The 53,401-nt window shown below is 42.0% G+C and overlaps 1 protein-coding gene across 3 annotated transcripts; it reads right to left on the bottom strand.

Moving 5' to 3' along the window:
- Positions 1–7,784: 7,784 nt before the first annotated feature.
- Positions 7,785–52,108, bottom strand: LOC111252391 (uncharacterized). 3 transcript variants are annotated; one of them, XM_022810218.2, is made up of 17 exons: positions 26,504–26,520; positions 25,775–25,874; positions 25,166–25,513; positions 18,490–18,600; positions 17,828–18,034; positions 17,485–17,620; positions 16,715–16,875; positions 16,428–16,559; positions 15,953–16,111; positions 14,592–14,747; positions 13,784–13,924; positions 12,779–12,964; positions 12,519–12,656; positions 11,820–11,990; positions 10,642–10,872; positions 9,385–9,539; positions 7,785–8,956 (listed from the first exon to the last, which is right to left on the bottom strand). In XM_022810218.2, the coding sequence occupies exons 2-17, from the start codon at positions 25,839–25,841 to the stop codon at positions 8,579–8,581; spliced, it is 2,877 nt and encodes a 958-aa protein (XP_022665953.1). In that variant the 5' UTR covers positions 25,842–25,874; positions 26,504–26,520; the 3' UTR covers positions 7,785–8,578. The 3 variants fall into 3 exon arrangements, with proteins under 3 accessions (XP_022665953.1, XP_022665934.1, XP_022665944.1); XM_022810199.2 differs by lacking the exons at positions 25,775–25,874; positions 26,504–26,520 and adding an exon at positions 50,694–52,108; XM_022810209.2 differs by lacking the exons at positions 25,775–25,874; positions 26,504–26,520 and adding an exon at positions 50,694–52,108 and having other exon boundaries at positions 10,654–10,872.
- Between the last annotated feature and the right edge of the window lie 1,293 nt (positions 52,109–53,401).

Genomic DNA, 53,401 nt, shown 5'->3' with positions numbered 1-53,401 from the left:
TGTGGAAATTAACTCGGGAAAAGATTATTCTGGTGAATCTCGAGAGCGAAATTAAACCGTGAAATGGGACAGAGTTCAGAAAGCGGGGGATCGGGGTGGGGGCTAACATGAAAGCGAAAAGCAATGCGTTTGGACGTCCCAAGTGAACTCATGACTTGGTCTGGAAGTATTTATCACGCTATTGCCAGCTCCAACGGCAGCACTGACAATGACACGAAGGAAATCGAGGACACAGCCGTGTGTATGGCTTACGAACAACGCGGGACGCTGATCCTCTCGATTCAGAACGAGATTTTCAACAATGAATTCCTAAACCGTATACAGTAGGACAGAGCTGATGCGCGAAGTATATATATATATACATCATTAGGCAATAGATTTTTAAATAAACTCTCATCTTCGAGCCAAAAGTATAAACTACGCGATTGCAAGACGAACATTAGAATAACTCGACATGATTGTGCAGCAGGGACATTCGAGACTTATGGATTTTTATATACTATAGCTAATACTAGCTTTAGTTTGTCCTGTAATACTTATATTGTCAACAGCAGACCCATATTCTCAACATGGAAAACTACTCATAAAGCCGTATAGATATAACGAAATACTCGAATGATATTTCTCCGTCACAGCGGACTCACCTTTGTTGAAGCGTTCTTGATATTGAAAAGGCTAGTGTCTAATGTCTGCTTCGACTTCGGCCGTGTGATACGTTCATAAGACCCATCGACGTCTTCCCGAAGACATTTTTTCGCAAGACGTCATATTACGATTGTGGCACAAGTAGTGGATTAGAAAGGCATCTCCTGAGATAACTTGAGGAAGCACTTTTTAAGATTAAATTCGAAAAATGCTTTGCAGCGCCACTTTATGTAAAGCTGGTATTTTCAGAATTTTTTTCGCGCAATAGGAAATAATGGTTTCCCACACCGAAGAGACCTTTATCATCGGTGCGCTACGGAAGAATACGATATCACACGTGAAGCATTGTGCCAGAGTATATAATCTTTTGCTTGATACGAAGGTGCGCAACGATCAGGTAATCTCACATTAAAAGTTGCTCGAATCCTGCTCATAAGTTCTTTTAAGTTTGAAAATGTTTAAATACATCGTCTGCTTTTATTCTGGTCGCGTGTTGTTATTTCACAACTGCTGGACGTGCAACTATTGTTAAAACTATATACGTAAACCTCGTCGACTAAATATTACTACTATTATTTTGTTAGGATCGCACGTTTTTTCTCAATGAGAAAATAATTTATATAATACCGCTACAGGCATGGTGTCGCTGGTTCACGATATAACAGCAGTTGTTGCTGTTGCTGGGATAGGGGATAGGAGGGCATCCATGCACACACACCGTAACCACCTTGCCCTCATGTTATCTTACCCGAATTTGCCTACCACAGAACATTTGAACGATTAATTATGACATCTATTTGCAGCTGTATTCAAGTTTATTTTGCGAATAAACGTTGATTTTGTTATTTGTTCGTGGATCGTGTTTGCTTTTAGGTAAGCTACCTGAAGTTGCCACCCGTGCAATTCTAGCTCTAACTACAGGCAAAAAGCGTATGATTCATGACTTCGATGATTACGACGCGTACTCTGTTATATCCTGTTTTGGGTCATCAATCATGGCGTCAGCCATTCTGTGCTTCTACCACTTCTGTGCTTATACCATGTGTCCATATGGGTACATCCATATCGGATATAATAAACCATATCGGTTGTTTCGAGGATCGGGCAGTCAAATGCCACTACCTCGTGTCCCTTGCTGTCGTCCATATGAAGCCCGGAAAAATCTAGGATATCGACTTAAATTCGAATTTATGCGCAATATGACGTAAACAATGCCGCTGACCAATTGAATAGCTTCCTTACCGGTCGTTGCTAAACACATAGATCATTAAAGACCTACCTACGTACCCATCTACTCGTGGGAAGAGCATCCTTTATTGATGCTTTTGACAGCAGCCTTGAATGCACACAAACCCAAAAAGCACCATTTATAACTCGACAGGAAATCGATTGCTGTGACATTTCGCGATGCAACTTCATTCCCGAAGCATTGAAGCTTCCCGATAAGTTCTCGCTCAACTAAGTTGAATTGGAAACGTGCATCGTTAATGAAAAATAAAATAGGTTCATGGCCATTTTTATCCGAATATTCTTCAATACGGTTGTCGCAAATATTGTGTCAAGTAAGACCGTTTTTTCTAATAGAAACCCTACACGAACCATGGCCTAATCCTTATTTGCATAGAAGTATGACATTTGCCCTCATCGGTTGCCCGAATAACCTGCATTTCGTAAAACGTTAGGGTACGGTCGGACTCGACAATCGAGACAGATAATTATAGACAATGTGATATATTCAATGATTAATGTACTAGCAACTCCTATAATACAATAGGAAAAAAGGCCAGGTCGATTCTCTGTGTGCCAGTGTTAATTATGTCCATTAATTGGTCAGGACATTGTGACAGTAGGCTTAGCCGCTCTAAATCTAGCTCGAGGAGTTATTCAAATTATCATATCAGTAAACGATAATTGTTCTGATAATGGAATACATTTCAACTTAAATCATTATATGATACGACGATCTCAAAAGCCACATCGGTTAGACGATGACGAATTTTCCTTATGCTTAACTAACACCTAATCCTTATTAGGTTAATGCATGCAACTCACGTCCTTACTTAAGACACGGCAATACTAATTGAGTAGAACCTACCACCCCCACCCCCAGATACCCCTCGTGGAGAAAACTGCCGTTAGATAGTATAGCAGTTCTCATAGTACATCCTAATAAGATCTGATAGGATATCTCATTTTTGTTTGCTCGTTGTGAGTTTGGAAGGTCGTCCATTTAAATTTATATCGCATATCGTGGCAGGCAACGAGACAAATGTAACATGTAGTAGACCTTCCGGTTTACTACTAGGCTACCGTATCCAGAATACACTATATCATTTATTCGTATAATACAACACCATATGCAACGCTTTACGATCGCAGCAATATCAGCCAACGTACTCAGCGGCGGCGTTCATGGGAAGGGAAATTCCTTTTTTATTTATTTTTATTGTCGCCATTCTCGCCGTCGTTGCACCCTTGAATACATTGGCTATTGCTGTGGTTGAAACCTTCATCCCGTTGCCAACGGGGTCAGGACCGCAGGAACCGCACATGAATGAACGAAGGCCTCACGCCTGGCCTGACGGCTTCCGCCGCTTGTGTCACCGAGCAGCCAAGTGGCAGCGCCTATGTAAAATGTGGTATGCGATGGTTCGCCTCACCTGACTCACCCTGACTGAAGCTCCCCCTGGGGAGCCATGGAGTCCTTGAAACTTCAGCCTTTCACCGTTGCGGGCCTACCGCTTCTGCTGCTACGGTATATACCGACCATGCGATTGCCGCATAACTAAACGACGTTAAGGCGGATGAATGGCAGCGATATTGCACTTCTTCACCATCATGGCTACCCTCTGCGACCGTTGTTCTGCTGTTGCCGGGACGGCAGAATGGAGCGTCTTCTATGATTTTGCGGGTTACACTGAATGAAGGGTTAAGAGATCGCTAACTGGGTTCGGCTAAACTAGCGAGCGATTAAGCTGCGTTGCGTCGAGCCGATTATACATTACACATTGTATGGTCGAATGGCTAAAGACGCACCTTTTTGCCGCCGCGTCACTCGTTGCCCCGTTACTCTCCTGGACCGCTCATAATGGTTATTGCCCTCAATCGCGAAGAACACGACATATCCGTGCGGTATATACAGCAGTTTATTTTTCGACGGCGGGTTGTAAAAACACGTGTTTCCCTTACATATGTAAGCCGAGTATTAGTTACTTGTTTTGGTAACACCTTAATACAGAAACGTAAATATTTTTCCTTTTGAAAACCGTTTATTGTATGCTCTTCAAAGCGTAATAAAGCGAGTGAACGCCACTTACAGTATCATTTTATAAAGTCGAGACCTGTAGGTTTCTGTGGGAAGCGTCCTTTTTTTTCTTGTAAATATCCCTACAGTTAACAGCTAATTATTTCCTCCAGTTATATGACTGATAAAAGTTAGATAGCCAATTGAGTAACGACTTTTAAAAAAAACTTCACCTGCTGAGCGTGTGCAGAAGAAACCGATGTCAACCTCATTGTTAAGTCTATGTATCCGGATAGCCATTACACGGCCCATTACAAAGTTGAATATCGTACGTGCGGATTCGCCTAGCAGGGCGCTAGTGTTTGGTTTCAACGATCTTGGAAAAAGCTTGCTTTTCAACGATCTAAAACTGTGACGAAGCTAAATGGACGTACGCATCATATTGGTAGCGAGCTTTAATGCATCTCGTCGCGAGATTATAATTTGGGTTCAGTCCCAGGAAGCTTTAGCGTGTCTTAGATAACGTACACTGCGGTCTTTCACCTATTTCAGTGATGAATAGAATCTTAAACCAATGCCAAAATAACATACTTGTATTGTGTGGCGTTCCTTTAAATAACCAGTAAGTTATGCGGTTCCGCGATAGTGCGTGGCGGTGAGCACGCTTGCTTACTAAGCGGAGAGGCACAGAGGCGCTCTAAATTGGAAATCGGGCGTGCATATATTTTGTTCCCTAATGGGAACTAGCCGTCTGTATCGGCGGCGGCACCGTAGACAAAGCTCGAAACGTTTAATGACGTTAGTGTCGCACCATCTTGTTCTATTCAATGAAGCTTCGAATCAACCATCAAGTTGCAAACGCGTTTCTCAATTAAGTGACGTAAATGGGAAACCGAAGTAACTTTTCGCAAAATACTAAACAGACAAAATTCAACGAATCTTCTTCGTCTCATATTTGGACCGAGCGGAAATTTACCATAAGTCTTGTTATTAAAAGCATTTTACTTTAAACCTCGCACGTATGGCTTATCTTATTATGGCGCAATTTGATAGTAATAGCCATTCAGAGTTTTTACAATACGTTAACGTAGATTGGACACTTATAAGTAGGTTCGGATTCCTTTTAATGTGTGTGCGTATCTATGAATTGGGGAAATTTTATTTTCTCTGCTGATTATAGAAACTTTCGTAACTGCATTTCTACTCATTGCAAGGTAACCCCTCGACCTCGAGTATCCGTAAGTTATTTAAGTTAATGCGTTAATAAACTACTCTCAAAACGCTATTAGCTCTTGGTCCATTTTGTCACACGCGTAAAGCATTTCACCCGGGCTTGACAGAAAGGAAATACATAAATCTTTATTGTTGTTGATTTCCATTTCCGACTGTTACTTCAATGAAGACTTCTGGTCCGCGCGAAGTTGACTCAATTGATCCTGCGATTAGTTTAGCTACGAATTATACTGGAACAGCTCTACTTATTATTAGTTATCATAACTTTAAGTACAGTCCATGAAAAATAACTACCGACAAATCAATCCTGCTTGGTCTGCACACCGACATAATTAAAGTAAAGTATTTCGACCTGCGGACAAGTTTCCAGGTTCGCTCTAGCGATTTTACTCATACGAGAACCGAACTAGAAATTTTCAATCGTTCAATCCAAGAGAACAATCAATGCGTTATTACTTCTTATTAGGATTACTTAGGCAACTGAAAAACTTGAATAACTCTTAAACTGTATAATAATATCTGTAGGTGTACTTCCACTTTCCGCCCTAGGAGCTCTTCAGGAACCAGATACCTGTAATTTGCATAACCTCACTATTAATAGCTCATTAAAGGGACTGATTGTAGTCTACGCCACGCCATCCATCATTCTTTTCAAAACACAGCAGCATTCGAAATCGCACGGACTTAAATATTAACAATGTCGAACTGAAGCCACCCCTCAGTTGTGGCTTCATTTCCCTCTATCTACTCCAAGCACTGCAACGAAGTTGCGCGTTGTTAGCATTAGAAATTGCCGTGCTTACACATTAACGAGACTTTTGAAAAGTTCGTTTCTTTATGCAGTATTAGTCAATATTTAGGATATCTAGTGATTTTTTTTAGGTGACACAAATAGACGACTTTGGAATATATGTTTGAGGGATGAGTTGGTCATCATCGACGCTTGTGTTCATGCTTTGTTTCGTTCGATAGCGATACGTTAATAGGCATTGCCTGCTGTCGTCAACCTTGCCGGGCCCGAAATTTTCGGGCCTGCTGTCAATATGTGAATTCATACTTAAATCAAAACCGTATGCTCACACGTTCGTATCAGATAAACTGGTTTACGTCGACACCGCGCAGTAGGGCTGAGTTAACAGCAGATCTGTTTGAGAGCCGGATAGTTTTACATGCTATCATAAGAACTACTAAAGCACACTCAGATTGTTCCCTGACGCCCTTATAGCTCAATTGAAAAGCCAAGTCTTCGTGAGCGATCTTATACGCAGCGAAATTTTCAGCGCTCCAATCATTTAAATGGTGAGAACAGATGTGCCAAGTAAATAACTTTTTCTCTATGATTCCCCCCAATCAATTTACGCTCTCAGTTACTTCAGTGTACAAGTGTATTTGTTAACTATTAATTTAAAATCTATGATTTAAAATGTAATCTAAATAATTTATGTATCGTACGCGTTTTCAATGTTTCTTTTTGTTCAGAACGTTAGAGACAATAAGGTTAGCGACCACTGTAATGTCAAAAAAAAAAAACACATTTCTTTCAATTATTCAGTTTTCCTACATTTAAAATGCTTACTTTTGCTATCAGCTGTAAAATCTTATCAGTCCCCAAGATGCTGACCTTGAGACTGAGACCTTCGCTATTCCGTCAACGTATCTGTCGGAAACGTATAGTTTGAAGCAAGCTGAATCGAGCCGTTAGTGCTGCAAACGGTCATCTGTCTTCATACTGGGGTCTGTCGTGTCTCTGATTGGCAGAATGTTTTCGCTTCAGCCTTGAACATGGCAGGAAGTTTGTATATCATGTAAATCTATGTAGTGTTGGATTAGGTAAAGCATTTTGCTTGAAATTATCTAGTGCTCATCTTTCGTCGGAGGGCGAAAATTGCATTTGGTTTTATAATGGAAACTATACCTAAGAAAGAGAACTCTCTATCAATTTACAAGCAATGTTTCGCATCTATGCTAGAAATATGCTATCGGCCATGCCCCAGTAGCCGAACTATCTAAACAAATATATTTATGCGTGTACTTTTCTCATGCCAAGTTATTTGAAAAGTGCTAAGTTAAATCTCTAACTAGTATGTATTCGGGTAACCTGAAGTAATTTTAATTTAGTGTTAGCTTATATAGAAGCGCAAAGTTAAGCTGCGAATCTAGTCCCCTGGTACGTTATATCTATTGATCTGACTGAGATAATGAAGAGAGTTGGCCAGCTCTGGGCTTTAAATTTCTCTAACAAACCTGGTTGTTTCAGCGTCGACTACATCATGCGTTTGGACCCCATAACAGGCAATCGTTGAAAACTTTAAAAATCTCACAATACTCGAAAAGGGTATTATCATTTACATAAAACAAAAAATGTCCTCGAAATAAACCTATTATTACAACACAATTATATATTTAATTGTAAAACGTTTAATTAACTGTTCATTCGATTCTTATTGCAGAAGGTTGTACTTAGTATGCATATGGCCTATTAAAGTTTTGGAATCTCTAAATCACGACACTTTCATCCATTGGGTTAAGATTCAACCCGAAGAAGGACCTATTAAGGCAAGGAATACCAGTTTAAGTTCATTAGAGTTAACCTAAGATATGTTACGTAAAGTTAGCATTTTGAGCCATCTACTTACTTGTATATATGTTAAGACACTCAATGTATTTTTATATTATATAAATGTTTTATTCATTCGATGAATGTCGCTTACCTTCCATTCACACATCATTCTTCTATCATGCCCAAAACCTTATTATCTTCCCTTGTTAAATTAGTTAATAAAGTGGTTTGCTCTACTATCCCATTTTTCCCCGGGCGTTTCTATATTTCCCGTCCGGCCGGCACAGCTTCCGGTTCCCCCATCAGAGGTTCAGACAGAAACTATGTTCTTATTTACAGATGATATCATACAGGGAGTGGAAAAAGTCGTTCGTCTCGACTTCAGAGATGTTTTAACGCTTTTAACAGACAATATTATTAAACATGTACACAATGAAATTGAAATATATACATTGCGTTCTGGGTTACCCGACGATTGCCAGTTCTAGATCTCATCCAACTCTCACTCGCGGTTTTTCCTGTATGCTGTGAGAACACCACTTTGTCCTGTTTCTATATCATGGCGACTAACGGGACTTTTATTTATTTATTACGACGATGGCTGCCGGCTTTCTTTCTCTAACACGAAAGAAGCTTTTCGTACCACGGGTGTCTCTGTAGCAAGCAAAGCTCCTGAGGAAATAGCTGGACTGACTGAAGTTCACGTTATGACCTAACCGGTCAATCAGTTGGTCGGTGTGGTTTCAGCGCAGTCGGTCGCTAGTCGTCGCACGGCGGCGTGCAGTAGCGATAAGAGGTCGTCCTAATCCTTTCGCTCCATACTCGCATAATGTAATTGGCAGGGAGTTGTTGTGATCGACGAAACGTGAAATCCTTTGCAGGTTGACTAGTTTTTATCACACCGTCGATTCTATACCCGAACTGGCTGTCGTTACAGCTGTTTCAAGCGCTAGACTAGGTTCGATGTCGCCAACAATCGGGTAGGCTGAATGATCTTCGGCAGCTAATAAGTGACCTCCTGGTGCAGGCCGCAGTGAGCGATGAAAGTCGATACGCGCGTATTCGGTCGGTACTCCCCCGATGCCGTTGTTGGCCCTTCGGAGTGTGCCACCGGACCCGGTGGCGCCCGGCCTTTGCCTTATTAACGTTGACATATCACCGCACGATGGTAACATCACATTCGTCGCAAGGACGAGCTCCGAAAAGCCAGGTTCACCGGCAGCGGCCAAAGCTAATGGCATTACCGACGCACCGCTCACTACTCTTTCTAACGACTAAAATTATAAAGTGAAAACGAAAAAATTAAAGGTTATGTATGATTAGCAGTAATACCGTCGTTATGCTTGATGCATAATTACGTTGTTGTCAAAGGGTAGCTTTCCTATTTTCATTTTTAGCACAATAAGAGGTGTACGACTTCAAAAAAGATATATAATATTATTATCCTACACTATTTCAGGTCTATTTTAAGGCATTATTTTAAAAATACATCAAAGTGGGCTGAGCCTGTTTCAATGTATCTAACATGAATCCGTTATAATAAATCTGCTGTTCCTTCTCTGAGTTATTTTCGAACTTTCAGGCCGTTCGCAGCAATGACATTCTTACATTTATTGTTTCCTTAAATCAGCAGGCACCTGTAAACCTCTGAAACTGACTGACACAGTTATGTTTCCTTCGTTAACGATTATATAGCTCTCACCTTGACGGAAGATGGCCTGGCTGGTCCAAGAGGCGGCGTGGACCGGCAGATGGGGTCAGGAACCTTAATTCCATCCGAAAGTCCCCCGATCACATTGAGATGCTGATATGGAGAATCAACGGGGACTGCTGAGCTGCTCTCCAGGTCTACAAAGTCTGAAATGACCAACGTCAACTGCTGCTGCGACCTTACTCGGATCCTAAAGGCGACGCTTACTGCTAGACTATTCACTTGCCTTCTAGAGCCGTCTTTAAAAACGGTTGCTGCCAAAAGGTAAACACATGGTACGCCTTAGCAGTGGCAGTAGCTGCATTATTAGTACATAGAAAAGATAAAGCTAGATAGCTTTTGTCTTCCCTAATATCTGTGCAGTTCAAGATAAAAAGTCTCCTTTTTCTCTTTTCTGCCTCTTCTTTATCGCCCTAAACTAATGTAAATACTCCAAAAGCAACCCACGTATACACTGCGCACTGCATTGCAATCTTTCACTTGCTCCTGCTTTTTCTCATCAAGTGACCTAGGGACGGTGCTTGACTTCCGTTCGATAATACTATCTGGTTTGGGATCGACGAGGGGGCTTACCAAGGCTACAGGTTACGGTCGAGTGCAGCGCAGAAACTAAACATGTACATGTATGGGGTGTGTCTTTACATTAGGAACATGAACGACATCATCATATTTTACGAAGCGGAACGAGAGCTGGAAGCAAGAGGCGAGCGAGCCGCCTCACCGCTCGTAGGTCCTGGAAGCCTTCCACATTCAACGGCCACTAACCTGGCTCCAGGGCATCAGCATTGACAGGAGAAAGCAGCTCTGACTAGTTGCTCGCCGCTTCCCTTGTAAATAATAGCAATGCGTGAAGAAGTTGCTCCAGCTTAAGTTGATGTTATTTCGAATCGTTCCAGCTATGTACAGCAAGAAGCCAAGCGGAGCGCAACAGCTCCGTCGCATCCGTGCGTGCTCACTAACAGCTAACGCTCTACGAGAATATGCTGTTTTCGCTACCGTATCCTACAACTACTACAGGAAGTATTTGTGCGCGCGGTGTTGCTTGAATGTCGCCGAGTGTTCAGGCGTTATGGAGGGCGTAGAAAGGAACAGACTAGACGTGCGTTCGCCAGTATGCAGGTAAGAAAAAGGGCCTCGACAGAAAGATGATGAGTGAACAAGATTAAGGGCCGGAGTGTCCGTTGCAGTATTGCTGCGAGTAGCGAATAGGCCTAAGTAAGCAGAAAGCATAAAGCGGCGTCTACGTACAGCAATTGTTACCTCCTTGGCGGGACTGGCTTTGGCTTGAACGTGCTGCCCCCAGGGTCACGGCCAGACTCGCTCCCGGCGCCAAAGGCCCGCTCATAGGAATGACATCTGGACTGGCTTTTTCAAGCTCGTCCTCCATTCTCGAACTCGCTGGCCCACCGTTGACTAGGGTCAACGGCTTTTCAGGGGACCCCAACGGGATATCTGTCTCACCGTACCCACCTGTAGAATCTAAAGAATGCAATACATTTACCTAGCGTCCATTAACATAAGACTTTGGCTACTTAGCTAACCTCTCACTATGACAACCTACTGTTGTATACTTAATTTACCGTTCCGTTACGATTCACTGTTAGCTTGTGTAGGTTCTCTTCGGTCGTTCGTAAGAGCTAAAGGCAAAATGTATATTATGTGACGAAATCATTAATTAATCTCTTACTATTTAAGTCTAAGCTGTTACATTAAACTTCCTGGCCTATTGGTCGAGAAGAGTGTGTGCTTGTTATGTTTGCTGGAACAATACAATTTAGGAGTGACGTTCCCATTTAGGCTTACCAGAAACAAAAGACGACCCCGGCACTACTGATTGTCTCGTAACGCGTACCCTAGGTCCGTAGTAAATTATGTACGGGTCAAGCAGCAAACGTATTTTGTAAAGTGCAACGACAAGTTAGGCTTTGTTTTGGAAGGTCGATGAATTTTAGTACAGACGAGCTTGATCGTATGGAATGTTTCTGAGAATTAGTCCCAAAATATGTCGAAACTCTCTTTTATTTAGCGTATAGCGTTTGGCTAGGTATAGCTAGCAGGACAATTTTTTTATAAATAGCTTGTTTGGTTTCTGTGGGTCGCGGTGCCTACCTAAAAAAGCTATTAATTTTAGTTAATCCGCCCACTATCAGGTTTACGAATTGCAGTGCTGAGCTAATCTATAAATAATAGTAAAGCACGCCATGATGTATTCTGCTCTCGATATTTTTCTGCTTAAGTGCTAGTCTATCATGCTGCGTTTTCTAATGATTGGCTTAGTTCTTCACGACAGACAATCTACTTTGGCGCAGTTGCATATAATCTTAATAAACCTTCACCGCTTCGCTTAGCTGCTAAGCAGTACACACGTATCTGTATATGGCTACAGGTCTCTTACGTGAAACGCTAATTATGTGAAAACTAAATACCTTTATCAGCTAACGAGCCGTGTGATAGGTTGTGTTTGTCGTTTCCGTGCTGCTGGGGTAGCCGACATCGATAAACGGTGACAAGTATGCCTGTGGCAATCAGCAGCGCCGCGGCGACCCCCAGGGCAATGCCCACCACTGGTCGGAACGCCATCAACGCAGAGACGTCCGCTGTGAATGACCAGTCACGCCAGGCCGTAGCAAGCGTTCAGCATAGCGTTAGTTACTATTAGAACTGTTAAAACAACCATAAACAAGCTAATCCATCCATTTTATCAAAAAAAACAATGTTCAAGTTGCTATTGGACGATTTTAGCTCACGGATTAAAAAAAGCCTGTTCCCACGGTATCGTTGAAGCCTGAAGGTTGAAGCGGATTTATTAAAGTGGCTCATCAAATTGGCCGTGGTCATACTAAAGACTAGGTACTCGGCCTGCATGACATGTCTATTGGAATGGTTGACGCGACCCTGCGACCACCATGAGTCTTCAAAAATAATTTACCTTATTGACCTCAGGTCAATTACGTATACTGCTTTGTGCACTTTCATAATAAATTTCAAGAATTTGCAATATTAAAGTAATATAATAAAAATATAATTATAGACAATCGTGATGCTAATAACTTTCGTACTATTAACCGAAAAGGTAGACTCGACTTCATTGGTTAATAAATCTAATACACTTTAAAGATACGTACCGGTATACCTCTCAGCCGGCCGTGGCGTCTGCGCCATTAGCACGAACGGTGGGCTGGAACCTTTGGCATTACTGGCGTAAATGACAACGCGAAAACTTTGGCCATTTGCAACGGAGCGAATCACAAATACTGGCACGCCTAAAAATCCATCGATGCGTTTATTAAGATAGTACACTCTATTTTTATTAGCTCAATAAATGTGACGAAAAGCGGGATGATGTACAGGCGATTTTGCAGCGCTTAACGGTTGTCGGATTTACCTAAAGTTGAGATGTTAACGACAGGAGGCAGTTTTGTACTACTGCTCCCCTCCACGGTCTCGTAGACTTCGGCTGTGAACAGCGGGTTGGAAAGTCCTCCATCCCAGGGACCCGGCGCGCACTCTATCGTCATGCCATCTTCTGTGGTATTTATCTGACTGCAATTGTGAACCGCATCCGGAGGACCTTGTACAGAAAAGCGGTATCAAGTTAGTGACGCAATGTTAGTAAAAGATATCTAGCTCAAGCATCATTGTCATAATAAATTGAGTGACCCAACGTTTTTAAACCATATCAATGCCTAAAATAAAGGAACACGAATTAAGTACAAATAGACAGACAGCTTCAAATAGCTGACCCGTAGTATTTAGAGAAGCTTTTAAAACCCGTGCATATCTCTTCATCAGTTTGGACAATGGACAACTAGCCTGTGAATACAATATGCCGCTCAATTAACACTTGTAGTGCATAGGGATTCTGAGAATACCGATATAGAGATTTGGACGTTTGTCCCACAGCCGTTCCCATATAGGGACCATAATGCAAGAAGGAAGAACAGCAAAGCAACGACAGATGTTGTACAAATTGTCGCAGTCAACAAAAAAATACAGACTCTCCTAGCGTAACTAGGTGTCAACGGCCTAAGGTAAGAACATCCGTAAAAGGTAAGTATAGCTCAGCATTATTGTCACTTCGACGCGCGCAAGTCACCTACAACAATGGCGAGCGCACCATGTTAAAGCAACATACAAGCGATGAACAGCGTTAACCGAAAGGCGTGCTATGATTCAGTGTGAAAGATATACTACAAAAAGATATACGTGATGTCTGCAGATGCACAAGGTCTACCTGAATGCCGCCACTGAAGACGCAACGCACATTTATACAGAATGGCAAGCATTTCAAAACAAAAAGAAAAGGCCAAGGCCGCAGATACACTGGATTACAATGAGGACAGAGTTGCTGGTTTAGTGGTTACCAGCCTCCCGAAGCGTATACACTTACCGGCAGTAATAAGCGAGAAGACACAGGGCTCACGTTGAGCTCCGACCGAATTCTGGGCCCAACAGAGTAACGAGCCAAAGTCGTCATCGAGAAGTGGTTTGTACAACAAGGTGCTCCGACCTCCGCTCGTATTGCTGAAGCCTGAAATTACGGAAGATGAAAATATGAAACACGCATAAACGAGAGCCAGTAGCGTTTATTCCGCTCGGCAACCAACCGATAGGCAGATAGACAAACGACCAACCTGCCCGCCAATGTAAGCGTCAACAACGTTGCTGTATAATGATTTCGTCGCCGCTGCTGATTACTAAGTGGGTAGGTAGCTGCAAGACGTGCCCAGCTTTAAACAGTTGGTTGCTAACGGTTATGTCACCAAGCAGTGATGACGTTGCGGAAAATAATTACTAGGTTCAAGGACGGTAGAAGGAGTTACAGAGAACAACCCCACCGCCACCTGCAACACTGGTCTTTCATCGAAACCTATTCTTAGAAAAAATGCGGCCTGGGTGCCTGCTCAAAGCGTGGTTGTCTTCAGATGTTTGGGGTGATTGTCGTTCCTGTAACATACGTCTGAAGGTATACTACGTGTAGATTTAGAGGATTTTATACCGCGCTCCGTTTGAGGATCGTAACTGAGGAAAAGGAACGAGTCAACAAGAGGTTCACGACTTGTATTACTACTCTTGCCACTACCACGGTTACCGTTTCCACGGACGAAATAATACTAAGTAATAAATAGAAATGGCTAGATCGAAGTGCTGCCTAGTTTTGTCGTTGTTGTCTAGTCTATTACACGTAGCTAGCTCACCTTCGGAGATGTCTTTTACGACGCCTTCGCTGCTATTGAACGCCCAACGAAAGGAGACCTCTGCAGGATCGGAGTCCACGAAGCAGTTGACGGCCACGGGCTCCTGTCTCGATATGCCGTACGTAAAACGCTGTGTAGCTGCACACATCGGCGCAACTACAGGCAGCGATAGTAGTAACAGCAACGAAGTAGAGAGAAAGGAGAAGGGGATACGAAGGCGGGAACGATGCAGCAAAGACGCACGGCAACAAAGCAGCAGTGCTCCCATGTTTTGCAGGAGAGAGAACGAAAGCGAAGCAGCGGGCGAAATACAAAGACAAATAACAAATCCGAATAAACAAGAGATGTGTTAGGGGCTTATAAACAGCAGTAAACTATACCACTACAGCGATGCTGCGTCACCGTTCGAGCACACTGTGCAGCTAATGTAATCTCAGCCAATGCTATTTTTTCGCAGGTCAATTCCAGCTTCCGATTCTTTTTTCCCATTTTTCGAAACTAAGTAGAGGCGTTTTTTCCTTTATATTAGAGGGGCTAATTCATGCCCTGTTGATAAAGGTAAACACACAGTGAGTGGCCGATTAGCTTTTCTAGCTCATATTTTGTCGAAGCCTTCTAGTCGAGTAGAAACCGCAGTCTGGAGCACTCCATTTGGCTAAGTCGTGCCTTTGTTGTCTGCCTTCACAATTCCCCCATTTACTTTCTTGCTTCTTATCCTTCTCTTTCGGTTATTATTCTCTTAGGCCGTCTACGCAGGGCCAATGAGCCCTGAGCCACTGGACGTACGTATTACAGCAACGTGATATATTATACTCATTAATCCTAGATATGCAACCAATTGCACGACCCTACCCACTCAGGCGCATTGTCGATATATAGGATACAAAACGCCTGGAGTCTCCATATGACACAATGGTAACCCACTAAGGGGGTGTATTCCATAAATAACTCCCCTTGATGTTCGAACGGGATCAGTTCTACTGATACATACACTGCTAGCTTGGAAGAGTCCCGGGAGAGGAGAAAACAGCCAGGTTGAAGGAAAAGTAGTCTAACGGACTGGAACAGGACAACCCGTTTCAGGAAGTAGGGGCAAAGAGAAATAAGAAGGATTCCGTGTCATGGTGCGGTTATGCTGATACGGTCGATTTTTTCTCCTCCGTCACTCGTCTTCTCTCGGGCCTTTTTTTCTGGAGTTGGAAATTTAAATGTACAGCTACTGGTAGTGTCGATACCTGGTAATCGTTTTTTTGCAACTGTTTAAGTGCCTACTATAGTAGTCCTACCTAAAACGATGATCAATTATCAAGGTAGATTGCGCCAATAGAGTAGGCCCTGGCTATTTTCACCAGGATACTCACATTTAATATTAAGCACATATTCATTGGAGACGCCCTTGCCTTCCTTGTTCTTTGCGTAGCAAGAGTATGTTCCTTGCTGGCGAACGCTGACTCTCTGCATGACTAGCGACTGGCTCGATATAACAATACCCGCTGATTGGTTGGCCAACAGCTCGCGACCTATAAGGTTGCAAGAAAGATGTTGCGTAAAGACATGCTATAATTGGTTTTTATTTTAGACTTATGCCTAATTCTGTTTGCCTTTTGCTCCCGAGTTCAAGTCTAGGCCACCATGCCGTTCATAAACAGTGCTGTAACGGACTCAAAACCTTGCCGCACATAATTTAAAAAATACCAAAACACAAGAACGTTTCACGTTGAAATATCCTAAAATCAGCTGACTTTTGCAACATTCTAACATGACATGAAGTTCACTTGCGTTCAGAGTATATAAGTACGCGCTGTTATATTAGTTCAATTAGTGCATATGTATTACCTTGAAATATCCAGCCTACTTGCGAGCTGTAGGGGTTCGCGATGACTTTACAGTCAAGGACGACATCTTTGCCTTCCTCGATTTCGTCCTCGACTATACTAGCCCCGAGAGATACGCTCACCCGAGGTGGATCTGGAAATATCACAATGAGCACAAGCTCTTGTGTCTGACCTTAATGTCGAAGACCCATTGCCCTAGCGTTGCAATAGACTATCGCACAATACGTACAGCTTTGTTTACCTAAGTTAGACTTGATAGCTAGGTAGTTCTATTTGATAATAACTTACGATGTATATCGAGTTTCCAGGCCTGCTCTAAGGCACTTCCAGGAATAACCTTGTTCTCGGCACGGCACGCAATTATCCGTCCGTGGTCGTCGATGGTCGGTGTGAATGTGAGTACACTCTGCGCATCTGCACTACCGCTGCTGCGTTCTACTACGCCGGCCCTGTCTCAGCCGGCGTCATGTGAAGGGCGGGGTGGATCCATGCGGGCAACGACGAGACAGAGGCGAGTTGCGTGCGTGAAAAATCAAAAAGCACAGACAGCACATGTGACATCAGCAACTACTTTTTCTCTATAACCATCACCTGCGCTATCGCCAGATTACTTTCAGAAGGTTGGCAGCTTACTCAGACAGGATCAGGTTCTCTTATTTTCATTCTTTGGGGCCAAACTAAGATCGAAATCGGCGGCATAAACGGAATGCGAGTTTAGTACCCTGTCTTGCTAGCACGTCAAAAACCGACGAGTACAGCGACAAGCTGGCACTCCACGTTTGATCGATGGCTTTCCGTTTCCCACCGTCTCCAAAACACTTTAACCTAAGCCTGCAATGGGACGACCAAGTAGCGACCGACCAAGCGTTTCCGCAGAAATTCATTGAATACTATCCATTTGAACTACCGGGGTGAGGGGGTTGGGGGGTAGGCTGGCGCCAAGGAAAAGAAGCTGGGATCCAACTCCGCAAGCGGCGCCAGCGCCGCTGGGCATTGATGCATTTCGTGCCCGGCGAAAGTCTGTGCTGGATATCGTCGCTTTATAGCGCCATCTTTACCTGACTTGCTGGTCGCCCCGCCACCAGGACAGCATGGCAGGAGGCCTGGATCCTGTTGAGGTGCAAGTTAGCTCGAAAGGCTTGTTGGCCGAAATAGGCCGCTCTGCTGGCTGAATAGTGACCTCCTGAGGTTTTACTGCAAGGTGATTGGAAAAAACACTATAATTGTGTTGTGGTTCCTCCTGACGTTTGATTTTGTCTGTATCAAACGAAGTCTATGTATGTGAAATTGTAGTAGATAATTAAGTCACCGCAGTACGAGTACACGTCAGCTATAATTTAATTCAAGGGATGCTCGTGATCAACATCAAGTGAAAAAACCAGAGATATATATAACACTAACGGTTTAGATCGATGATGACACTTGTTGAGACTGCTACCGTTACATTGTTATTTGCTGCTTTGCATGTGAAACCGGTGAGGGCGTCACTTCGGGTGAGCGCTTCGATTTCTAATACGTTCTTAACAACGTTCTCTGATTGGACGAACGTGTAGGAGTCGTCGATCATGCGGAAGTCCTTCCACCACGTCACGGCTGGACGCGGCTTGCCTAGGATAGACAGTGGCTGAGCACACGTTAGAATAGGTCCTTCAGTCACTGCTATCATTCACTAGTCAAAATGTATGCTCTACCTGGACGACCTTCTTTTCTTTATCCATGTAATCAAAAAGAGTGTGGAAGAATAAGACTTAGGTACGATTGAGATAACCTAAAAAGTAGTTTTGTCTAAAGTTAATGGTACGTTTATGATAAGTCTTGCTCCAATCTAGAATATTTTACATTTTTGAACAGCTAAACTAAAAACACTGAATAATTTAACCTAACGAAATTTGACAACTTAGAACAAAAAAGCTAATAGTTATTGACAACCTAATAGGAAACTTAACCTATTCAGCTACCTGTTTCAGCATTTAATAATTGACTAGTTTATCTAAGTGCAAACTTATAAGGAATAAGAATAAGCTATAATTTTACAATGTCATAGTACAATGAATAAAGCTTACCGTATTCAGCCTGGCAGGTGAGCTTTAGAGGATCCCCTTCGTTGAAGGGCCCAATTGGTCCCTGGAGCCGTTTCCCGGTCCCGTCCAGGATCACCGGTTCGCCAGGCGGAACTGCAATGTCGAGCCAATAAGGACTTCACACGTTTACCGCCTGCCTAAGGGACTTCGAAAGCATACGCTAGAGAACGATCCGGGACACCATCCTAATTCTGCCAGCTAATCTGCTTGGCATTCGTTTGTTGGTATAAGGAATGGGAAAGAATGGTAAGTGAAACGGTAATGCGAGCCAGTGGCCCAGTGCAATATCGATTGTCGTTATATTCCCAGACGCTTTGCCGTTGTTTACTTTAGCATTTCCTGGTGATGTCGAAGGAGAGAAAACGCTTCAGCTAGCTTCCCAAGTGCGCAGATGCGCAGTCTACGTTCTTTTGATGGGTGATGATACTAACAATTAACAAACTAGATAATTAAAGGAAAAGGACTAGAGCAAGGGCCAGCACCCGGATGTAAATGACGTAAAGGAACGGGGGCAAGTAAATGGACAAGCTACAATTTTAAGATCGAAACATACGGTCAGTCTCTACATAATAATCGACGATATTTGATTTCTTATGATGAGGTCGAAAGATGGCTACTAAAGCTCAAAGGCCACTTTCGTCCATTTGTCTGTTCCCTTGATAAACAATTTATCGACCATCAACGAATACTCAATACCGTGAATAGAAGTGGACGAAATAGAAAGCTTCTTTTTAAGCAGCAGAAGACATTACATTACAGCAACAACAATTTACGAAAACGACCCAATTACACTGAAGAGTTATACAATGATACATTTTTTCACCACTTTATTGACTTTCTCGCCAGGTTGTTACCCTATTAAGGTAGCGGAAGTAAGATCCTACCCATTTTCAAGTTTATTATTTATATTCGTTACATTGTAAAGTGCCGGCTTGTCGACCAGACGGTATCATGCAGATCATGCTACGCCTATCGGCCAGTAAGGCCATAGTTTGTAGACGTTCGTTTACGGTTGGCTGACACGGTCGCTAAATTCGCTATACCGTAAAAGTGTTCATAAAGTTTATCAGATCTAGTCTTATTCGAAATCCTCAAAGGACTCGTAAACCGCGCTACTGACGTTGACAAATGGTTGGCATGTTCCAAGTAAAAAAAAAATAAGGTGGGAGTATTTCTTATCCTTGAGGTACATAAAGAATAGTGCGCTTTCAATTTTAAACGAGAGCCGTCCATCTTTATTTCTAATAGCCGGTCTATGAAATTATTTTATTTTCAGTTTTTTGAAATGTACTTTTGTCAAAAAACACTGGTTTTCCAAAAAAGCAGAATGCTGATATGTGTCGAGTTTCATGGTAACAACTATCGAAGCGTATGCGACTATGGAAGTTAGAACCACTCAAGACAAGTATTTCCAGTCATGGTACGAACAGTGATGCTCGAGACAAGTTTCACAGAATGAAGTTGTTTACGCAACTGCGTCCTACTTTTTTTCGACGAAGCCAACTTCGAGTCGACGAAGAATTTATTCAGCGGCCATGAAAACAGCCTTGCGTAGAGTTTTCTACTCGATTGCAAATTATTGTTTTATCGCAAATATAACTCATTAAATCGTTTGGATATTAAAATGACTCCGGCTTAGTTCAAATCCCTACTCAGTTAATGTGTTTCATTTGATAATTGTTTTTGTTTAAACAAAGATGTCAATTATGCAATACGGGGTACATAACTAACCAAGTATTCAAGCTAACCCTTTCGGTGAGCTTCAAACTATTATAAGCACTGAAGTACTGTATTCTTTCGTAGAAGAAAAACGGAGAAGGGAAGCAGACTCTACAAACCCCCCACTCGTTCGCTTGGCTGGCGCCAAAATTCACGGCTGACACTGCTTTTTCTTTTTCTCTGACATAACGTATCGTCCCTATCCTTCCCCTCCCCCCCCAGCGGTCCGCGTCCCGTAAACGCCTTTCTACGCTTCCCTTAGTCATTGTTGTGCATGATTCAACAGGCCGACTGATTTGTGAAACGCACGCTGACTTTAACGTAATAGAACAAAGACAGAAAATGTTTTACCTTGCGAATGGACAGGGAATCAATAACATTCGATTGCGTACTTCGGTCGAATACAGTGGAAGATATCCTCTGTGTCACCTAGAGATATCCGTGACAGCTTGTGCTTCGATATATATGTACTCCGCCCTAAGCGTGCAGCGTTGTTCGCTTCCAAAATACGAATCCCCGCCAAAGTACAAAGTATCTGACAGATGATGGCAAACCCATATCGGTCTATGGCAATAGCATTAATGCGAATTTCTCCTATGTTTTATTTTTGCGGCTGTATTTGAGGCAAAAAAACAGATATTTGAGCGAGATTTTTTCTATACGCTAGAAGTACCCTGACTGTTACATTTATTGAGTACAGTTATTATTGACCACGATTACATGTTTCGTTCGAGACCTAAGTCAGTCGCTAGTTATTTTGAAAATATGCCTTTTTTTATTTATCCGCGAATAGCGCTTTGCTAGTAATCGTAGGTTAGGCGATATTGGCAGGCATGAACTTATTAAAGTGTTCATTAAATATGCGCATACAAAAAATTTTAGCCCGATCAAATCTTCAACTGATAGAAGGCCAAACTCCCAAAAATGCAAAAACTCAAAACGACCACAAAGTGCTAAAAGGCCCTAAAAAGTATAGAAAAAACTGACGGTCCGAGTTTATTACCGGACGATTCAATCGGCAGTTGATATTAAATGGATGTTCACTTCTGTCGAAGCTGTACAATGAAAACTGGTAGTAAATAACGATTTGGAGGCGAAAAAATAAGTCTCTAATCTTCAGCACAGAAAGATCATAGCTAATTTTCTTTTCAGCTAATCAATGAAAACGACGCGTTGCTTTGCTTTAGAAAGGAATGGCCTTCTGGTGTAGGAAATAGCCGGAACAACGCACGCCTGGTACAACAAACAGCCTTATATATATATATAGAAAAGCTTAGACATTCTGATCTATGAACTCTAGCGTTTTGAGTTGTTAGTATTGTTAAAAGATTCAGATCGGCAGCCCTAACGCTATCCGAATGTCTATACATTCAACACGACACAAACACTAATTGATATTTGCACAATCACGCTCAATGCCCCGAAACCCACGATATTTGACTGATGGTACGATAACGTTATGTCGTATAGTGTTATCTAACTGATGCCGTAATAGCATAAATGGAATAAGTCGAAGTTCCCAACGAATCGATCGCACTCGGATGCTATGCGACAAGGGCTTGTTTTTATTATTATTATTTTATTAAAGAGTTGTTATTTCTGTACGTCGAAAATTAATAAATAGCACTTACTGCATAAAGCCAAACTTTTGGGCTCTACATCCCATATAAAAGACTTATTTAATATTACTATATGTTCCTTAGCTTTTTTTTTCATTTGTCATTATTATTTGTTTATTTTGTATGAAAAAGCCGTGGAATCGCCTGTTTTTAGGTACGGTATCAAAGACTTGCCCCATTAGTGGTTTAATTGGAGTGGGTTTTGCTAAACATAACTGACGTTTTTCCTACAAGAATATGTTATCTACCTAATTCTTAATTTTTTTCCTCGTTCCTTGTTTTCCTAATTACTAATATCTCGCTGAAATTTCAACCAGCGTGGCGGCATGCTTCTTAATTATAGCCATCATAGCAACGCACTTAAAGAGATTCGTTTTTACGCTATTCATTTGGGTGCTAAGAGCAACACGTGGAAGTATCTACCTTTTTTCTGTTCCTTCTCCTCACAAATTATGCTAAATGTTCCAGATACCGTTTCTGCCTGATAAGCCAACGCAGGCGTCTCCAAGTAGAATTCAAATGGAGCGGCTGAAGAGAATCACCTAACCGTTGAATGTAGGTCCAATAAAACGACAACGTTACCGTGGTAACAAACAAAGGCCCACAGTACGAAATTGTCTGTCTACTTCCACCTAATGACAAAGGATCTTGGTAACATGCGAAAACGAGGTAACGTTGCTGCAGGCGGTAGTTTCCAGTGTAAAGATGGGCCAGGGACTGTTAGCTACCCTGGTGTTATTAAGAAGGAGAACACCTTCTGTCTGAAGATTTCACTGGTGCCGGCGGGACAGCACACTTTGTCGACAATGGAGCATGATTGCCATCCTAGGGTTTCTTCCACAGTCCCATCCTTTTCGTAGTTACCTACTGATGGTAAGAAAAATGCGTAAGGAAATTGGCAGGAGAACGTTCACGGAAGTGAATGGCTGGTTAGGAAGAAAATCCCTCCACTCTTTTTCCTTTTCGGTCTATTTAATTGTATGTCTGTATATATATAGACGTGTGTGCGTCTATTTGTGTAATGGGGAAAGTGAGAGATGGTTGGGTAATGATGCGGAAAAGGGTCGAAAACTACCCTGTGTTTGCATGTGTGTATAAAAGCAAGAAAGAGAAATGAGTGAATATGAGCTAACGATGGAGAAACTTCAGAGCGGGCTATCGCTGTCACCGTCGCAGCGGGCCAGCTTTTGCTTGCCAGCGGAAGGAGCAGGGGGGGATTCGGGTGGTCCAAGTGAGAAGAAAGCGAAAAATGTCGCTTTGAAGTGGTTATGAAACGGAACCACAATGGAGGAAAAGAGAACAGAAGTCCTATTCGCAAAAAGCTGGCCAGAGCTAACACAGCGGGCTGCCTCTACCTCGCATCCAGGCGTTGCTTTCAGTTCACGGTTGCCAACATTACGAACGTAAAAAGAAAAAAACAGTAAGGGAGAGGGAGCGAAACACGAATACAAGCGCATGAACGAACGGCCACCAACGAACGTTCGGGGCCTTGTTTCTCAGTCTTCCTCCAGCGAAAACTAGCCACAAAAACAAAAACGTGCCGATCCTACTGACCATATTACTGTTGATACGTCGAAACGAGAGAGAAAAACAAAAGCATATCCAGGTTTTTACTCAATATGGTAACGGCGCTAGCGATAGCGCAGTCGTATGGGATCACATATTGCAGGGTTCGTTAAGGTTGTATTCTACATAGTGCAACCACCAGCCACAATATCTGGGGACCATCTGCTGGCCTTGGTCGTAATAGAAAGTAAACGACGCAAGAAGAGAGACAACAAAGTGAACGGCAGATCTAGGGAAGACACATCTGAGTAGACTGTGACTGTACACTGAGAATCAGGCAGACGGAAAGAATGACAAGGACAAACAACAAATGTATACGAGGAAAAGTATGTATGACCGTAGAGAAGCCATTTGTTGCTCGTTGGATGCATTAGTACATTTGAGGGCCTGGCATTGCACATCGAAGGTTTCGGCGGTTCCGTTCCTACAGCAAAATGACAGTGAATAAAGTCGCTTTCATCGACGAAGTAAAAGGTACCGCAAAAAATCTTTTTCATCATCAGCATCCTTGCTAGGCCGCCTACGAGCTGTTGCAGCTGAGTAAACTGCTGACAGAGCACAAAGCTGTCAGTTAGGAAAGAGACGCCGAAATATTTAGTGTGCTTCTTTTAATAAGGCATGTTCAGACTACGACGTTCTAGACATCTTCGGCTTCATAACAAGCTACAGCGATAATACGTCATGCCTCAATTCTATAGGCAGAGTGATGAAGTAATCTTTCCATTTGTTAATAAGCTAAACGATTAACTTCATGCGATTCCTTTATCTCAACATTGGAGGTATATACAAAGCAAGTACCTGTGCAACCCGGGCTGGTAATGCGAGATAACCCTGTAGGCCTAATCTAACAGTAGTTCGAGCTCGCAGTTCTTAGCATAAAACGCATTCATTTTGATAATAAACTTTTTATAGAATGTATAATTGTTTATCGATGGAAGCACAGCCGTTCCGCAATATTACACGGTTCGGCGTGTATAAACACATTTCTCGCAGACGAGCTCAGTAAACGTTGAGGTATAATTCTAAAGAGTCTAGCAGAATACGATATCGACCTCCATATTTAGATTCAGTACTACAATCGCTGTTTTGGGATGGCACCGAATACGCTTATTCCCGTTGTTGTTCTATTTGCCCAACTTCAGTTTTCATATATTGAAGAAGATAAAATAAATTGATAGAACAATTCACACGAAGATTGTACTTCAATGGACCGTGTTCTTGTTAGTACGCGCTTAGGAAGCAAGATTCAGCTTTCGACAGGAAAAAACGTAACTAATTCCGCAAGATGGGATGGTGTGGTGATAACGTGCTTGTCATCGAAGACATGTGGTAATTCCAATTCAAAATCAACTGTGGAGGCACTTCATTTCGTGTCTGGAGCCAGCCATTTGAAACAATGTATAAGAACAGTATTATACGGAAACATTTATCTTAACTGACATCCCGATAACATTTATTTGCAATAAAGTGATGCCCATGAAACACAAATGCTTATTGAGCTAATGTTTACAATCGTAACTGACACGAGATATGTCGAAAGGATATGAATGATTCTATAAGCGGTTAGATAAAAACAAACATTTGTTAGACTTTACTATGTCATTTTAACGGATTGGTCGCCTGTAACAATAGGAGAAAGCAGTATTGGTTTTACGTTTTTGCTGCGATGCATATATATATAGAGACATACATTTGTAGATGATATATAAATACATTTCTACTGCGTCTATTATGGCTTTTGCAGCGAAGCTTACCTACTACCCGTAGACTGATGACAGTGTTGATCGAGCGGCTTCGTTTGAAATCGACTCTACAACGGAACTCGCCCGCGTCTTCCTCTTGAACGGGATCCAGCTGGAGGAAAGCCGGCTTGTTTGCCATATTAAAGTATGCTCGACTTGCTAACTGATCGGACTGCGCCGTCCTATCTATGTGACGAGCTCGTTCCAAATCACCCCGACGTGCGTCTAACGTAAACACGGGTGCAGGACTATCATCTTTGTACCACAATACAAGAACGACTTCGTCACCGGCCGCTGGCGGTTCGATATTGCACGGCAGCGCCACTTTTCCTCGAACTACCGCCCAGTATACGATTGATGCTGTAATTTAAAACAAGACACAATGTCAACAGTTGTGATCCGTTCAAGTTAACGAATTTTTAAAATTGAAATAAATTGTTGTAGTAAAGTTATCGATGTAATAAAGTTAAAATTATTACTAATAATCATTGTCGCAGGTGGCCACTGCTTCTGTCGTTAGTCTAATTGCTACTGAGTGATAATTTGAGCTGACTAGCAAATATCTGTAAACTATCAAGATGGTTTTTCAGGTGGGTATTTTTTTTTAAATATTTTATTTACCTTCTCTCTTCATGCTCGTCCAAAGGCGAACGTTTCTGGTGGAAAGAAAAACCTTCTCGACGGCCATCCTATTTGGCCTTTTTCGAGGCCAAAAATCTGCCTAAGGAGGTCAGAACACTTGTGTCGGCTACATATAGACTTCACACTTTAAAACACCGCTCAAAGCTGTTTCCGTAGTTAAATAATGCCATTTTAGAACTAAGGGATGCATCCTGATTCAGTCGGCCATTGAGATCGGGGATCCCTTGAAAACTATTCCTAAACGAATACAAGTCGTAAAGAAAAATCGAGGTTCGGCCAAGAAACTGAACTGCAGATTATTGGCGTCTACTTTAAATCAATGGGATTTTCAAAAATTGTGGAGTTTGGGTGGTACATAAACTTAGCAGAGAGCGCAAGAAAATACAGTTCTTATCCTCTTCGAACATCTCTGTCAGCATAGAACAGCACAGAGCCACACATTATGGGTCTCCACACGGAATTGTTACGGCTTACGAAAAATGGCATGTTTGCGTTAAGATGAGACAGAGAAAGAAATGAATAGCTCCCAAGTGTATGTTTAAACCTACAGTTAAGCTAGATTTCCATTCTAAGAAGATTATAATTTGCGTTTGGTAGGACTGGATGAATCCTTTGGTACTGAAAATCGCTTCAAAAAAGAGAACTATATCATCAATCTGCTTACAATATGTAAATGAGACTCTCCGACAGAAAAGACCGATACATCACCTTATAACAATGCTAAATCCACGTGCTAAAGGTCGTTAACATCGCCTTTCGAGAGCTTCACTCGTAAGTCCTTTTGTGCTCACTGTATTTTTCAAACCTCGCGCCAAACGGTTACCATTCCCTTCCATCACTAACAAATGAAGTTGGTAGTCATATGACAGTGAGCTGAACAAGCTCTGAAGAAACAGTGAAAAATGAGTGAAGGTCGTAGAGAGTGACAATGAACGCGTAAAAATTTATCTGTTACTTAATACTGTTGTTCGTTACCTATCGCCTCAAACCAGTATTTCTTTAGGTTATGTTACACACGGTGTCAATAAAGGTTACTAATATTACTACCATTATTATATAATATAATATATAATACCGTACCACAGCACCCGGCGCTGTGGATAGACTATAGAACAACTTGAGTTATTTAGCCACACATATTTCTAATTAACTAAGTAGCGACGATACGTCTCGTTGAAAAAAAAGCGAGCTTATTATCCTTGAGGGTATCTATGTGTTTATACTATAAGCGCATAGTAGCACCCGATCGGAACAGAGGATGCCATTTGGGTTATTATTATTCAGATATTGTATTGTACAGGACCAAAGCATGAGGCGTCTTAAAGCTCGTTTGCTAAATCGATCACGTAGCGTAGCTAACGATTAGATACTTATTGGTACCTAGGACCCATGTAAGTGTATAACACAATTAAGCACCGCAATCAACCCAAGACCTCATTAAGGCACGCACAGCTGATATCTATACGCCGCAGGTAAAATGCATCACTATACCGACGAAAAGATAAATTCTGGCCATACGATATTTATATTACACATGCTAATGTATCTGCTTCGAACGGTTCGTCTGGACGTTTTAGGCGTCTTTTCATATTGTCGATCAACTAGAGATGCAGTCTATATGTGTATTATCAATTCCTTTTACATGTAATATAAATGTTTCTTCGTACTTGATGTAAAAGCATGTAGCATCCGACCGCGATCAGGAGCAAAATAGTTGTAGGATTGTCTGATTGCTTGTCTAGGGCATGTGCAAAACGTGTTCACATACGTCTATGCTTGTGCCTGGCGGCAAAATAAATATGATCATTTTATGCTGCCAGATCAAGAAACAAACAAAAAGACTGTACCAAAACGTAAGCCAGGATATGGACGGGCTTCCGAAGTAATTTCCTCAAAATGAGTGCATCTAGAATTATGTTACTAACTATATTTCTAGCTATATCTATATGTAGGCACCGTCTCAAGTCAAGTTACAACGAGTTTTGTGCCCTTTTCCGGGTAAAGTGTGGCATCTTTGTAAAAATATTTTACTACCTAGATTCAATCGAACAAATGATCACAAGTAAAAACCTGAGTAAACAGATTTATAGTTTTCACACTACAACTCGTATATACTTATATATAAAATTACCGTTTCCTCTGCATTCGAGTATATCTCGATCCAAAAGAGAACTTTTCTAGGTAACTTCGTAGAACTGATTCAAATTAACGCGATTGTACATTCGCAACCGTTCTATCCGGTCTTCACGACATGTTGACCTGAAAAACTGCCATAAAAAAGCAGCGCGTCCCAGGAATTACTGTATCCTCAAACAAACTCTCCTTATTACATGTACTTTCGTATTCATTTTCTTCAGGACAACATGTTTCTGTTCAATAAAGACATTACCCTAAAGATACTTTATGCGTTAACATTATAGCGTATCATTTGGACGCTAGCAAGGTTTAAGCTCGTAATCCTTACCAGGATTATGGAGAGCTTACCTTAACTTTTAATGTGTATCCACTTGCATATCTATGCAGAACATCCGGCTTCTCTTTGTGCTCGTATCCAGAGCAGGATTTCTCGTAGGAATGTAAGTTTAGTAGCGAGCGGCTTTAATTTGTTGTGATTCGGATAAACAGGCTTCCGATAAATAATGATAACATTAAAAATAATAAGAAAAAGCCCACATATAAAGTAACATTTCTGTTCACTGTGACAATAGTGGCGATTATAAAGAGTTTTTTCAGTGGCAAGCCAACTGGCTATTGGCATACGGGAACGATGTTGCTTCGAAGCTTCGTTACTATCGCCTAGCGATGCGTCTTCCTTCAGTGACCAGGCAGACAATATGGGATAAGTAAATCCTCTCGCCGTTGTTGTGGCAAACCTCATCGTATTTGTGGGGCTAATAGAGAACATGCCCCCAGGCTAAGCTCAGCTGGAGAGCAACGCAGAAAAAGCCGGCCACGCTGTAGATCCCTTGCCCTCTGATCCTCTTGTCTCGTTTGGAAGCCCTCGCTGCAGAATCTCTTGGGCCCTTCGGGATTGCCGACTGCATTGTTGTACGTGCATTTTACTGGTTGTATACGCGTGAATGCGTGCGTGTGTGTTCGAGCGCCGGATAGAGCTTAATCTAACCAATATTGGCCTTCGCCACCTAGACGTCATTGATCTGTGTCTATAGAAAAATGAGGCATAGTTTTTATACTATCAATATTACTTTACTGGGTAGCCTAGCTGGGATGCTGATCGACGTATACTTGATGCCTATTACATTATATATGCAATTTCACTTGCAGCTGGGTTTCGTTGCTTTCTCTTTAGGCTGTTGGTGCATCCAGGTCTGTACCTGGACATAACTAGACTTTTATTGGCTGCTATCGTAGTAATTGTAGCTTTTTCTCTAGTAAGATTATAGCCTGCTACTACTAGTGGCGTGTAGTCCCGCAAACTTTTCCGAAATTACGCAAATCACTAACGAGAGTTGAAAAGCTATCCGGGTCCCCGTTGCCTATTTTTTTTCTTGCACTGAACTCGGTTGGTGTTCCTTAATGCGCAGTACATCATTTCTGCATGTATTACAGATAGAGTGATGCTGTGTTCTTTTCATAGCGTTGATGTGGCATAATCAATGCTTCGTATACATCGCTGCCTAATGTATGTTTCTCACAATTGAGTAATAAAATAATTCCTTGACTTGTTTGTGTAAAGTCTTTGTTTACATCCGTGTTCCTTTTTTCTACGTTTTTTTTCCTTTATGATCCAGGAAACAACAAAGTGTAGGCGACAGCGATCAACATCAGCAAACCTCCTCGATCGACGGGGAACGTCCTTGTGAATCATTGTTATATCAGACTGCATGGTATTAGGTCTCAGCAACGTTTACCAGTCGCGTTGAATCAGCCAGACGTATTACCGCCAAGTCGTCAAAAAGCTGGTGTCGGTGTTGCCAGAAGGATCGTGACGTAATTTGCAAGCACGAAAAAACAACGATGAATGGTGCGCTTCACTTATTTTGCCTTTATTCCGTACTTTTAGTCGCTCCGTCTCGCTACTTTCCGTCGTCTTTTTTTCTACAGTTTCTACCTCAGAAGTGCTCAGAAGAAGGCGAAAAAAGTCCATAATTCGTAATACGCATAATAGCTTTCCCCCAAGAGGTGATTGTGAGGCGATGGAGTTTCTTCGAAGAGAGCGAGACGGCCTTTCCCTTGGGGTGAAATCGAGTTAGCTCCTCCATCCCTCTTGCTAGCATTATGTCGGTTTCTGCATTCGTGTTTTAATGCATGAAAGGATCGGCGAGAGGTCGTGGGAATACGACGTTGCCGACGAGATCAGGAATGTTCAAGTCAGTAGCTAGGTCTTTATCCTTTCCAAACTGTCCAGATGATCGAGGGAAGAAATCAGCGTCGGCGGCGTTCAAGGCCGAAGAGCGAATGAACGGCTGGGTTTCAACAGCAATAGAGATTGGCAAGAGAAAGAGTATAGCGTACCGCCTCATCTTGAGCCAGGTCCAGCCGAGAGTAGAAAACTAAGAAGAGGTTTAAGGAAAAAGAAGCACCTAAAACTGCAGAACCAGCTTCACTGTCAACAAAGTGTGCCCTGGATAACTGCAGTGTTAGGAACCCTTCTGCCGTCAAGCAGACCATGGCAGGCACCGGAACCGACGGCGGTGCAAGGCAAAACAACTAGGACTTGTGGGCCGATTGAACGAACCCAAAGCAACGGCGCCTTTTTCCGTACAAACTTGGTTCTGACATGACAACCTTACATGTCAATATCCAGCTCTCGTCCTTCCTATTCTTCATACAAGGGAGGATTTCAAATTGCTAATGTGTTGAGGAGGAGCGAGACCCCAAACCGAAGTCACACTGGGTGTAATCTTTCTAGAAGCCTCATTTAGCACTAGATACTTTCTCTACTCCCCAAGATGCTAGTTACAAGTGGAATATGTGACACAGAAATAAATAAGGAGCATAGAAACCTGAAATCTGTAGAACTCTCCATATCTCCGTTCTTGATTATTAATAGTTCCCTTGTTGGGATAATGTTCGATGCAACCGTCTTTTAGTAGTCGTTTTTTTTTGGTAAGTCCTGCAAGCAGAATTTATAATCTGTTCTTATATTATATATTGTATATATATATATATACTATATATATATATACTATATATATATATATATATATATATAGTTATTCTATGGCGCCATCTGGATCCATATCACTGGACGGATATTGACAATGCAGTGTCGATATCACGTATATGTTATTACAAACCGAAAGTTTTATTGTAACCGTCTGATGTTATAACTTACGGTAAGCTGAGCCCTAAAACTTGAAAGATTTAGTAGTATTTATTTAATTAGCGACGCTTATTCTGTTCTCTGTAACCTTGTCTCAATATACGAGTTCAATCGGCCTTACCAAGTAATGTGTTGTATCATCGTTGCCTCGTATTTTTTCTTTCCATTACCTTTTTTCCTTATAGCTATGCATGCTTGCTACGTGTATTCTCTAGCGTTGTTTCCTATTCACAAGGTTGATTTGACCTTAAAGGACAAGCTGAGCGGCGACGACTACGACATCAACCATGTTTGTCTTTTTACTCAGTGACAGCGTTGATGCTTCATTTTCACTTGTCAGACAGGCTTGTTCGTCTAGCGTTTGCTGCATTACTTGCTTTATGCCTTGCAACGTTCGCCACAAATAACAGGCCAGCACAAAGAAGCCAAAACTTCGACTCGTTTCCCAGCCCCTGGAAAAAAGGACTAGGAGTCCTAACTAGGTCATTTACTTTCCCCTGTTTTTCATCTTTCTCACCTTTAAAGGCTCAACCTATTATACGTAGGCTATGTACAAACTTTATTTCGATGAACCAGATAAAACATAATGCGCCTATGGTGCTCCATATACCGTTCGAAGGCGTTACATACGCAGATGTCGTACCGCCAACACTTGTATGTCGGCGCAAAGAGGATAGCCAAGCAGCCGACACTACAAAAAGAGCGGTCAGCGGTAGCGTTCTACCGTGGGAAACATATGAAATAGGTGTGAGGCAGTACGCGGAGGTGACGATGAAAATTGTGGTGACGATTGCATACTCATCTACCTGCTTTATCGCTCATCTTATTTCTCCGCCAGGGAACAAGCAATTTTCCACGACCGTTTCTATAAAACGGTGGCCTCTGTTTGCCCCGGTATTCCTTTCTCTCTCCTTTGATAGCAAACGTCATCGAACCACTTGACAGGACAATTGCATCATACTAGTCCGTTTTTGTTGCTCGTAACTAAGTATGCTGGCATCATTTTGCTATGGTCTTTGTATAGTAGTGGCATCGGGCTGATCAAAGCGGCCCACTAATCGATTGGCTCACCATTCATTAAATTGCAGTCAGATCGGCCATTAATCTCTATTTACCACCTGTAATAACCATCACCTGTAAGCCTCTGCCTTCTCCTACGCGCACGAGATGCCGGCATGCCTTTATCTAATGATGCCCACAATACAGAAGATAAAAGTGAGAGTTATAAAAGGATGCGCATAAGCTGGGTCACCACCTGGTCGCATGCCGTGGAATAGTCTAGTTCGCCCCAAATACTAGAAAAAGTAACGACAGAGTGATATGCTGTAGCTTTCGAACTCCAAATGTGAAACGTCTTTTACAGGCGAAAAAGCTGAAGGGTAAGCCGTAAGCGCTATTCCCGCCAAGCTCTTTTATTCCTAGTCCGCGGAGAGGTATGTTCTGCTTTGTCGACGGATGCTGTCATCAAAGAGCACATATGCTCCGTCTCTATAAACGTAATCTAGCTGCGCTGGTTCGCTTTCTTCTACGGCTTTTTCTCCGGTTGGCCTCATTTCATTGACGGACTGGCGTTTCCTTCTAGGAGTAATACTAGCTAAAGCAGCAACTGTAGGAGCAGCCTGATGACGCTACTAACCCCGAACGAAGTGGCCTGCAGTGGAGATACAGATGGCTTCCACTACTCCAACTCCAGTGTACAACCGGGCCCCTGGCATCTTTCGCTCTACCATGAAGCTCACCTAAAACGCAGCTAACTCTGCTGAAGAAAAAAAGCGCACACTGAGGAAAGAAAAACCTAACTATGGCAGACGGATATCTCAGTTGTTCTAAGCGTTAGCTGCGAGCGTAGTACATAGTACGTAGAACATTGGACTTGAGTAAGAAGTGTTAGACGTGGGAAAATCGAAGAGGCCGTGCAAAGGAGAAATCCTGCAAATCGAGCTTGTGAAAAGGTCAAGGTACGAAACTTTGCTGTTGCAGGGAAGACGGCAATGACCCTGTTCAGTGAGCTATGTCCTACCATTACAAGTATGCGCGAACAGACCCAATAAACGAGAGACTCCACAATAAACGATAGTTATGTAAGAACACACAATATTACCAACATGTACACAGATAATATAGTGCGAGAGTACATGCGCAGTTTGATATGTTCTGGCTATATAACACCAATAATTTGTCGGTTAGTGCCCTTTTGGATGTGATATGAATAAAAAGTTAACGTCACGACATTAGATGAGTCAAGTCTTTGACAAACTTATACAAAAACATATGATCCCTCTGTTACAAATACGTATTGTGCATGCTTAGTCTGTAAAAAACTTTATTCGATCTTAGATACAACAGGAGCTAGGTGACATGAGAGTCATGCTCTGATAACAGCAAACGCAGTCGTAATAATCCGCAAAGAATAACATCACGCCATTACAAAAGAAAACGTCAATAACGACCTCGAACAACGAATTACAGCATTATGGTATTACACGTCGCAGAAACAAGAGTCTGTTACATCTGCCTAATATAGAATAGGTTTCAGTTATAAAAATAGAAGTCTTTCATGATGTAACTTAGCGTACACCAGCCATGTGCCCTTCCAGTTTGGTTATTTCATTTGCACGTCCACCATTGTCTCTTACCTGCTTTGCCTGGTTTTGTATCGTATGTGCAACGCTTACTTCATTTTGCTGAGATCTGGCAAGAGTTTGACTACATCTCATTCTTCCCGGGTCGTCTTCGCTCTCCCGCTCACCTCTCCTTGCGTCCTTCAAGAGTTTGCCCCTTCGCCCTGCCATTCCCAACTATTACTTTTGCGCGTACTTTTTCTGTTTGCTGCTAATAACAGTCTCTGACACCTGCCATTGACATAGTTAACGTCGTTACCGACGGCCTCGGCTGATCGTCTGCACTGCAACAGCAATGACAATGATGGGATGATCTTGCTACCACCGTTACTATCTAACGTTGGTGCTTTGCCTGATGGCTTGGCTCACTCTTACCGCCGAAAAATCTGTCGCCGTTAGAGCTAAGTAGGCTCCAGCTCGTTCCATCGACTACGAGTCTAAAGGACTGGAGCGCGGATATGGAAGAGAAAAGAAGGGTAATGAAGAGAAGGTGAATCGACCAGAAAAATATTCATCACTTGAGTCGGGTAAGATATTTATGTAGTTCATTTATTATTTCTCTTCTAACATCCGTTCCGTATTCGCCCTGTTCTCTTGACCCAATTATAGCCTCCATCTTTCGTCTGTCCTTTTTGCCATGGATCTCGGTTAGATGGATGGCCATTTTCCCATTTCGATGATGACAATGACGTTTTTATTGATGACAAAGTATTCAGACGTCCCAGGTCCCCAGCGCGCTGGGGCGCGTCTCTATACGATTGGAAGGCTCACAGTAAACAAGGGCTGGCGTTGCTGGCTCTCGACAGCGTTCACAGATCGCAACTGCTACCGTCCTTCCGATCGGCTCCACTTGACTACTATTGTGATGCATAAATGCTGCTTGAGCTCAATAACCCAGTGTTTGCGCTTGAAAAAGGTGAAATTGTACCGATGTAGTCCCATCTCGAACGGAGGACAATGCTATAGAAATATAAATGTGGCGTGTAGTAACGAAGTTATGCTACAGTACAAATGTATCAGTTCTGGGCTCGCAAGATTATTGTTGATGCATAGTGTTTGTTGCAACAGTCGTCGGACCGGTGATAGCTCATTTCAGCATCAATAGGAAGAGCAGAGGAAATTTCGAGATTATCAAAAGAGACAACGCATTGGTGCTTCTACGGAGCCCATTTTTAGAGAACGTGCATGATGTAATATCGCAGTCGATTATAGGCTAGCAAGCATAAGTAGTGATACTGCAAAAACGCTTTTGGAAATGTATCGTAATTGTGGCTTGTCTAGTTTTCTGTCTAATCGATAGAAACACATGGTTCGTGGCACTTTTCGTACTATTTCGTAGAAATACTACACTTAGAAGTATCGCTGTGGCCTGAAAGATTGCTTTCACGAATTCTGCGGTTCAATTTTTGTATGAAACATCTTTGAAATGATACGTTCCACATAGTGGATGCACGGACTTGGGTTGTCTTCAGTTCTAGAATGGAGCTTCTATTTTTGGTAATGTAAACCCAATGCATGAGAAAGGACCAACGGGCAGCGTGACTGTTGTCCATCTATTTGTATTTCTAACTGGAGCTGACCTACCTCATCGTCGTCTCCCTTGTACCGTTTGTCTCTATAGTTACTAGTTTTACGATGTTCTCGTATTAGATCGAATTTCTTCATACGAATGATCAATTGCGTCTAGAGTAGTCATACCTCTATTAAACCTCCTCAAAGTACAACTCGTAATGGTATTAAACATTACCTTATGAAGGATCCTTCAGACTTTGAAGATCCGCTCCATCTAGGGCTCTATAAAATAGAACTGTGTGAATACGGATCAGGAAGCCTTAGAAGGTCTTCCTTGAAAACATTTCATATGAAGAAATATCCGATAGGAGTCTAAATGAGCGGGTATTGCTTTCATTGAGTGGCAGATATGAAAAAAAACCTGTAAACAATTTCTCTGCAAGGGAGTTCGGGCCATATACGTATTGCAGACAGGTATATTTGTATACAGTAACTAATATTAACTGTCATTAGTCGTTGCCTGACAATTACAAATGTCGACACAAAAACCCAACAAAGGCGCTTTATTTTCATTTTCACCGCAACGGCATCATGATCATATCATTGTCAGCAGATTTATTATACAATTTATATAACTTAAATAACGCAGTCCATGCAAACGGACAACTAGTTTTTTACCGAGCGGGTTAACTTCAGCAACCGTATTATAAACACTGTTTTTAAAAATAATCCACAATCAGTCCCTCCACTCCTATGTTTTTCTTCATTGGTACGCTTTACATAGACCGCAGCAATCTTTGTATCATGAGCAATGCTTGTTTGCGTAATCAGCTCGTTTGTGTACGATGACATGAACTGCTACAGAGAACGATTTCTTAGTTAACATAACTTTTAATGCTTGTTTTATGTTAAAAAAAATGTGATTGGACAGCCTTCGTCTTTTACAACTAGATTGATAAAAATAATCGTTCCTATGTAAATTCACTGGCCTTCATCGTTCACACTAGTAAAAAAAAAAAAATCTTCTACGAATGCACCCTTTGGAGGCTTTGTTGGAGGAAAAAAATGCAGATAGCTATTGTGGGCGGATTTTTTCTTTGCGTATAGATACGTTGGTATATCGCATGTTGATGCTGGTCTCGCTACAACCGGCTGCTACGAATAGCATGTGCGGCATATACAGAATATGGGATGGGTTTGTTGTTGTTGTGGGACGATATCGGGGGGGGCGGAAGTAGACTGGACGCTTGCAGACGAACACTCTTTGAGGACGCGTCTTCAACGAGTAATCAATATCGAGACGATATGCGTAGAACAAAAACGATCATGACGGTGATTAGAATAATGCTATTCGCTTATAAAAAGTGTCACAATAACAATGTCTACGACATCGGCAGGAACTTCCCGGCGGGTGACTGCAGGTCAGTGATCACATGTTACGCACTGGCTTGCGTGAATCTGTCTACCTATTTCAAAAGCAAACACCAAGGCAGCAGCTGTACTGAAAAATGCACGGAACTTCAGAGTATAGCTGGCTATAAGAGCAAGAGGTCTCTGCATACGAGATTGTTTTGTCGTAGCGCTTCGAAGGGATATTTAATATGGACTTGTCGTTGTATTTGACGGAACAGTATAGGCTATTGGACGGAATGTCATATATAAGACGAATTTAGGTCAAGGTGATGATACAGGCGTTTGCTGAAATTGTTCTAAGTTATATATCTGTACCGTTTGACGGAAGCAAGAAGTTAGCTGTCTAACTTTCATCTTGCTCTACTATACAGCGCTTATTATTTAAGTGTTAACGAATGATTGTTTTCCTTACCGCGTCACATTACCCCCGACCTCATACACACTATACAATGCAAACTACTTAAATAAAAGGAAGTAGCGCAGACGACTCAGCAAATTTTGCTGTTCGTCAAATGAGGCGTTCAGCTTACGGGGTATGTACGCCGCAGGGTATGAGTCCAAAAATAAATTGATGATTTTTTTAGATTTCGCTGAAATCAAGCGAGTATCAAACAAGTGAAATCTGTTTTAGTTACTTTACTAAGTGTGATTTTTAGTTCGGTACATTTATTTCTATTAATACTATGCTCTCTCGTGGAGCAAAGGGTTACAATATACGTCTTGTTTAGTACGTCCCGTTGGTAGATATAGGTCTTTCAACTGTGATGATAACCTTCAAAAACTCTACATATCCATGTAAAAGTAATTATATTACGCAGTTTTGCCAACAACGAAGGCATGCGAGCCTGGATCGAGCTGGGCCGAAGGGTTCTACTAGAAAAAATCTACGATCAATGAAACATAACAGTGCAAACCACTTGCCGTAAACCTATATGTGGTAATTTTTTATTTAGCCTTGAATAATGCTTACTACCGAATTCAAGCAAACTATCGATCTTATAGAATATCACAATTTCTAAATCAAGTGAACCCTGTTTTTATTAGCGGACTAGCTAGCTAAGCAAGCTGGGCTAGTTATCAAATGGATCGAACAAGATTGATTTTCGTTACCACAGTACGCCTTGATATGTGCGCGTATAAGTAATTATCTAAAGTGTTTATTTAAACTAAACATTCATCCATAGTTACCCGAATTCGTAAGTGTCGTTAGGTGCTTTCTTAGAGAATTGTCCTTTTCAAATAAATGTTAGCCTAATTAATAATTTGAATTCTTAGAAACAATAACAAAAAAACGAATAGATCACAACATGTTACAATAGCGTAACACTCCACGATCGCTATTGGAAGCATTTATTTAGTGATGCACAAACTCAATAACGGCTTACCGCGTCCTATCGGGTCCATGGCTATGATCGGTTCGAAAGTCTACTGGAACCTGTGTCTCTTTGCTGTGTGTGTGTGTGTGTGCTTGCGATTCTAGCTACAATATAGCATGATAGGTTTAAGAACAGTATTGTAGATCAAGAGGGAGAAGATTATTACGTTCAGGAAACCTACCACAGATCAATCACGTACTGAGTAATAAGGACAAAGCTAACTGGAAATGGACAAACTGTAATACCGTTAATGATTTAGCACAATCGAGATTAGGTTACAGAAGCGCTAGTGGGATCTGTGGAACAACTGGAAAACGGAGTAGACGCTAGTGGCGTCAGACGATGGCTTATTATCCTGCGCCCCGGACTAAACTGGCGCGCCATAACGACTAGGGCTGAGAGCAAAATATGAACATTGGACACAGGACGATGAATCTGTGCAATATATACACGCATATCGGCCGAACCTCAAGCGAAACCAATGCAACTTCGGTTGTCGCGATCGCCGTTTCGCTGCAGGCAGCGACTGCAACGGACAGGGAGCACCGATTCCGCCGGTTATTTCCCTTAGCCTTCGTCTTACTTCAGCTATACCCTTGTTCGGGTGTTTTCCTTTCGGACCGATGAATGGTCAGAGCAGCTAGCCGTTCCTGCTGCCGGAAGTCAATATGATTTTGTCCTTTTCGAAAACGGAAAGTTCCTATTTCATTTGACCCATTGGCCAACAGATACTACTGTAACAGCAACTTCCGCCGCTTGTCGTCTTCATCGTCCTACAACACTATACCGCTGCGAGCCCTTAGTACTATAACGCCCTCGTACTTTACCAGAAGCCTATGTATGTATGTGTACGCTGTATATCGCGTGTCACAAAATGAGAGATATAGAATGGATATAGAGTGGTGCAAATATAAGCCGTAACAGCGTTGGGTAACGGTAGCAGTAGTTCATCCAATGTCACTTCGTTCATCGTTCATAGACCTGGGTGGATGTGTTAGAAATGAACAGAGCCTTTTCGATCACGTTTCGTCCCCTAAACGGGTTTGTCGCCGTCGTTGCCGTCATTGGCATCAAGGTTTTTAGCACCATTCCCCTTCCAGGCGGTAGAAAAGCGAGTGCCTGTAGAGGCAACGACTGACGTAGCACCGACTGAACCATAGAACTGTTGCTAGACAGTTAGTCCGGTTAGACACAGCTCGCTCGGATGGAGTTGCCTTGCCCCCTCCTTCGCCTCCACCTTCGTTCCGTTGCAGGCAAGACAGGAGGGGCTCCACGACTCTAGCGATGGTCGACTGGACTGACACTAATCCGTTTTAGAGCGAGAACCGGTGGAATTAGAGAGGTCAACCGAGAAAAAGGCAGCGTTCCTGTCTCGTCTGTGAACCGACCAATGAGCTAGTAGTGGCAACGCGGCCATGCCGAACTGCGAAAACACGAAGAAGAAGGTCTTTTTCACCTCTCCACAGAAACAGTACAGCCACTTTTGTAGACTTTCTAGTCGCAATTTTACCCTTAATTCCCTAGTCTAATTCTGCCTTAAAAATCCATCTTGTTATAGAGAGAGAGAGCGCAAGCCGCCGCTAAACTTCTGAGCCACATACTTAGCCGGCCATTAATCTATATATAGGACACATACTCAGAGAAATGGACCGATTTAGACAAACCTGCTAGACGGGCTGTAGTAGTAACAGGGAGACACACACGGACTTAGCTAGTGTCAAAGGAGCTCCAACGTTTAGCCGACCCGGTGCTAACGGAAGCTACCATCGGATAAAAAGAACATTTTTTTCGTTTGATTTATAGCTGTACTGTTTCAGGTCAACGATTCTCAACTTTATGTATATTCTTAAATAGGCAGAGCTAGTAAACAAGGTTTCCAAATACCTGAAAATGCTCGTCTTTACTTGAAACCAGGTTATTCTATATAGCTTGTAGTGGTTCCCGCGCAAGTTTCACTCGTACTCCGAGGGTGATAATACCTGCGCAAGTAAAATGCTCGAAGTAGATTTAATGGTTGGGTAATCATTGTCGCCTTGCTCCCGTCCGTTCTTCATTAAGGCGACCGAAGGCGAATGACTTCGCATATATTTACCGCTAAGTGTGATAACAGTGTTGTATATGTTAAATTAAGCTTCTTTCTTAAGATTTCGAAACGGTAGCCTTTGTTCAATCTGTTGATATTTCATAGTACCACTATTGGCAGCTGCGTTTATCTGTCTACTTGCACCTAGCCTAAGGGTTTTCTGCCTAGCCATTGTCACATGACAGCAGGGGCACAGGTTCGAGAAAGAACTTCGGGGTGAGTCGTCTTTTTCCCGCCTTTGGGATCGAGAGGTAAATAAATTCAGTACCGGGAAAACTGCACGAGTGGAGATCGAGAGACACTATCACTCGTCACAATCGTCTCGGATAACTCCTTTGGATGGAAGAGGCAGATAAAAATTATTCCTCGTTAGGGGAATAGAGCGGAAAAAATGGCTCGTGATTACGCTGGCACGGCAACACGGCTGACAATGGCATGAATAAGAATCTATTGGAGAGCTGAGTACCATTATTTCAAAGCAGTTGGAAGTTCCTCGTCTTCCAACCATCGACTGGCACAAAATCACGAACTAGCGTGTAATGGCGTCTTGTGATAAAACGACGAATCGAATACTAAACATAAATCAGATCTGATAAAATCTTGAAATTAATTCCACAACTATATTTCCCAGGTCACTGTAGAGCAGCCGATCACTTGCCTTCTAATCGTGATAATGCGTAACGTAAGTTTTATAGAGAAGGCTAATATCGTAGTCGCGTCGGCGCTTTTTTCTATCGTAATTAAACTTGCATACGTCAAAAACAAATTTTCTCAAAAAAACATTTTTTTTCTCAGTTTACCGTATGGTGCTTTTCTCTAATCCAATGTATCTTTGTACGCTTTGAGTGATGCAGTGAATAACATTGATTTCAGCACATTCATTATACATTATACTAAAAACTAATTTAGATAATAATGTTTGTGCACATTGACTGTATGTATAGCTGGTTCTTCAATGTTTTTCGGCTATAAATATGTGTTGTTTCCGCGTTCAAATTCAAAAAGCATTAAAATCTACGGTACCGTTGTTTAAAATATTTGTCAAACAAGCGAAACCCAGCTCTTCATAACGATATCATCATATTTAATATTAAATCTTCTATTGACTGAATTTGGCTCGCGAAGCACTCACACTAAATGCAAGGGGTCTCGATGTAGCCATACGATAAACGAATGAATAGTCGATTTCCGTTAAGGCCAGTATCATTTGACGTCAATCAGCTAATCCTAGTGTTATAATAACAATTTTTATTATTACGCGTACATACACAGAAATACGCCTCATCCAACTGGTCTTGGATTTGCTGACAGGCGCCCGCTGATTGAGCCTGAGCAAATATTTACTTTATGGATAGAAAATCAAGTAGGCTTAACCTAATTACTGGCAGTAAACGCAGAAAGCTAAGGGACGATCTATAGAATTTCCCAACTGCCTTCCCAACTGCTGACGGTTATTTTATGTTCCTCAAGTTCTTAAACGCTACGCTGCTCCCCTTTACACGTTACCCGTAAACCAACTGTGTAAATTTGGTGTTGAGGTGTGGATCAGCCGAGCTCTAAGAGCTTTTTCTTTAGAAAATCGATTCCTGCATTCCTTCTTTTCTGCGCCACACTGTTTACAAAGATACGTACAAACCATGGTAGTACACAACTGCCTCTAGAGAATACGGTTTTGAAGGTTTGTCAAAGGAGAAAATTCGTTTCCTTTGAAACAATGCCTTACACTATACGTTTCATTTTCATCACAAGCTTAACTAATCTTTAGAAACCCATATCTTAGTGGTATATACGGTGTCCGTCATCTAGCCCGTCGGCTTTCATCGGAATTTTGGAAATCGGCCCAATTTGCTGGATGTACAATGTTGCTATCAGGCAAAGTGTAAATGAGAGATGCTTTTTCCGGATATTTGAAAGACAATGGAAATCCATATAATTTTTTGTGTTTCCTTTACATTATACCCTGGAAGCTTGCAGTTCTATCTAGTCTCGAAAAATGAATGAAACAGTCGAAAATTTACAGCAACCTTTACTACTAGGATGCATTCATGTCCATGGGATTTTTTAATATTAGAAGTAAGTTCAGCAAAAAAAAAATTGGTTTCATAGAATTTCGTGTTAAGTGCGCAGTCTTTAATTTGACAAAAATCATGACAGATAACAGGGAGTCACGCGCTAACTAACGATGACCCAGTTCCACCATAACAGTAAAATTCTACTTGATTTTCCGAATCTTCATATCCGAATGTTACCCACCAGTTGTCCCATTGCTTGTAGTTGATCAACGGAAATGGGTAACGCGTAGCTGATTATTCAGACAGAGCTATAAACACTAGATGTGCTGCCTAGTTTTTGAGATTATTTAGAATCACCTCATATATAATTCTTCCTGCTGACATGAAATTTATATCCGATCGGAGTAGAAAAGGCACACTACAGAATACGTCGGGTAGCCACAACTGTTGTTGAACGTTTGTTGCGCCCTTTGTCGACTTCGTGTACGCAGAGCCTTCACTTAGCTTGTATTGTTCGCCGTTGCTCGTACTAGTTACAGGAACTTTTTACTTAAACCCATTGACCTGACATGCAAGTTCTGGCTTGATTTACTACACGGCCAGACATTCATGAAGATTCTTTTTAAAAAAAAAAGACATATAGCCGAAAGTCAAACTTTCCATCAAAAATAAGGAAGAAAGCAAAGTCTTATTACGAAATTCGTTTTCCGTATTATTTTTGTCTAGGCATTCTTAGGTAGCCTGTAGATGTATTCCACAAAAAAATTATGATACATACCTGCAAGTAAGAGGGTGCTACAGTTTTCATCAGCAGCAGTTCAGTTAGAGCCATTGAGATTTAACACCGCTTGTGTTTCCCAACCTGTGAATCCTGAAGTTACAGCAGCTAAAAAGTTATTTCAAGGTCACCATTGCCATATCACCACTATTCCATCTATAATACTATTCAGGCTATGGGCAGCGGCAAAGTAAACGTTCTGAGGTGTGATCACCGCAGAGTTCGAACGGCTGAACGTACACCTCAGACCGCCGCTTCATAGCATGTGCGTGTATAATAGAAAAGGTTTGGAGCAAATAATAAAGAGCCGCACTGCAATTCCAGTAGGAGAGCTTAAGAGAAGGGGTGGTTTAGGAGAGGTAGGATAACTTAAAAGCGCTGCAACGGCAGGACACTTCAGTGTTTTGAAATCTCTGTGAAAATAAGAACGGAGGCATGCGTGCTTGAGGAGAACGCCAACTGTTAGAGTCCGAATCGAGTCGAGTAATTTGCCCAACGGCAACGCGCGGTTACCGAAAGAAGGAAAGTTATTGCTGCAAGAATGCCGCTACCTGCAGTAAGCACGGTCCATAACTTCAATGAATTTCGACAAATTTGGAAAGATATTTGGTTGCGCAAGAGAGTTTATTGCGGCAAGACGTGTCTCCTCGTCGTGGTCCTGCAAACCAGCCAACACGCCCTTACTTAGGCCTGAGGGTGTTGGCACTGGAATGAAATTAAAGGTTGCTCAAAATTACTCCTTCAATTCGTGGAGCAAAACATAGTCGTAAACGAAACACGCTGTCAGACATTATACGGAGATGCATCAAACGTTCACTCGGCATAGTGTTTGTAAGTGGATGGTAAGACCAGGAAATATAAGTACTGTTTTATCCTAAAATTAAGCATTACTTCATATATATATATATATATATATATATATAGAGATCATCTGCGACACGTTTCTATTCAAACTCACCGTTTATAGGATAGAAAAGTAACTAGTAGGACCAGGCTACAATTCTTTACCGATAAAACTTTTTCCAAAGATAGCCCCATGTAGTCGTATTAGCTTCACAATTAACAGTTAGACCGCTAATTTTAGCCTTTGTTTTTAGATGTATTTTTGAGCGTCGCATCTGCAGCCGACAGTGTCACATTGCGTTACACTATAATTTGACGTTATGCGATATCTAAAATACGTTTTTTTAGTTTATAAGTTTATATGGGTGATTTGCTTAAGTCAATGAAGGTGGCCCTAGGGACTTTATTTTTCTGCAACATGGCGAATTCGAAAGTATGTACAGACTGAACAGCGTGGATAATTATCCTCCAAACAATTTAGTTGTGATAATGAGTGAAGTTGTGTCCTGTCTCATTGAATACACCATCATACAGCCTTCCGTGCCACAAATTATAAACCCTAGCATACACATTTGTTAATTCTCGTTCTCATAATAACTGCCATTTCTTTTTACATATAAGCTGTAGCAGTATGCTTGTCAGCGTAGCCGTCCCTGGCGTAAGCTCCTGAAAAAAGGTGCGGGTGCGGAATATCAGCAATCATCTGCGGAAATGGTTTGTTCACAACCTGATACTGTATTTCTCTCGTGACTGCAACAAAAAAGAATATTTGCGCGAACGCCTCAGGTTATTCCCCCGAAGACCTTTTTTAGGAAGTCTGTCTCCGAGATAGGAAATCAGCCATTAACCAATCCTTATGCCAGCCCTATTGGAGCTTGTAAGCCGCTGCAGTAGAACCTATACATAACCAGCGTTCACGATGCTTAATGCACGAGCAAGTATGCCACAAGTGTTCCCTAAATAAAATCTTCATCAAAACAATTGTTACATCTTCCTGCTATACCACAGCGTTACATATGAATGCATATCAATATAAAAACTCAGATATGCACCCTCGACCTTCCGCATGATTCTGTGTCGTTTGGTGTTGATCAGGGTATGATAATCAATCCTACAGTTCCATCGATCGGAGCGCGCTAAAACCCTCGCATTGTCTACGATGCGCATTGTCGCCGCTGACAAGCCGGTGCATGGAATAGTTAGCGTGTGAAATCCCATGCATTTCCAATGAGCGGTATTTTTCTTCATTGTCTTCTCATAAGAGTCCGTTGACACCACGCTAGATAGAACCTGGTAGCCTGTAGCGCTGTTTTTTATGCAAATATCTACACTGTGTTTTAGGACAAAAAAAACTGCATCAAGCTAAAATAGAGTTAGGGGGCGGCGGCATCAAATACCATCATCGTACATGCTATCTGATTTACGCCATACACGAGCCTTGAAATAAATGAGAGGCGTTAGGAAAGGTCCAGCAAACGACGCTATTCACACCTGCCACTGGCTACTTCGTTCAACATCGAGTTCTCTGTCCACCGAGTATTTTCTACTGGCAAAGTTTAATGACACCGTTACGTACGCCTCTTGCTCCAGGGCAATGACATCAGAAACCGCACGGCAATGGCGACAACTGGTCGTTTCGTAAGGAAGTCACGATGAGGGAAAATTGCTGTTGGGAATTGTCTAATGGCGGCTCCGAGGACGGCGATACAAACCGTTCTGTGCCTCCTGCTTAGATACTAGAGAAAACGAGTGATGACGGTCATGCTGCTCACATTATCAACATGTGCAAAGGTTGACGATCAAAAGTGGCAACTTTAAACCTAGCTTGTTAGGTAGACTCTTTAGGCCCTCACTGGCGGGTATCCTGCAGGGCGACCAGGCTTAAGGGTGTTGCCGGTGGCGTTATTACAACAGGCTGATTTTCCACGTCTATGGACTGAGTATGGTACAACCTAAATATAATCCCCATTCGGAGAAGCTCCAAAAATACAGCTGTTAACTAAACCTATTTGCATTGTTTCGTATGTGATGTGAATGTTTATGCAGTGCTGCATAATGTCTGCTTTCACAAAGCGTTTTTACGGCATTCACTATTTGGCACCATTCAAATTTGTACAATCAAGCGATATAATCTTGTCCAATGAGGCTGGAAATGTATCTTCTCTAAGCGTGTTTTAGAGTAAGCCCGCTGCTGTTATATGAGAGTATTCCAGCTACTCGCTCAATACGCTCTAATGCCAGAACCTGCTTTACGTTCTATAGAATACATATAGTAAATCGTCAAGTGAAGAGTACATACCCCCCTGTAAATGTGCGCACCCACCATTATTCCTATTTAGGTAGGGACGTAAAAAAAAAACGCCGCGATCTAAGTAGCAGCGAGTGTCAATGCATCGAGTACTTTGAACTAGGTCGGGAATTGGAAATATGTCAAGTCGAAGAAAAATTATACAAAAAAGTATATTATAACACTGAACGTCAGGTTCAGATAGATAAGTTTAGAATTTCATTTTGCGTCAATGCAGCTACACGCTACCCATTTTTGCGTTTCCAAAGCTTCAAAAACGTGTATTTAAAGTATATGTGAAACGACCGGTGCTATACTACGATGGAAGGCGTATTGCTGGCGCTTTGTATAACATAGATAGGATCCTTTCAGGTGCCATTTGAGGGCTTTTTGTAGGAATTGCTTTTGCATGCTTCTGTTATTATAATAGGCAGTGCACGCACATTGCCAGAATAACGATATATTATGAATATTTTATACTGATTTGAACTGATCCAGAAACGAACGACAACTGGTATGAGGGAAGCATGTAACGTTTCCCAAAACAACCAATTACCCTATTTAGACGTATCGAGCACAGTTGATCGTGTCAAAAACCAAGCCTCTAATTAATACCAAATGAACCCTACAATATGGTATCATCGAAACTGCTATGCTGGTTAGGGCAAAAAAGGTATCACCCTGGTTTTCTTCTAGTCAATAAGATGATAAGCCTTGGGAAGATATATATTAGCAGCCATGCAGCTCATTTTCCGGACCTAAGAGGACTTTTGCATCAGCATACGCGCTGAAGAATATGGCTTTAATCCATAAAAGTCACACATACCAGTTTGAAGGAATATTCCATACGATATCACAATATAGCAAGCGAATTAGAGGCGACACGCCGCTCCTACTAAAATTGACGAAGTGCAGAAAATATAATTATGACTGCGCATATTACGATAGCGTTTTTCAGAATACGGTGCAATTTTGAATGGAGTGAATCTTGATTTATAATAGGCTGCTGTCCATGGCAAGTAACTATGATGGCACTTTTACCTTTAAATAATTAAGTAGTATATACTCAATGATCAAGCACCGACTAGATCTTAATTGTGCCTTGTAATAGGCCAGGAAAGGCGAAAGAACAGTTAATTATCCCTACTTTCATAACCATACGTTGGCTTAGCACATTTGATTTGGACTGAGTTGTAAGATTCGATCGTTTTCTCTTTAATATAAGTTATACATCATAATGTTGCCATGAGTAAAAACACCTAGTGTTTTCTTTTCGGCTGCGTAAAAACTGCATTATCTGTGTGCCGCAGCGCAAACGCTGCTAGTGAACGTGGTCCCTTGTGGGCCCTGAGTATCCATATGTTATACTTCAAGCATGTGTATGTCGAATGGGAAATCCTTTAGGAAAAGTTTGCTAAACTAATGCTAATGTTACGTTTTGCAATTAAAGTTTGTCAAAGTCGAAGACCGCCCAGATTGCCTCTAAACGCCGTTGATTCATTCTCAGCAAGGATAACGCTCTTACTGCTATAGAATGCATCGTCACAGCTAACAAGACGCAATGTCAAGAGTAACAGGCTTAACTTAAACCTGAATTTTTAGTCTCTCAAGCCGCGACGATAAGCTGGAAACGCGGACAGGTACTGCGGAAATTTCAGCGATGACTCTCTGTTTCACAATGAGTGCACAGAACACAAGTTTTCCCAAAGCGCTTGCATTAAGCAGCTTCTACTTCTAAATCACGTTATGAATACTGAAAAGTACAAGACATAAGGAAGGTGTGTTGCGGATCTAATGAAGTCAAAACCCATTCTACTTCGGACATGAAATATCTTGCAGCGGAAGCTGGCACCAACTACGATATTAGCGGATGAATGGTTAGAAGCCAAGTGATGTGGATTGCTTCTTTACGCTTTCTCATTCATCAGTTGTTCGTTGTGCTACTCTCGAACGACTCAACAAACAGGCTCATCATGTTGGTCGTTTCTTGTTCTTTCGGTTTCGTATGCCCTGAATCTGCTTAGACTCTTGCTAAGTCATGCTCTAGTGCTGCTGGAGAGCAAAAACTTAGTTCTAGCTATCAAACACCTAAAGGTCCCCTGACCGGTATCAACAGCTCATTCACAGATTCGGGCGACGTATGAAATTTTGGGCATCATATTTACTCCATCTGTCCTAACCTTAGATGTCAACACGTTTAACCATCCGTTGTTGGCCGTCGTCAGTGTCAGACTCGTTAGAAGACACATTGCCTCATCCTGCCAAACCTTCAAGCTGCCTTTTCTATCATCGAAATAAACTCTTCTGCTAGTACATATCTTCCGTTGTACTTCCCTAAGCCAGCGCTTCCCTCTAGCTATTGCTCTGCATTGCAGTGCGTAGCGTTCCTGTTTCTGAGCCTGTCTTCTGGGAGTCATTTTCTACACCGTTTCTCATTCTTCTGTGCCTTTTATTAATTTTCTGTGCGTTTCCTCTGGTCTCGTTAACGCAAGGGAGAGAACGGATTGGCCAACACGCCGATTAGCAGAAAAGAGAAAAGGACTTATAAAGGGGTACCTGAGTTAAGCAGCCCCCACTTTCATTGGACTGGAGTTAGCCAGCGTTGCAATACAACGGCTTCGTTGGCACACCAAGACATGTTTTTGCCAAGCATTTCCGCTGTTAACTGTCCCGTTTCACCCTTGTTTACGAAAAATGAGATTCTCGTGCCTTATGAGAGATGCCCATACAAAATGGAAACTGAACCAACACAGAGAGAAGAGCCTGCCTCTAGCATAAGCTATGCACTTTTCATGACTGTTTCCTTTCTACGTTTACCGTTGGTGCTGCATGCTATTCATACGCAAAATGCTCCGTGCCCGCCTCTCTTTTTTTGCCCGTTGTTTCCCGTTCGGCTTTTTCTTTTATAACGGTGCACGTAGCAGCTCGTTCCCTTCCTGTCATTCATATACGTATTCTGAAGAAACGCAAGTAAGGTGTGCACGATTTCGCTGACAGCCGCACCAAACTGACGGCAGTATGTGGAGGAGTCACTATACAGAAAGAACGAGAATTTGTACCGCATGAGCTGGAAATAGAGAGGAATTTACGAAGCTTTTATATTTCAGTAAAAGGTAATGTCGCGTCAAGCATTCTCCCATTAAAGATATATTTGGCCCTATCCATCCCGCAAAATGGAAGCCGAAAAGCACTATGTGTTCTCGACATGCAAATTCAGTAGGCACCGTTGCGGTTTTCAAAACAATTCACTATGATATAGAGCTGCTGTCCCAGCAGCACGGTTCTGTACCCTTTTGCTACGTAATAGATACGATCGCAAAGTTGTTGCTACTTGGTTTTATTTAATCATCAAAATTAACTATTTTATTCTTATCACGTAACGGGGGAGTATCTTCTAACCTCTGTTCCGAAATCGATCGAAACATCAGTTGGCTACATGTGAACGATTAAGCGAGAAATTTTGTGGCTAGCAGCTACTGCTGTACGCAGCTGTTGTAGTCTTTTTGATTAACAGGTTGTATGCACGGGTACAAACGAATAAAATTTACGGCCTAAAAGCGCCTAGGTATAACCTCTGTGTTTGGGGTAAGGTTCCATTGAACACCTCGTCAAGAGGGTCGCTACTAACATGGCCTACCTTACATGCCGATTCAAAATTAATTGTCGTGTGCAGATGGCATTTTATGCCATTTCAAGGTCATCGTATGTATATGCCTTAATTAATATATATATCCCAACTTGCCACTGAACAATCCTTAATGCAGAATAATTTCAAATATCCGAGAAACTGCGATGAGTAATAATTTTACTGTTGTTATTTTTTGCAGCGGAACTACTACATTCAAGGGATTTCTTTAAATATTTGTCTATTATCCTTAATAGAACACGAACAAATCGGAATTGGTAAAATGACTCGGCAATGCGCGATCACTTCGAACGATTGGATTCAATATCGTGAAGGTATATTTTATTTGCTTTTCTCCTAATAAGTAAACCGCGGTTTACTTGAGCACGACAGATACCTTATTGGTTGTCACCCTGCTATTGTAAAAAAGGAAACTCTATTTAAATTGTAACAAGTAACAATAATGAAATCGGTAAGCCACCTAGGACACACTCTTTTATGGCCGCAAGCTTTTATGATATCTCTGTTTCTTTTCTCGGAGCCCAGAGAAATCACTATTTACCGTGGCATTGCTTTGCTAAGCACTGTAGCCGTCTTATTCCTATAGTGCGGGTAACTCGTTGACCTTCTCGCGGACGTGTAATGTCTTTTATAAAATACCTGTAATTCCAGTGAGGAGGCTATATATTATAGCTAAAGTCACTATCTCTTTCTGCATTATTATAAAAGTCTATCTTTACGCTGCTAGCACTTTAGCCCATATCACATTCTGCGGTATTGAATGGTCCTGTTAAAAAGTTGAAACCAAGAATACTTTTTTCAACGTATTTTGTCTACTTTATTTGTATGTAGTAATTTTGAAGAAGTCTGATTTCTCCTGAGTAGATACAAATATTTTTTTCAACGAACGTAGCCATCACTTTACACACAAATCTTACTATAGTGTTTTTTGCTGCTATGCACGTTTGTAAAAAAGCGTACACTAAGCATTGTGTCTACAAGTACAGACATCCTAGGGCTAATTGTTCCCAATTATCTTTATCAACGGCGTGAAGACCTACCAAATGGCTTGAGCTTATCAGCAGGCGGTTGAATGATTGCGTGACGATGACTTCGATGGTTGACTTTGGCTACAACTGGCGCACTGCTCATCGTGCCAGTCAGCCATAGCCATAAAATAAAATAAGCAATCTTCGTCGTCATCATCGTTGTTATGGCGGCTATCTCAGCCGATGTCAAAAAGTTAAAGACACGCCTCGACCTGAGATATGCAGCACAGATTTAACACACTCACTCACACGAGGATCGCAAGACACAGACACACACTTCCGGAGCGATAGGTGCAGGAAAGCACGGAGCACAAAATCTTCCAGTAGCCGTTGAGCGTTGGCAGTCACATCAACATAATAACAATGTAACACAAGACTTTTCCTGCATTTGCATGTTGATTTGTACACGATTATCCACGAAGAGATGTTGTCGAAAACGATGCTGTTCAATCCAGCGCTTTCCTTGAAAAGCAGCCCTCGCGATGGTGATACCGCCTCGAAGAAGTACAGGGCAGCAAGATTTATAGGATTTTTGATACTCTCGAGGTAGTGGGGCAGAAAACGGACGCCGCGTCAAGGTCGAAGACGGTGGAGTTTGTCGCAGATGTGAAAGCGCCAAGGTCGAGACACGATCCAATTGGGTAGTATGTCTGTTGTCGCAAGAGTGCCGTTCTAGCCTATAATACCGTCGAAATGGCTGTCCTTTACAGCGATACCGTTCGGCGCTGATAATAAAAAAATGACAGCAGCTCGTACTGTACTCTGTAGAACTACTATTCGCGTCAACAAGGATGACGGATGCTACGGTGAAGGTGCTGACGAGGGTGCTAGTTATATTACCAATGAGAAACGTAATTGAAGTGTCATTAGTTGTGGTATTAATAATCCGGTGCGGGACGCGCACTTTGGCATGTGACAACGGCAAGACACACATGACAGTCACATCACAGGTGACGCAGAAGAACGCGCCAAAGATTCGGTGATCGCTCTAGATCAACAATGTCCTTTGTAGACATGTATTACAGTAGAGTATTCCAGAGGTGCCTTCGCGCACTGTAGCTCACGTTCTCCCGAGGTAATGACGGAGAACACATCAATCAATTCTCGCATTGCACGTCTCGGGTCACTGCTCAGTGACTTACCGACGATTGAACAAACGCAAGAAAATAAATTAACGGTAGAAGGCTTCGTATAATTAGAAATAATAACTCATGCAACAGCTACGCGTTTAGCTCTCACACGAAACCACTAGAGATTAGAGGTCATACCATAGCACATATCATGTTGATCTTTTGTCATATTGCGGCCGTGTGTATATTTGTTTTGTGTATGTGTATGTGCGTGCGTGTATGTTTGAAGGCCTGTCCGCGGCTAAAACTAGTGCCGCTAATATAACGTAGACGCAACGAACTCCGAATAGTACTGGCCTGACGGCGAATCTGGAAGCCCAAGAACAGGCATTTCTGCACTGCGAGTAGCCGCTAGGTGGCGGGAGCGAGCCGCTTCGACCCTCTCCGACTCGGCCCGAACATGCAGCCGTTGTCTAACCCTCCTCTATCCAGTAGACGGAGTCTACTCGTTAGTTTTTAAAGTTGCGGCGAGGGTGGCGGGGAGGTCAGTGCAACACTGAGAACCTAAACTACCCTGTGCGACAACACGGCTTCACGAAGGTTGTATCATAAGAGTTGTCCTGCTGCTGATGATTCCCTTGAAGTGAAAGCGTCTCACAACGTGCCGCAGCCGCCCTACACAGACATCAAAACGCCGCATACGGAGTCATATTGTACATATATAGAACATTCCTGTGACCAGCTGTTCACTATGTAGATGAGGCAATCTGCAAAGATGTCCAACTAGTTTGTTGGGTAATTTTGCAAACTTTCTCTTCTTTGCACGTTTCCCGATTCTGAAGCAGACCTCTCGAAAAACGTATCCTATTGGGAGAAATTACAGCAGCTTCCTGGGTCGCTGTATGGGGCTCTTCCGGAAAGAAATATTTGTGGGGTTTCTTGCAAGAGCAGGAAGAGCATTCTTTATGCCATCAGCGTATGCCCACATGCTTGATGAGAGCTGTTTGATAGGAAGGTTCTCTATGGCGTTCCATAGTGCTTGTTAACTTCACCCAAGGTTTTATTAAGGATACGCCTGATCTTTGAGATTCAAATTAGAGATATGAAAGGGCAGAGCTTCAAAACGCAGCATCACTTTATCAGTTTTTGTTATTTTCATTTGACATTTTTTTCTTTGCTGAAATTCTGAAAAATAAATTTCTATGAAAACATGCAGTATCTGATTAAGAGGCTATAGCAAATTTCGGTGTAGAGTACCCAATCATAATTAACATTCTGAGAACAGTCCATGTTTCAACATTATACGTTAAAAAACGGAACTTTTAAAGATGAATTACAAAATTATAACGCTATAGCCGGTCTGACTGAAATTAAGAGAAAAAAAAAAAGCGAAAGTAATTCTGGTAGAATTTTTAGCATAAATTAAACCCATACATACTTTTACTTCAACCGTGAAAACATGTTGGCATATTTCAGTTAGGAATCACCTTTCCTCTACAGTGAGAAGAAAGGTACTTCTAGGGGATCGATATGATAAAAATACACCTGGTCAAACCTTTTTGCTAACTACAGAAGCATATACCCCTATATTGTTAGAAAGTAATAGGTTGATCGCGAAGTTGCACCTCCTAGCGGACAAAGATCAGCAGC

The sequence above is a fragment of the Varroa destructor genome, unplaced genomic scaffold (assembly GCF_002443255.2).
Source record: "Varroa destructor unplaced genomic scaffold, Vdes_3.0 BEIS01000001.1, whole genome shotgun sequence".
NCBI classification, from domain to species: Eukaryota; Metazoa; Arthropoda; class Arachnida; order Mesostigmata; family Varroidae; genus Varroa; species Varroa destructor.
This window is presented reverse-complemented; position numbering and strand designations above follow the sequence as displayed.

Bases quoted from the DNA above. Each gene is read 5' to 3' on its own strand.
- LOC111252391 (XM_022810199.2), bottom strand. From the start codon at position 50,838: ATGATGACGACGAAGATTGCTTATTTTATTTTATGGCTATGGCTGACT. The intron at 17,621-17,827 runs GTTAGTGTTATA...ATCACCTTGCAG, and splicing joins TGTCATCATCGATCTAAACC to TAAAACCTCAGGAGGTCACT. The intron at 13,925-14,591 runs GTGAGCTAGCTA...CCGTAATTTCAG, and splicing joins CGTAAAAGACATCTCCGAAG to GCTTCAGCAATACGAGCGGA.